Source organism: Polyodon spathula, chromosome 11 (assembly GCF_017654505.1).
Source record: "Polyodon spathula isolate WHYD16114869_AA chromosome 11, ASM1765450v1, whole genome shotgun sequence".
NCBI classification, from domain to species: Eukaryota; Metazoa; Chordata; class Actinopteri; order Acipenseriformes; family Polyodontidae; genus Polyodon; species Polyodon spathula.
This window is the reverse complement of record NC_054544.1, coordinates 44,225,595-44,297,683: the sequence shown is the minus strand read 5'-3', so window position 1 is coordinate 44,297,683 and position 72,089 is coordinate 44,225,595.

Below are 72,089 nucleotides of genomic sequence, written 5' to 3'. Positions count from 1 at the left end.
TCTGTTCACTCACTTTGTATTTAGTTAATTGATAAATGTAATCTATTAACATGTTTATTTTTGAAAGCATTCTTACTTTACAGCATTTTTTCACACCTGCCTAAAACTTTTGCACAGCACTATATATATATATATATATATATATATATATATATATTATATATATATATATATATATATATATATATATATATAATGAAGAAGAAAAGTAATTGATACATTGAAAACAATTGAAAACATTTTAACAATTAGTTATAACATTTTGGCTTCTGCCTTTTTAAGGTGGAAGCTACAGTAACTACAGTTGTTGTTTAACTTTGAAAGATAGTTTCACAGAACCCAATAAACACAAACCTCGGACTACTTACTATTGGGAGGATCTTATCCGGCCCAGGGGATTTGTTTATTTTAAGAGCTCCTAGTCCCTTTAACACGTCTGCCTCTGTTATGTTAAAGTTGTTTAAAACTGGATTGGAACAGGTCGACATGTGGGGCATGTTGTCCATATCCTCCTTTGTAAAAACTTGTGAAAAGTAATAATTTAATATATTTGCTATTTTTTCTCTTCATCTATGTTTGTACCATTTTGTCTCTCTTAGACATTTGACCTCCTCCTTGAATGTTCTCTTGCTGTTATAATATTGGAAAAACTTTGGAATTGGTTTTAGCCCCTTGGCAATGCTCATTTCTATCTCTCTCTTGGCCTTTCTTACTTCCTTTTTGACCTGCGTTTGGTTCCACTCTTTCTGTGTACTTTGTTCTTGGTCACTTTTAAACGCTCAGTAAAGTGCCTATTTTTTAACTTTTTCTATTAAACCATTTTTTACCATTTTTTATGGTCAAGGTATGGCAGTGTGGTATGCAGGGTGAGCAATACAGTTCCGGCTGTCTCACCAGTCTCCGCAGGGGATTCCAGAGGAAGCGTTGCATTGGCTTTGGTTTCTCCTGACCACGCTAAAGCAGACCCTACTGCCTAGTGAGCTCAAAGTGACACCTGCAGATATGAAAAATAACACCTTTTTCTTTAAATTTATACTTAAACCTGTGTTGAAGGCTAGTGATTTTAGATCACAGTTAATCTAATAAACAGCATCAAATCTTTACATTTATTATCACTATTACCTTGTTTAACACAGGAAATATTTTTTTCCATAAACACCATGAATCAATATTAGGAATATACCAACTTTCTAATTATATGCTTATTCAGAGGAGTTCACTATTTGTCAGTCTATTTTAGGAATTTTTCATAATAAATTGGAGATAAAGCACTGGGATTCATATATTTACTGAACAGGTTTTAGAAATCTAAATAAAAAATGTCATTATTGACCTTTAAATTCCATCCATATACATTTTTTCATCTTTAAAAAATTCCTAAACATGTTGCTCCATTGTGTAATGATTTAAACCTCTTGCACATTTATGGAATGCAATGGGTATTCCCAAATGGAATGGCTCTGAACCATTCTAGAACAGGACAGATTATTATTTCTTTGAAATGTTAGCTGTCAGCAGCTTTTCTCAGTTTGTTTTATTTTTAAATATGGTATGCTTAATATTGAAATTGGTTACCAATGTGATTTTCTTTGTGAATATATATGTTGTAGGAAGGGGGAACGTATCGTATAATGGGACATTTTGGTTAGTTTAAATTTGGCAGATTTGCTACCTTGGGGAGTTTTCAATTGTCTTTTTTCACTTAACACGTTCATAAAAAAATGCAACACAGTTTTGCATTTATACTTTTAATTCCAGAAACATTCAAATAAATATTTACTTAAAGAAATCTCATTTACAGTAACTCATTATATCATCTACAATGTCACTGCAGCAACTTGTTGGAGAACAACAAAGAGGGCCTTTCCGATAAGTTACAGTCGTTATTATTCTTATGTGGTCCTTCATTTTAAGGTACCCTTCATTTTAAGGTTTTTACGACAAGCATTTCTGTCTCTCAGTTTTTAAACTCAGCTATAGTTCACAACATAACACAGTGGAATGATCACAGTATCATGTAATTCACTGGACATGATCGAGGGCTGCGAAAAGGAGACCTTGGGAAATGATAATAGGAGAGATGTGCTTTATGACTTAGAGATGAATAAGAAGGAGATTTCCCTTGTCTCGTGGAGAGCCGCCCTCACGGAGGTGAGACCAAACCAATCAGTCTACAAGGCTGGGAAGCAACCAATACTTCTCCCAAGTGGGATCTAGAGGTGAGAAAATGGGAAGATGGCAGTGATAGATAGATCTGTGGGAAACATAAAAACACAAGACAGAGAGCAAACTCATGGCTTGGGGTTTAAATAGGGGTTTAGCAGATGTTATTGGTAGGACGGAAATTATTTTGTAGGATAGTATTCCCACATATGAAAACTTTAACAATATAAAGCCAAAACAAAAATGCTTTAATTTGCTTTCAAAATTATTTCAAACTGGTTGATACACTTGCAAGCACTGGTAAAATCAGCTCAGTTTTATACAGTGCAGAACTAATTTATTTTAATGTTTTGCTTGTTTATGGACCTCGTTAAAAAACACACACACACACACACACACAAATGCTTAACATGAAAAGAATAGTCCTATTACAGTAGCAGGAGCAGTTTACTGAGTTTCTGATCACATCAGATATTTTCCAGATTTTTTAAATCCCTTGATGGAAATACCGGTCTACTTTTAATTTTCAAGCAAATTGGCTTCATCACTGCCATTCTCATATCCACTTTGACATCTGACACATTACTTCTCTTGTCCAGCGCTTCTTGAGCCTGTTCTACATACCAGTCTTCCAGATGGCAGGATTTCTCTATGCAACCGTCTGATTGGTGGAAGTATTATCGGCAATCCAATCAAAACTGACAATAATGGCAAAATAAATTCTCCACCAAAATGTTGTGTTTTATAAAGTGCTAGCAGACACATACACACACAGACTCATACACTCACACATGTACTGACGCACAGACACAGACGCACACACTCACACAAACACAAAGACATACTCTCACTCACACACACTGACACATGCAGTTAGGCATCCCAGGAACTACAAATATCTAAACAGGAATTAGAACTAAAGAGAAGTGTTTGAACTCACAGTTGAAACACCTTCACAGGACCAGTGGGAATGATGAAATCTGAAGCTTTAGAGATATATTTTCAAAGCGTTTCCTCCCGTCTTTTTGAAAGGAGAAAAAAAAAAATCTGTTTATGTGATTGTGGCAATGTTGCCCCGCCCCTGTGTGTATTTCTGAGTTATATGTTGCATGTGGTGTGTTAATGTTGGTGTATTGTAGTTGGTACACGGGATATAGTATGGGTTATGACACGAGTGTTTAAAATGTATATTTGTATTTAGACACAAGGATTGCACAGCACTTCATGTTCAGGTAAAATGTAATAATATTTGAGCATGGGGCATTGCACTAAATAAATTCACGTGCAGTTGTAGTGAGACTCCAATTGAAAGATTGATTAGCAATCGAGTCTCAGTACAGCTGCATAAAAGCAGCATGTTTTCAGTCATTCGGAGTTGTGTGTTTGATGAGTGGAGAACGGGTGTGGAGAAGGAGAGTAAACAAATTAAAATAACGTAAATAGAACAATTGTGTCTCACCGTGTTTGTTTGTCTGTTAGTCCACTTTTGTTTAGTTTTAGTCCGTTTTTTTTCATCTCTTTGTTTTGGCTCCAGTGTCGTGTCCTGTGTTTTGTTTACTTTGTTCACCCTTTTTATTTTACAATAAACCTTTGTAAGCAAGCGCATTTACCAGATCACTCTCAGTGCTGTGTGTTTTCATCTGGTCTGACGTCACCACTGAAGCCAAACTGTCACAGTGATAAAATGAAAAACTAAACACATTGAGACTGCTTAACCCTTTAAGATACAAGGGACATCGTGTCCCACAAATAAAAATGATGCTAACTTTCTTATTTTTTGCAAGGAGGTGGATGAAACAGGATTGCTATTGTACCTGAAGGGATAAAGAGAACCTGAGATAGAAAACTAAGTTGTTCTGCTCTAGCTTTGTAAAAATAACATAAGAACATAAGAACATAAGAAAGTTTGCAAACGAGAGGAGGCCATTCAGCCCATCTTGCTCGTTTGGTTGTTAGTAGCTTATTGATCCCAAAATCTCATCAAGCAGCTTCTTGAAGGATCCCAGGGTGTCAGCTTCAACAACATTACTGGGGAGTTGATTCCAGACCCTCACAATTCTCTGTGTAAAAAAGTGCCTCCTATTTTCTGTTCTGAATGCCCCTTTGTCTAATCTTCATTTGTGACCCCTGGTCCTTGTTTCTTTTTTCAGGCTGAAAAAGTCCCTTGGGTCAACACTGTCAATACCTTTTAGAATTTTGAATGCTTGAATTAGGTCGCCACGTAGTCTTCTTTGTTCAAGACTGAACAGATTCAATTCTTTTAGCCTGTCTGCATATGACATGCCTATTAAGCCAGGAATAATTCTGGTCGCTCTTCTTTGCACTCTTTCTAGAGCAGCAATATCTTTTTTATAGCGAGGTGACCAGAACTGCACACAATATTCAATATGAGGTCTTACTAGTGCATTGTACAGTTTTAACATTACTTCCCTTGATTTAAATTCAACACTTTTCACAATGTATCCGAGCATCTTGTTAGCTTTTTTATAGCTTCCCCACATTGTCTAGATGAAGACATTTCTGAGTCAACAAAAACTCCTAGGTCTTTTTCATAGATTCCTTCTCCAATTTCAGTATCTCCCATATGATATTTATAATGTACATTTTTATTTCCTGTGTGCAGTACCTTACACTTTTCTTTATTAAATGTCATTTGCCATGTGTCTGCCCAGTTCTGAATCTTGTCTAGATCATTCTGAATGACCTTTGCTGCTGCAATAGTGTTTGCCACTCCTCCTACTTTTGTGTCGTCTGCAAATTTAACAAGTTTGCTTACTATACCAGAATCTAAATCATTAATGTAGATTAGAAATAGCAGAGGACCTAATATTGATCCCTGTGGTACACCACTGGTTACCACACTCCATTCTGAGGTTTTTCCTCTAATAAGTACTTTCTGTTTTCTACAAATTAACCACTCCCTAATCCATGTACATGTGTTTCCTTGAATCCCAACTGCGTTCAGTTTGAGAATTAATCTTTTGTGCGGGACTTTGTCAAAAGCTTTCTGGAAATCTAAATAAACCATGTCATATGCTTTGCAATTATCCATTATCAATGTTGCATCCTCAAAAAAATCAAGCAAGTTAGTTAGACAGCTGCCTTTAGTCTTTAAAGTAGCTATTCAGTATATAGCTCTCGAGTGTGTAGTTTTGAAAGAAACACGTTACAGTAAACATGTTTTCATGAGCAATGCAATGTTACCTGGGCCTTCCTGCAGCTTGTGTTCAGCCTCTATCAGTCTCCGTCACCCCTTGTGTCAGTGCTTTATCAGCTTGTGTTCAGCTTCTATCAGTCTCCATCACTCCTTGTGTCAGCGCTTTATCAGCTTGTGTATAGCCTCTATCAGTCTCCGTCACCCCTTGTGTCAGCGCTTCATCAGCTTGTGTACAGCCTCTATCAGTCTCCATCACCCCTTGTGTCAGCACTTTATCTTTCTCAATCATTGCAAACGCGTTCCACATGTAAATCATTTCCTGCAGCACAGTAGCACCTGTACATCACTTCCTGTATTTACAAAGCATTTCACAGTGTGCTAAGTCTACACCATATCAGGTGTGATTTTAAATGTAATTACGGTATGTGTTCGAAACTACAACTTTGAGACCTACAGTCAACAGAATTGCATGACAGCTATGGTTTATGAAAGTACGTTATTAGCTGCAAGCAACTGAACCTATTAAGTAAGAAACTGATTTCAGGACACAAGCTGCACTTATATAATTTTATACATTACATTTAGACTTAACTTTGGTGTTCAACAAAATTAGAGTAAGTTATCATAATAATAGAGTTAAAGAGAAAATTAAAATAACAGGTAGAAGACGGCAGTTAAAAATGCTCAAAAAAATGACAAAGTAGACTGTCCTCAAATGAGGACAATGGCAATTAATGGGTTAAAATCACATCTATTTTTTATTTAATTTTAATGACTATTAAAGTAGCATGTTTATAAGTATTCAGTGGCTACTTTTAATCAAGTGTTGATTGTGTTACAACATTGAATCAAAATGGATTTAATTAGGAGTTTTTGCCACTGATCAACACAAAAAAAGTCCATAATGTCAAAGTGAAAAATAAAATCTACAAATTGTTCTAAATTAATTACAAATACAAAACAGAAAATAATTGATTGCATAAGTATTCACCCCCTTGAGTTAATATTTGGTAGAGGCACCTTTGGCAGCAATTACAGCCATGAGTCTATTTGAATAAGTCTCTACCAGCTTTGTACATCTGGACATTACAATTTTTGTCCATTCTTCTTTGCAAAATTGCTCAAGCTCCGTCAAGTTGGATGGGGACCTTTGGTGAACAGCAATTTTCAACTCTTTCCACATATTCTCAATTGAATTGAGGTCCGGGCATTGACTGGGCCACTCCAGGACATTGACCTTTGTTTATAAGCCACTCCAGTGTGGCTTTGGCTGTATGTTTGGGGTCATTGTCCTTGCGGAAGATGAATCTTCTTCCAAGTCCCAGGTCTCTTGCAGACTTCAGCAGGTTTTCCTCCAGGATTTCTCTATACTTTGCTGCATCAATTTTGCCCTCTATCTTCACAAGCTTTCCAGACCCTGACGCAGAGAAGCATCCCCACAGCATGATGCTGCCACCACCATGCTTCATGGTAGGGATGTTTTTTTCAGGATGATGTGCGGTGTTAGGCTTGCGCCAAACATAGCGCTTAGCATTACGGCCAAAAAGCTCTATTTTAGTCTCATCAGACCATAGAATCTTCTTCCATTCGGTCTCAGAGTCTCCCACATGCCTTCTGGCAAACTCTAGCCTAGATTTGATTTGTGTTTTTTTTTTCAGCAATGGCTTTCTTTTTGCCACTCTCCCATAAAGGCCAGTTTTGTGAAGCACCAGGGCTATTGTTGCTGTATGCACAGTGTCTCCCAGCTCAGCTGTGGAAGACTGTAACTCCTTTAGAGTTGCCATAGGCCTCTTTGAGGCCTCCCTGACTAGTGCTCTTCTCGCCCAGATACTCAGTTTTTGAGGACGGCCTGTTCTAGACAGATTCAGTTGTGCCATATTCTCTACATTTCTTAATAATGGACTGTGATCCGGGGGATATTCAATGCCTTGGAAATGTTCTTATATCCTACCCCTGATTGGTGCTTTTGAAGAACCTTATTCCAGATTTGCTTTGAATGTTCCTTCGTCTTCATGATGTAGTTTTTGTTAGGAAATGTACTAACCAACTGTGGATTTAACTTGAAATCATGTGAAACACCTTAGTTGCACACAGGTGACATTCAACTAATTATGTGACTTCTAAAGGCAATTGGTTGCACCAGAGCTTATTTAGGTGTGTCATAGCAAAGGGGGTGCATACTTATGCAATCAATTATTTTCTATTTTATATTTGTAATTAATTTAGAACAATTTGTGCATTTTATTTTTCACTTTGACATTATTAACTATTTTTGTGTTGGTCAGTATCAAAAACTCCTAATTAAATCCATTTTGATTCCATGTTGTTACGCGATAAAATGTGGAAAAGTCCAAGGGGGGTGAATACTTTTGAGAGCCACTGTACCTTCATATGACTGACACAGCAAAGAGTGTATGAGAACGAAATACACTCTCAACTTGATTAGAGGCAGCCACCCAACACTTACACAGTAGAGGGTTTCAAAAGCAAAGCTATGTCTTACAGTTGTATCCACTATAACTAGGGCTTCTAATTGTCAGTGTTTTACCCTGACTTTTCTGCTCTCCTTTCAGAACTCAGTTGTTACCTGTTAAGCCATTCATGTATTTTAATAGTAAAACTGATTTAATTTACAGAAGCAATTAATCTAAATACAGTTATGCATAACGATTGTAATAAAGTATATCCAGCAGAAAATACTTTGTTTTTCATTATAGCTTTAATGAGGATTAGCCGTTTCTACGTTCTGCTTGTAAATGAAAAATTCAGGCTTGGCCGATTTAATAGTCCATTTAGTTGTTTCACAGAAAAAAAAAAAAAAAAGCTGTAAATGAAATCAATTTTGCTATTAATACTCAACTGAAATTGAGATACATGATCGGCTTAACAGGTATCAATTTCATTCTTAAAGGAGAGTAGAACGTCGGGGTAAAACACTGACAATCAGAAGCCCTAACTATAACACACATGAGAGAGCACTACAGCCCCAGTAACACTCTCTCCTGACTTGGTCAATGCTGTGAATATCAGTCCAGCTCACCAGGACATGAACAGGAAGCTTTCTGAGGCTGTCGGTGTTGTAGCGCCTAGTGGGGGGAGACTTTCCAGCAATCTTCCGTTCGTAGGACGGCACCTGCCGTGAGTGACCAGTTTAAAATGAAAAGATAAAAAAGAGAAGACAGGGCATTAAAGAGAGAGGTTTGTATTGCTTTTCTGTCTGAATGCTAATGACTGTATTGTCATTATTCTTTAAATGTGCCTTTGCATGGTTCTGAATGTGAGGTTCTCTGAAGAAGTCCAAGTGCCGGGAGTTAACAGCCTTCCTTATTCAATTCATGACATTTCAACTCTGTTAGCCCTATATACTCAACACACACACACACACACACACACACACACACACACACACACACACACACACACACACACACACACACACATACAGTACTGTGCAAAAGTTTTAGGCAGGTGTGAAAAAATGCTATAAAGCAAGAATGCTTTCAAAAATAGACATGTTAATTGTTTATATTTATCAGTTAACAAAATGCAAAGTGAATGAACAGAAGAAAAATCTAAATCAAATCCATATTTGGTGTGACCACCCTTTGCCTTCAAAACAGCATCAATTCTTCTAGATACACTTGCACAAAGTCAGGGATTTTGTAGGCATATAGTCAGGTGTATGATTAAACAATTATACCAAACAGGTGCTAATGATCATCAATTCAATATATAGGTTGAAACAGAATCATTAACTGAAACAGAAACAGCTGTGTAGGAGGAATAAAACTGGGTGAGGAACAGCCAAACTCAGCTAACAAATTTAGCAGAAGTCACTTTACTGTCAAAAGTCATACCCTATGGCAAGACTGAGCACAGCAACAAGACACAAGGTAGTTATATTGCATCAGCAAGGTCTCTCCCAGGCAGAAATTTCAAGGCAGACAGGGGTTTCCAGATGTGCTGTCCAAGCTCTTTTGAAGAAGCACAAAGAAACGGGCAATGTTGAGGACCGTAAACGCAATGGTCGGCCAAGGAAACTTACTGCAGCAGATGAAAAACACATCATGCTTACTTCCCTTCGCAATCGAAAGATGTCCAGCAGTGCCATCAGCTCAGAATTGGCAGAAAACAGTGGGACCCTGGTACACCCATCTACTGTCCGGAGAAGTCTGGTCAGAAGTGGCCTTCATGGAGGACTTGCGGCCAAAATGCCATACCTCCGATGTGGAAACAAGGCCAAGCAACTCAACTATGCACGAAAATACAGGAACTGGGGTGCAGAAAAATGGCAGCAGGTGCTCTGGACTGATGAGTCAAAATTTTAAATATTTGGCTGTAACAGAAGGCAGTTTGTTCGCCGAAGGGCTGGAGAGCAGTACACGAATGAATGTCTACAGGCAACAATGAAGCATGGTGGAGGTTCCTTGCAAGTTTGGGGCTTCATTTCTGCAAATGGATTTGGGGATTTGGTCAGAATTAATGGTCTCCTCAATGCTGAGAAGTACAGGCAGATACTTATCCATCATGCAATACCACCAGAGAGGCATCTGATTGGCCCCAAATTTATTCTGCAGCATGACAACGACCCCAAACATACAGTGAAAGTCATTAAGAACTATCTTCAGCGTAAAGAAGAACAAGGAGTCCTGGAAGTGATGGTATGGCCCCCACAGAGCCCTGATCTCAACATCATCGAGTTTGTCTGGGATTACATGAAGAGAGAGAAGCAACTGAGGCTGCATAAATCCACAGAAGAACTGTGGTTAGTTCTCCAAGATGTTTGGGCCAACCTACCTGCCGAGTTCCTTCAAAAACTATGTGCAAGTGTACCTAGAAGAACTGATGCTGTTTTGAAGGCAAAGGGTGGTCACACCAAATATGGATTTGATTTAGATTTTTCTTCTGTTCATTCACTTTGCATTTTGTTAACTGATAAATATAATCTATTAACATGTTTATTTTTGAAAGCATTCTTACTTTACAACATTTTTTCACACTTGCCTAAAACTTTTGCACAGTACTGTATATCTAAAAATGGTAAGTTTTCAGTTTATCAATGGCTTTTCTTCCTCATGAAGTATTTTTATTGATTGATCAGTCTCCTTTTGGATCCTGATTCTCCTTGGATAGAAAGCGGTTTGCTGTTTTGAACTTTTTGTACTCTCTCTCTCTCTCTCTCTCTCTCTCTCTCTCTCTCTCTTTATATAAAAAGGTGGGTTGAGCACAGTCAAAAGGTCATATTGTCAAATGACTTGAATCGAATGAGGAAGGCTGGTCTCGGCTTCTCCTGACAAGCTCAAATCAAGCTGAAAGTCAGGTGAAATTAGGTACTAGTGGCACATAAACAATGACATCCAGTGTAGAATAAAATCTGGGTATTTGTTAAAATTTTGAAACACGGTCCGTAACAAAAGGTCATTCCATGTTTCAAATGACTTGAATGGCAAGTGTATCGGGACAGAGATGCAAACGCTGAGGCAGTATTCCAGAGATTCCTGCCTGAAACACTGAATCTCTGAAGACAGCCTGCACGGGGCAGCACTTACCTGAAGAGCTCCACCTCATTGTCCCCAAAGGGGCGTTCCTCACCTGTGGATAACATGCTGAAGTAGGCGACTTTCATGTGCACATACATGGCCTGATGAGAGCAAGAGACAGGAGCCAGAACACACTTAGGTTGATTATTGAACAAGCTTCCATTGATTATTGAACATCTAGATTATTATTGAACACACTTAGATTGATTATTGAACACACATATTGATTACTGAATACACTTACATTTTGAACACACGGTCCGTAACAAACTTTGCTTTTGTGAAAAACGGGCAAATTTGTGTCTTCACATAAAGTCAGAAAAAAACAACATATGTAAAATTAACATGTATTTATACTCAAGTAATACAACCTTACTACAAAAGATTTGAAGAGTAGTGGCAAGTGTATCGGGACAGAGATGCAAACGCTGAGGCAGTATTCCAGAGATTCCTGCCTGAAACACTGAATCTCTGAAGACAGCCTGCACGGGGCAGCACTTACCTGAAGAGCTCCACCTCATTGTCCCCAAAGGGGCGTTCCTCACCTGTGGATAACATGCTGAAGTAGGCGACTTTCATGTGCACATACATGGCCTGATGAGAGCAAGAGACAGGAGCCAGAACACACTTAGGTTGATTATTGAACAAGCTTCCATTGATTATTGAACATCTAGATTATTATTGAACACACTTAGATTGATTATTGAATCTACACTCTGACAAATTGTTTCATAAGGCCCAATTTGATGTGCAGTGGTGGCATCAGCACCTTCCGGGGGTCCACCAGTGGCTCCCACTTGACGTTGTTCCTCACACAGAGATTGATTCCTGTGGCCAGTCCCGCCTGTGGTAGTGCGCCTTGGTGTCCCTGCTGTCCCAAAGGCAAAGATAGCAGGGAAACTTGGTAAAACCGCCTTGGAGACCCATTAGGAATGCTACCATTGCAGCCTATTGATGCCATTTCAGAAAAATGCAGATATGTATCCACTTAGGCAGCTGGAACTAAACTGAACTGGTGGGCTTAAGGCCCCTGTATTTATACTACTATTTATATTACTGGAAAGTTCAAGAAGTTACTCCAAGCTTACTCAGCACTGAATCTATCTGGAATGTTCTGGAAAATAGGTAAATTTCAAAATATCACTGTCCTGGTCACAAAAGCAAAGTTTGTGGGGAATAATAGCCATTTTCTATACTTTTGAGGCATAAGCAATTAGGAAATAACATTTAGGAACCAAAAAAAAAAAAAAAAAAAATTTTACACGTGTATTACTACCCAGGAAAAAAAAAAAAAAAAAAATTGTTACACGGTGCCGCATACACTTGAGATATTATGTAAAGCTTCGAATAAAGTGTTCACCAATAAGTTTTGATTATTATTGAACACACTTACATTGATTAGTGAAACACAAAGATGTTACTGTGTTTCCTCGACTACTAGGGACACCATAGTAAAGTGCAAAAAAAAAGCTACAATAGTCCTGAAAAGTCCTGCGGTCAGTGTGGGTACCTTGGACCAGTGGCTGTCCTTGCTCAGCAGGTCTGCGTCAAAGTAAGCCATCCTCCAGACCCGCTTCTAGGTGAAGCACCACATCAGCTCCCAGTAACACATGTGATGGAACCTCTTCCATGCCTGCAGGGCCGCACAGCCATCCTCGACGAGAGAGATCACCTGCAAGAGCAAATCAAAGAGCTGCTTTAACAAGCCATTGCAATCAGCACCCAGAGGATACAAAAAGCAGTGACTGTGACCTTATTGTTCATTTGTTTAGGCTTGACTTAGGATAATCGTGTTTCTTGTGATCATTTTTAGACAATGATCGATAACTAAGGCTGTATTCATTTTCACAGTTATCATGGATTTCCATGAAATAGGCCCATTGCCCATTGTGTAATATGTAGATCTGTGTGATAATCTCCATTTCTGAAAAAAAAATGTGTAAATATACATAGCTTGTATCACTTAAAAATAAATATAGCAAATGTTTGCCTTATTGACACATAACCTTACATTGCATTTAGCAACCTGGCAGCCAAATGCTGTCAACTGAAAAGGCACCAGCAGCTGCATCTAAGGTCAGAGATATTTCTGCTCAGGATCTCAAACATACACGTAATTATATTTAAAGAAAACTCTCCACCCAGCCTCACCTTGTTTATATTCCCCTTGATTTCTTCTTCTTGGCCATAGCTGTAGGTCGGCATGACCGTGCATCTGTACTGAAAACAAGTTTATTTTCTCAGTGATCTGACTGAACCCCTCTGAGGACTTACTAGGGTGGCAATGCGGTATGGCAATAAGACTCTGTCACAAAGACGGCCGGAGTGGGGGACGTCAGACCAGAAACAGGAAACCAGAAATAACTGCAAGAGAGAGGTGGAGTATGGCGGAGCTGAGCTAATGGTTTCGCTCAGCGATAATGAGTGAACAGAACAGTAAATAAAAAGGTTATAACAAAAGCAACACATGGCATGTGAGGCCAAAATAAAACAGACAAACAAAACGTACTAACACTTAAACAAACACGGTGAGCTTCCATTTTACTTATTAATTATCACAATTACCTCCAGTGGGTGAAAATATGCTGCATTTATGCAGCTGTACCGAGACTCGACTGCTAATCAATCATTCAGTTGGAGTCGTGGTACAACTGCACGTGAATTAATAAAGTGCAATTCCTTATGCTCACATATCACTTTTTACTTGCACGTGAAGTGCTGTGCAATCCTCGTGCCTAAATACAAATATACATTTTAAACACTTGTGTTACACAGACCCGTTTATATCCCGTGTACCAATGACTATACACCAACATTAACACACAACACAAAATATACACAGGGGCGGGCACTTTGCCACAGACCACCAGTGTGGTAACGTCACACTAGGTAACGACCAAGATGATCCTAAATTATTAGGGCACACCTGAGCTTGTTACCTATATGGCGTGGCTAATCAAATAATACACTCTGCAGCACTGAGTAAATGAAAAAGTGATTCCATGCTGGATCCTTCAACACTTTCTCTTTACTTTTTAAATTCATGTTGCTACTAGTTCCTACTACATTAAAAAAAAAGTTTGTGCCAACTGTGTCTTGTTTAACTTTGCCACTTTTACATGACAGCTTTACAGATCTGATCCTTTTTTTTTTTTTTGTATATAACTCGGTCCGTTCTGTTGATATCTTTATACCGCTGGTCCTTTTAATCTAACTTGACTGTTTTGGCAGACTGTATCCTGGTGTAGCACAGACACCTACCCATTCAAAGACACCCTGCAATACTCACTCAGATCAGATCAAAACATTATATTTTTCATATTTCACTGATAGTGATGGATCTGTATAGCTATAGCCAAAAGTTTTGCATCACCTAGATTTTTAGGACTGATTCATAATTTTTATTTTATATATATATATATATATATATATATATATATATATATATATATATATATATATATATATATATATATATTATATATTAATTTTAAAATTAAAATTGTAGTATATTACTTTCACAGATGGCCTTCGGTATTATCATCATGTCATAAAGTACATGGAAAATTCTAAAGCTTTACAGTGTAAAAAGTTAACAGTCAAAAGGTAATTCATATATCTTTTGATATTTCACCATGCATTAAGTTATACAATTGCGTCCCGAACTTCAAGTAAAAAACACGACCCCCCTAAAAGTGGGGATACGACGTCGGTTACCCCCCCCCTAAGGGGAAATATCCCCCTTTACCGTTTTTTTCCCGTGAAAACGAATATTTATAAATATATATATATATATATATATATATATATATATATATATATATATATATATATATATATATTTTACCGCATCATCATTCACTCTGGTGTTGCTTTAAAATAAGCTGCTTTCAGGAAACCTAACAGCTGTTCATCACTGAGACAGAGCACTCTCCATTGCTTTTTTTTTTACTGGAGGTTCATGGGGAAGAGTTAGAAACACAGCTTACCCAACCCTGACCATGAACAACAATACAATAGTACCTCAGTGGCAAACCACACCTTCTCTGGGCTACACAGCACTGCCATTGTCAGTCACTGACCCTCTCTTATCACTGCAGAGCTCTCTAGGAAACTTCATATTTTATCAGACTGTTTCTTTCAACAGCTATAATTAGACCTATAGCTATAATGTTTGCCTGTTGTCTGGTTACACATGGTTACACATTCTTTCAGGCATATATAATTAATTTTGTAAAATATATATTCAACTTAATGTTATTGATTTCATTTGAAAATGTGTTACACTTCTTTTTAAAATGTCATTTCTTACTTTTCATCAGATCACAAATGCATCAAATGTATAAGAGTTTTACTTATCAAAGAATAGAGCATTGTCGCTGTGTGTGTCTCATCTTACCAATGTAATAAAACCATGTAACACAAACTGTTACTTCTTTGCAATTACCCAAAGGGCATAATTCACATCACGTTACTACTTTTAATATTTTAAAAAGTATTTTTCAAAATAGTTTTTTGTCAGGCTTAATAATCAAATGATTAGAGATTCTGTTTGAAAATAGTTTTTGAATATAACTAATATACAGTACTGGTACTGTAAACTTGGCACGTGGTTTCACTATTTTCAAAATTTAACCAGTATGTTGACCTGTAAATTCAATATATTTAATAATAAACAAATATAGACAACAACAAATGACAGAGAATTTTCTCAGGAGTTTTTTTTTTTTATTTTATTTTTTTTATTCCAAATTGATTTAGATTTGATTAGAATCTAATATTTTACTCTAGTAATATAAACCTGAATGTGGGTTAAAATGAAGAGAGGGTGTGTGTTTTGAAACTTATTCAATGTTTACAATCACAATTAATATAGACTTTTACTTTAAAGAATTTACTGGGATTTTTTTCTTTATTTTTAAATTCAAGCAGAGAATGGGTGAACTCATGATGAAATATTATCTAGAGATCTGTTTTGTGTAATAAAATAATAGAATTCACATTGTCTGTGGTTTGTTTTGTTTGAAAGTGGACACTTTTGCAAGTATATAATTCAAAGCTTTAATCATTAAAAATGTAGCCACAACTGCAAGTTATTATTGGTATAGGAAGTTAACAGTGGTTAATTAATATTTATCTATGGTAAATAATAACGTGTGAGGATACTGGGCCATGTATAACCCTCTAGACACATAGAAAGTATTTATGCATGACAGAGATGTGGTACGAGACTGGAAATCTGCCTTGAATTTGAGTTAAGAAGACCCAGTATTAGGAGAATGACTGGAGTTATGCAAGCCAAATCTCTGAATGTGAGTTCACCTTTTCCATTCCAAGCAGGCACGACAGTAGCAAACCACTGATCGATTCTGTATTAACCAACACATAGGATGGTCGGCACCTCATCTTTCTAGACATCAGGATGTGGTGCTCCTTGCTGCAACACTGTAACAATCAATGGATGTAGTTCCAGCAGCTCGTCTTCAATACAGATCACCAAGTCGCTTCAGAACATCAACTGCCGCTGTAGTTTTTCTGCATCCGCCCACCTGTCCTCAAAAAAAAAAGAAAAAAAGAAAGTCGTGTTTCTAGGTCTCTGTCAGACATGCAGAACAGAAAGCTAGGCTCCGGATCCACACTGTTATCTGTGATGGTGGGGATAGACCGCTGCAGGGTTGGGAAAGGTTACGCACAGCTTTTGCTGGATTGCAAGAGCTACATCTGCTGAACGTAAAGCAATCATACTGCAAGAAGTCTTTGGCAGTGGACCAAGACACGCCTTCACTGTCATCCCAGAGAGAGGGAAGGATGCTGGATAGCTACTCTCAGGAGCAGTGCTTGGAAGTGACATTAGCTGCATTAAAGGAACAATTGGTCCTCAAGTTCCAGAGTCTTGTTCCCAACGTGGATTCCGTTTCAAGGACCTGATGTTTGTTTGAACCCTACCCTCTCCCTTCTTCTCTACACAGCACGACAGTTCACGTCAGAGGCTTTAACTCTTTCTACCCAGTCCTCCTAGACGGAACAACTCCATAGAGGTCAGTTTGTCCAACTATCAAAGATTCACTCCTCTCTCTGCTCTAGCTCAGCTTTAACCAGATATCTCGCTGCCAAGAGCTCTCTTCTTCCCTCAGATCCTGTCTTCTTGTACCACTAGAGGACTATTATCTCCAGACATAGGTTTTCTTCCTGCCTCTTTTCCATCCTGTCAAGAGCAAGATTACCTTATCACTCCTATTCTCTTCATTCCTTCCGGATCAGAGTTGCCACCTCAATTGCATGAGCAGAGGATAATCAACACATCATTTAATAGCTGGGACGTTGGTCTTCTGCCATAGAGTCCTACATCAGTGCTTCTTCACGGGTCATTGCAGCTGCCCAACAATCCTTGTTTAGCCTGTCCGGATGGGGGTGCCCTCTCTGCCAGGTCTACCAGAGATTTCCTCCCTCTAGGAGGGTTTTTACCTCTCCACAGCGTGGACGACCTCCAATCCATAACTTCTCCCTACTCCATGTCCTACTCTCCATGTCCTTTTTGTTTTCTAGCTTGCATTTATGTGCGAGTGTTGCAAAATGCTCTGCCCCTGTATGTGTTTTGTGTTGTATGTTGTGTGTCAGTGTTGGTGTATAGTCATTGGTACACGGGATATAAACGGGTCTGTGTAACACAAGTGTTTAAAATGTATATTTGTATTTAGGCAAGAGGATTGCACAGCACTTCACGTGCAAGTAAAATGTAATAATATGTGAGCACAGGGAATTGCACTTTATTAATTCACGTGCAGTTGTACCACGACTCCAATTGAATGATTGATTAGCAATCGAGTCTCGGTACAGCTGCATAAAACAGCATGTTTTCACTCACTCAGGATTGTGTGTTTGGTGAGTATAGAATGGGATTGGAGACGGAGGTTATAATAATAATAATAGTTAATAGTTAAAATATCAACTCACCGTGTTTGTCTGTGTAGTCCATTTTGTTTGTCTCTTTAATTTGACGAAAGTGCCGTGTCCTGTGTTTTTGTTTGTTACAACCTTTTTATTTACTGTTCTGTTCATTCATTGAATGCTGAGCAAAACCAATCAGCTCCACCCAACTCCACCTCTCTGTTGTTTATTTCCTAGTCTGACATCACCCACTACAGCAGTCTTTGTGACAGTGCGGCATGCGGTTTCTTTCCTGTCCCACAGGTGCAGTTTTCTGGGGAGCCGGGGGTCCATCCTTTGGGGGGAAGTGAGCCTCACTCCCCCGGCTGGGCCTGGCTACGCCGCCCAGGTTCCTTGTAGGTCAGAAGAGACCCCCAGCCACATCTGTTCTTGTGAAGCTTGTGCACTTTAGCCACAGCGAGGCTCTAATCTATAAACCTTTTTTCTTATCCTAACCCTCTTCCCCTTTTCATCCATGTGCCCTTCACAAAGACAAATCTGCCCGATTCCAGCGTTGCTGAAGCACCCCCAGATGAGTCCAATTTTCAGCTTTGCCCAACACCTGGTCATCTAATGGTTAGACTGAGATCTGGAGAGGCCTACAAGCCACAGTGTCTCACACCCACTGTGAAATGTGGTGGAGGATCGGTGATGATCTGGGGGTGCTTCAGCAAGGCTGGAATCGGGCAGCTTTGGCATGAATCAAGCCAAGTACAAGGTTGTCCTGGAAGAAAACATGTTTCATTCTGCTCTGACAATGTTCCCCAACTCTGAGGATTGGTTTTTCCAGCAGGACAATGCTCCATGCCACACAGCCAGGTCAATCAAGGTGTGGATGGAGGACCACCAGATCAAGACCCTGTCATGGCCAGCCCAATCTCCAGACCTGAACCTCATTGAAAACCTCTGGAATGTGATCAAGAGGAAGATGGATGGTCACAAGCCATCAAACAAAGCCGAGCTGCTTGAATTTTTGTGCCAGGAGTGGCATAAAGTCACCCAACATCAATGTGAAAGACTGGTGGAGAGCATGCCAAGACGCATGAAAGCTGTGATTGAAAATCAGGGTTATTCCACCAAATATTGATTTCTGAACTCTTCCTAAGTTAAAACAATAGTATTGTGTTGTTTAAAAATGAATCTGAACTTATTTTCTTTGCATTATTCGAGGTCTGATAACACTGCATCTTTTTTGTTATTTTGACCAGTTGTCATTTTCTGCAAATAAATGCTCTAAATGACAATATTTTTATTTGGAATTTGGGACAAATGTTGTCAGTAGGTTATAGAATAAAACAAAAATGTTCATTTTACCCAAACACATACCTATAAATAGTAAAACCAGAGAAACTGATAATTTTGCAGTGGTCTCTTAATTTTTTCCAGAGCTGTGTATATATGCATATATATATATATATATATATAATATATATATATATATATATATATATATATATATAGATATAGATATATATATATATATATATATATATATATATATATATATATATATATATATACATTGAACATTTATTTTATAAATCAAAACAAGAAAATGTAATTAAAACATCTGAACAGACATCACTTTACAACATACTGTACTTATTTATAAAACTGAAATGATAGCAATAAATTTTTTACTTTGGCAGCAATCAGTTTATTATCAGATGAGCAAAAAACAACTGAACAACGTAGATAAATAAAAAAAAAAAAAAAAAAAAACATTTTACAGAAGCACTTTTCATGGGAGGACGAAGCCTCGGCGCCCCTTTAAGAAATTGCACTTCCAGGAAATGTGCCCCGAGGGACACCGAGTCAATTTTGTCGTGGCACACTGATATTGCTTCCAGGTATACCTTCAAAGTGGAAGCTGATTTTCCTGCGTCAAACAGGTGTTGTAAGAAGGTTAGTATCGTCTCAATACGGCAGGATCGTGACCTTCGGCAATGCACCAGTCTTGGAAAACTTTCCATTTGTATATGTACTGGGCTCTAGTGCTCGGTGCCCTAGCAGTCTGTAGTGTTTCTACTGCTGCATCTGGCAAACCTCGTCTGAATAGACGGCTCCATTCAACGGTCAGAGCCAGAGTTGGTGCTGGGCTGGGTTCAGGTGCAATAATAGCCCCTCCTCTTGGCTCAGGAGGTCCTTGCGTAGCAGGAGCTGCCACGGCTGATCCGACAACAAGTCGGAGAGGAGAGCAAAACAGGGACGTCTCGGTCATCTGGGTGCAACCAGCAAAACCTGTGCTCTCTCCACCCTGATACTCTCTAGTGTCAGGGGTAATAATGGTAGTGGAGGCAACGCATACAATAGCCCCTGTGGACAGGGGTGAGCTGGCGTGTCTTTTCCTAGGGGGACCCCATCTCTCTCCATGGAGAACCACAAGGGGGAATGAGTGGACTTGGCTGTGGCAAAGAGGTTAACTCGTGCAGGTCGAAACCTCTCCCAAATCTGTTTCACCCCTTGATGATGCAGTCTCCACTCTGAGCTGTCTGGATCTCTTTTTGACTGCTGGTCTGCTGCCTTGTTGTCCAAACCGGGGAGGTGAATTGCCCTGACGGAACGCAAGTTTCTGTGTGTCTAGGACAGGAGTCTGTGTGATGCATGGTGAAGACCCAGTGAGTGCAGGCCACCTTGGTGGTTTATATAGGCTACCACTGTGGTATTGTCCGTTCGGACCAGCACATGGTTGTGTGCTAATTGCTGGAGAAAATGGGATAATGCCAGGCTCACTGCTTGCAGCTCTTAGGCATTTATGTGCGCTTGCTGCCAATGTCCCTTCCACTGACCTCTTATTCCTCTCCCATTCCAGACCGTTCCCCAGCCCAGGCTGGAGGCATCTGTAGTGACCACTTCCTTTCTGTGGGGGGGATCTGAGGGTAGAGCCGAAGCGCAGTTTGCCGGGACAGAGCCACCACTCCAGTGTCTTTCAGCATTGTCTGGACACTCGCACAAGCTGGTACCGATCTCAGACCGGGTGCACCTTGAGCGTATTTACCCAGGCTTGAAGCGGGAACATTCTCAGCAGCCCTAGTGGAAGGATTCTCGAGGCTGCTGCCATCAGCCCCAACAACTTAGTACTTGGAGTAAAAGCCACTGAGGGCATCGCTTGGACTTACCAGGTGTACAGCGTTCTTCTGTTGAAGATTGGCGATCTCCTTTTGAAGGAGTATCGCTCTCGCTGGTTCGACGGTGGTGAGGAGCACACCCTTGAAGGGTGACGGACCTATGCGGAATTATAGAGCGTATCCATGTCTCATTGTCGATAGCACCCAGGAGTCCTGGGTGCAGCCTTGCCATGGGTCGTTGCCGTTGGTCAGTCCAGTTGTGGGGTGGTTAGGTGGCAGCCGGGGCACCTCGGAGGCGGTCTCCCTTAGGCTTGGGAGGGGACGACTCTTTCTTAGGCCCCAACCTTGGTCTCCAGCCGGAGAACCAATTACCCCTGCCCTCTGGTGGTCTCTTACCACTGGCAGTGCCTCTGCCTGCTTGTCTACTCTGGGATGGAGGGCTGTGTTCAGACCATTTTACCCCAGCAGGCTGTGAATTCCATCTTGGGCTCTTACGGTAAACCAGAAGGCGCGAAAACTTGAAGTCGACCTCCATGGCCTTGTGGGACTTCTCAAGACTACTTCAAAGGTCGCCCCAGTTGTCTGCCCAGGTGTAATGGGGGCATCCAGTAAGGCCACCTTCTCGGTCTCCACGAACTTGGCTTGACTCAAATGCCGGCGAGCGGCCATCAACGCTGCCAGCGACCTCCCTGATGCCTGGCCTAACTCCCCCATTAGGTCAGTCATCGCCTTTTCTACCGCCTGGAGCTCACCTGAGTCTGCTTCTGTAGCCCTTTCCTGCAGCCTCTCTGCTAACTGGTTCTGGTAGAGCACCAGTATAGCCATGGCATTCGTTGCTCAGACTGACAGTGCCGCCGATGCATACGCTTTCCTAAGCATCGCATCTGTTGTCCTGCAAGACTTGTTGGGTCCTTATCTCCTTTGGTGATGGTGGAACCTTGCACCAATACCATGACCATGTCCCTGATAGTGAGAAATTGCCTAGGCCCGCTTCTTGGGCTCCTGCAGTGTGCAGCAGAGACTCTGCTGTTCTGGAGGCCGAGGGTGGAGATGCTGGGTTGCCTCTGTACCGGTAGTGCGGAAGGGGAGGTTAATTTTTATGTGCAAGAGAGCTCTCTGGTTACTGCAGTGGGAGGGTGGGAGGGGAAGGGGGGGGGGGGGGTCCTAGAGGACCTCTGTGGAGGCCCTTGGACCACAGATCTCATTCTCATCGCTCAGGGAGAGATACTCCGCTGGGCATAGTGTTACTCTCCAGCACTCAGTTCTTCTAGAGAACTTCCTACACGGAGAGAAGTCAAGCTCACCTGCCAGTGCTTAGACTGCATGTTCTGGCCCTAAGCATCTGGCGCAGGACCGGTGCTCGTCCTGCCTGAGCAGCTTTGCCGCACATTGGTCGCACTGGTGAAACCCAGCGGAGGACCCAGGATCGGCATCGAAGAGAGCACTGTCGGTGCCAAACAGTCGGTGCCGAGTTGACCTATTCCAAGGTCAGTAGGCAGGGTCGGTGCCGAGCTGTAGGTGGCAGCAAAGATGTTTACACCGGTGCCGAGTCAATGGAAGCCGGGTAGGGACTGTATTTCTCAGCCTCAAAGTCGGTGGGAAAACTACGGTGGTTGCCGAGGGCAAGCGCAGCTGCACTAGGAGAGCCCGAGGCTTGAGAGGGGCACTAGGCCCGAGCTGTTTTTTTTTTTTTTTTTGGTCTCGTTACTGATTAAATTGGCGTAGAGGACAGCGCCGTGAGCCCGCGGAGTCTCCATACAGCACCACAACAGCTCCCAACAGGGTATATCACACTACACAAAGCCTCGTGTAGTGAAAAAAAGTAATGGCAGCTCGCCAATCTCGCACGATGGGTCGAAACCAGCTCTAGTCAGTAAACTGACGGGAGAATCAGGCGAGAGCACTCTTAATAATGCTCGAAAGCACGATTTTACTGTGGATGAAAATAAATTTGAAGGTCACCCAAATTTGGACAAGAAAGCATGAAGCAATCTGTGACCTGTCTCAGTGAAGTGAGAGAGAAATTGATGAGTGGCAAGTGCTGCACTATGCCGGATTTCCATGAATGCAGCTCCTGTAGCCAGAACATGCCCTCAGAGGACCCGTATGAATTCTATGTTTCATGCTTGGGTCCAGAACATGCTGCTTCGGCTCTGTCCGACACAGCATTCTACACTATCTGCGGGAAGTTCCAGAGGCGGATGGCGGATCCTAAAGGCTAGAGGCAACAGGACTGTGGGGCTGGGATCTCATTCTGAATCTGTTCCCCCTTCAGGTGGTACAGCATCGTCTCCTGCCTGCCTGCAGCTATCCAGGTCACCCTCCCCGTCTCTCGGGCGATGCTCTTGCTCACCTATCAGAAGAGTGGGGCAGCTTCGGCATTCGCCTCTTAAGGAGTGTTCACCTCCCTCGCGAAAGCGTACGTGCTCCAGGTCCCCCTAAGGGACCAGATTGGTCATTTTATGGAGGTGGTGATGGGACAACAGTCACTCATGATGAGTATGTTGTCGGCCCATGTCACCATGGCTCCGCCGGTTCACCGGCCGCCCATTCCGACTGTTGAGCCTGAGCCTGTCCCTTGCTCCTCACACCATTCTGGCTCCCCTGCGGGTTCAGGGTGTTCGACTGATGAATTATCTAGACAGCTGGCTCATCTGCGCTCAGTCACAGGAGCAAGCCTTGGCACATACGACGTTGGTCACAGACCATCTCCAGCGGCTCAGTCTCAGGATTCACCTGTAGAAGTGCCGACTAAAGCCAAGCCAGCAATCGGATTTTCTGGGCTTCCATCTAGTCAATGAAGGCCACATTAACAACTCAGAGAGTTACCACAGTAGAGTCTTGCCTCTCCCTATTCAGGTTGAGAGAGACAGTAAGCATGGTGCTGTGTCAGTGCATGTTGGGGTTGATGGCTGTTGCCTCGCAGGCCCTTCCTTTGGGTCTTCCCCACCAAAGGCCTTTCCAGGCCTGGTTCAACTCGTTTGCGCTTCACCCGCAACGAGACAGACATCACAGGCTGGTGATATCCCAGTCCTGCTGGAGAACCCTGCGCTGGTGGAGGATCCCCTCCAACCTTCGTCAGGGCACAACCATGTATCCAATCTTCCGAAGGGAAGTAATCACCACAGATGCCTCCAACCATTATCGCCTGGAAACCATTTCCTGTCATCCCAATTTATTAATGGTGCAAGGAGGCTGCATCCTCCCAGGACATCTAGCCTCCCCCCGTGGCGCCTTGATGTGGTTCTGGAAGCCCTTACAAAAGCCCCATTTGAGACACTCCACACTGTGGAGACTGTGACTCCATAAAAACTGTGTTTTTGCTGGCTATTGCTTCTGCAAAACGTGTGAGCGAGCTACATGCACTTTCAGTACACCCTTCTTGCACTTGTTTCGCTGGAGATGGGTCTAGTCTCCATGCGGCCAAACTCGGCATTTATGCCGAAAGTAATATATCCGTTCCACATGAACCAATCTGTGGAGTTAATGGCATTCCATCCTCCTCCCTTCTCTTTTCTGGAGGACCAACGGTTGCACATGCTTTGCCCAGTGCAGGCATTGAGGTGCTATATTGACCGTACAAGGGGTGTCAGACACACTGAACAGTTGTTTGTGTGTTATGGTTCTATAACGCTGGGCCAGGCATTGTAATATTTTTTACATGTAGACAGATTCTGTCCTACTGCCGCATGGTCTCCCTCTTGACTGCTTTCGTACACAGTACCCATTAGTTGATGCTATTTTCGAATTGAAAGAGAACATAAGGTTACGGATGCAACCCCGGTTCTCTGAAAGAGAAAATAGCCATCAAGCAGCGAGGTAGCTTCAGTAGACCTTGCAGCCTGAAGCAAAAGAGACTGAGCTTCCTACGCTCTGCATAGTCATTCAGCACCCGAGGGGCGGGGCGCTGACGTCAGAGCTATGGAGGCCTGAAGGCAGCTTTTATATTAAGCTCAGCATAATCCTATCACCTGATGGCGATACCCATTAGTTGATGGCTATTTTCTCTTTCAGAGAACTGAGTTGTTTACTGAGTCCAGAATTTGTGGAGTATATTGCAACTGAAACAAAACATTTCTTTGATGTAAATACTGATTCTGTTGACACATTTGCAACAGTATGGGGGAAGCATATACAGCTACATGCAGAGTGTGGTTTATAAGATATTCAGCTCACCAAAAGAAAGTAAGAAACCAAAAAAATTTGCAAACTTACTGGGAACTTGACAGATCTTGAAATAAAGCAAATCCCATTGATGAAAAGATTTATACCGAATTATTAAATAGTACAAAACTTAGTGATTTATTAAATAAAAAGCTAGAATTTGCCTTGTTTCACTTGAAAAGTAAATATTTCAAACCCGGTGACAAGGCCGGTAGATTACTAGTCTATAGACTTCAAATGGAAACTACATCCTGAATTATACCATGATGAAAGACTTCTAAAAAGTCCCCACAATATTAATGAAAGGTTTAAAGAATTCTACTCAAATCTTTATGAATGTGAAATTAATCCCACTATGACTGATATGGATACATTAAAAAAAATAAACTTCCTTAAATTTTCAGAAAATGACAGAGAATCACTTCAGGTAGAAATCTCTTATATGAAAGTGGTTAGGGCAATCCATGCACTTGTAAGTGGTAAGGCACCTGGGGAGGACCGACTCACAGCTAATTTCTATAAAACTTTTACAGTCATTGGCGGATAAATTATTAAAACTATACACTGAGGCACAGGAGAGGGGGGATCTCCCTAGATCAATGCACTCTGCAATAATAACTATATTGGTAAAGCCAAATAAAGATACTAAAGATTCAGGAAGTTATAGACCAATTTCATTATTAAATCTTAACCTTAAGATATATGATAAGATATTGGCAGGAAGGTTAGACTTATTAATTCCAAAATTAATACACAGGGATAAATTGGTTTTGTAAAACACAGAAAAATAGCGGATAATATGAGAAAATCGCTGCATGTTTTGCATTATGCTGGGGGGAGGGGTGCATGCCCTGAGGCTACGGTTTCTCTGGATGCTGGGGGGCGTTTGACCGCAATGAATGGACATATCTCTTTAAAACATTAGATACCCCAATTTTATACACCTTATAACATTATTATATAGATCACCAAAGGCCAGGTATGCTGTCTGACGCCTTCTCTCTAGAAAGGGGTACCCGCCAGGGCTGTTCGCTTCCTCCATTACTTTTTGTATTATCCCTAGAACCATTGGCATGCTTGATAAGATTAAATCTAGATATTATAGGAATCTTATTAAAATAAGTGTAACAGGGAGAGATCTGTACTGACTCTGCTGGCGTGTTCACGGGCTGCAGGAAGAGGGCGGCAGTCGCCCAACAACCGCCTGTGAGTCATGGCAGTGACACGGGGAGGTGGGAAAGTGGGTGTGTGGACTTTCCCCCTCTCTGAATGGCTGAGAGGCGGGTCTTGGGTGATTGTTGGTCCTATAAAATAACGATCTGCTGTTTCCTCACGTCAGCCCACTTAGACGCGCTAAGAGTGCGGAAGCTTTGATTAGGGACCCGGGAATCAGCCGGGAGAGAAATAAAGATTCACAGAGAGAGAGAGCGGGAAATCCTTGGGCAGACCCCGGTGTATTGTGAAAGAGCAGGTTAGATAGCCGATAGAGTAGGACGGTGATCCGGGTCGTGCGGGTAGTGGCGACCGGGATAACGCTGCCGAGTGCAGCACCTTTTATTTGTAGTTTTGTTACTGTTTTGTTTTCCCTTGTTCTTTTCGCCTTCTGTTTTCATTATTATTTCTTTGAGCACCTGCGAGTGCATTTGCTGTTTGTGTACCAGCTGTGGTATTTCCGTGGTGCTGTCTATCATCGTTGATAGGCAGCCCACGATCAACAGTGCCCTCTGCCGGAGAAAAATAAGATCCTGTCTAAAATAAAACTGGGCACCTGTGTGGTGTTTCCAAGTACACCTGTCTGTCTCCTGGTCAGTGAATTACCCACACCCCTTCCACAATAAGATTATATGCAGATGACATACTATTAACAGTACAACAGCCACAAACATCTTTAAAATATGCATTAGAACTAATTGACTATTTTATACACTTTTTAGGTACAAAATTAACTGGGGGAAAACAGAGGCAATGCCGTTAAATGGTCATTGTCATAAAAGCAGCTTAGCTTCACTATCTTTTAAATGGGCCCGTCATGGAATGAAATATCTTTTTGTAACTTTAAAACCACAGATAGATAGGTTCATACAATATGTCCAATATGATTAAGAAAGCCTCAGAGGACTTAGACAGATGGAAGGATCTACCTTTGACATTCTGGGGTAGAGTAGATACAATTTAAATTAATATCTTGCCAATAATAACATTTCTAATTGGTGCTATACCACTACCTCTTCATGGAAATTGGTTTAAAAAAATAATGATTTGTGGAAAGTAAAGGTTCCTAGAATTAGCAGGCTGAAGTTGTCAATGGATAGAGATAAGAGGGTCTGGGTTTCCCAGATTTTTATAAATATGGTATCTCTTTTAATGCAAGCTATCCATTAAAATGGGCTTATGATACAAAACTTGATCAGAGTGGTGGGGGGTTATAGAGCAGGAGGTCTTGGAAGAAAAGAGATGTAACTTATCCTTAAAGTCTCTATGATTCACCCCTAAATATTGGAAATCTATAAATAAACCAGTTATAAAGTACTCATGTGATATTGCCAGAAGCTTATATAAAGCTCTGAAATATGAAGGCTCACGGTTCCCCAGTACTCCTTTATGGTGGAGTGGTGGTATTGTATGTAATGGCTGGTCTTTAAAGAATGATTTCCGGGAATCCAAAGGTATATCCAAACTAAAACATATTTTTGAAGATGAAGCAATAATGTTGTTTCAACAATTAAATCATAAATATAATATATCAAACAAACACTTCTACTTATACTCACAAATTAGATCTCAACTTACCAAATTACTCTGAGAAAGAATAGCAACTCCCAAAACCACCGAATTAGAAATTATTTTAATGGAAATTATAGAGAGAAACTCACACATTGCATTCCATATTTACAAAAAACTAAACCCAAACCCCATGATATGTAACCCAATTCAGAAAATATGGGAAAAATTTATTGAAGAACAATTCACCCATGAGACCGGGTCCAGGGTATGGAAGGATTTGCATCAAATATCAAAATCAGTTAGAAATAAACTAATACAGTATAAGTTTATACATATAGTGTATCTTACACCCAGAAGGTTAAATATAATGGGGGTGAGGGACTCTAGCATGTGCTGGCACTGTAATCAAAAAGGTGGCGCATTTGTTCATATGGTGTGGTCTTGTCCAAAACTGGTGAACTGTGGTCCATGGGAGTGGATTCTTTAACTAAGATTACTGGAGAAGTAATACTGCAGGACCCAAAGATGTGTCTTCTTAACTATTTCAGTGACAAGTCATGGGACAAATCTGTGCAAAGATGGATATTGCAAAATTACTGGGGACTTACGGCTTCGTTCATACTTGGAAATGCTGAAAAAATGTCCTGTAATTTAACGGATATGTATAGCGAAGAACATATAATTTAGAAACAAATAGTACAAATTATAAAATACATCCCAATCTACCCTATAATAGATCTTGGAAATTCTGGACGAGTTACATAAACTGCTGCTTTGTCAGGGTTTTTATTTTACTTTATTTATTTATTTATTTATTTTTACGTGATATACATTATCCTGTAATATCATACATACGTGTGTAGATGTATCCTGTTTTCTCATGTAAACAAATTAAACTAATAAAAAAATGTAAGTTTGAATATGAATTTCTTAATACATAATGCATCAGTTAGTTTGAGTAAAACCAGTTGTTTTATCCAAAAGACACTCTAATTGTAAAATGACCCAGATGCTAAGAACAGCAGTTCAATGATTCCTTCCGAAAACAAAAGTAGTTTTTTTTTTATGAATCATTTTATTCTGACAATTTGCCGTTTCCTTTTTCTTTATTAAAGGGCATACACAGCTGTTTTCACAGAACCTGATTAGCACTGATTTTGGAATATATTTCCAAAGGTATAGTTGCTTTCAAAAGTATTCACCCCCTTGGACTTTTCCACATTTTATTGTGTTACAACATGGATTCAAAATTGATTTAATTAGGAGTTTTTGCCACTGATCAACACAAAAAAAGTCCATAATGTCAAAGTGAAAATAAAATATACAAATTGTTATAAATTAATTACAAATATAAAACAGAAAATAATTGATTGCATAAGTATGCACCCCCTTTGCTATGACACACCTAAATAAGCTCTAGTGCAACCAATTGTCTTTAGAAGTCACATAATTAGTTGAATGGAGTCCAACTGTGTGCAATTAAGGTGTGTCACATGATTTCAGGTTAAATACACCTGTCTTTGGGAGGTTCCACAGTTGGATAGTACATTTTCTAACAAAAACTGCATCATGAAGACGAAGGAAAAGCAAAGCAAAGCAAATCCAGAATAAGGTTCTTCAAAAGCACCAATCAAGGGTAGGATATAAGAACATTTCCAAGGCACTGAATATCCCCTGGAGCACAGTAAAGTCCATTATTAAGAAATGGAGAGAATATGGCACAGGTGTGAATCTGTCTAGAACAGACCGTCCTCAAAAACTGAGTATCTTGATGAGATAGTCAGGAAGGCCACCAAGAGGCCTTTGGCAACTCTAAAGGAGTTACAGTCTTCCACAGCTGAGCTGGGAGACACTGCATATAGAAACACTGCATATGAAAAAAAAAATCAAATCTTGGCTAGAGTTTGCCAGAAGGCATGTGGGAGACTCTGAGACCAAGTGGAAGATGATTTGATGAGACCAAAATAGAGCTTTTTGGCCTCAACGCTAAGCGCTATGTTTGGCGCAAGCCTAACACCGCACATCATCCTAAGAACACCATCCCTACTGTGAAGCATGGCGGTGGCAGCATCATGCTATGGGGATGCTTCTCTGTGTCAGGGCATGGAAAGCTTGTGAAGATAGAGGGCAAAATTGATGCAGCAAAATATAGAGAAATCCTGGAGGAAAACCTGCTGAAGTCTACAAGAGACCTGGGACTTGGGAGAAGATTCATCTTCCGCAAGGATAATGACCCCAAACATACCGCCAAAGCCACACTGGAGTGGCTTATAAACAAAAGGTCAATGTCCTGGAGTGGCCCAGTCAATGCCCGGACCTCAATTCAATTGAGAATATGTGGAAAGAGTTGAAAATTGCTGTTCACCAAAGGTCCCCGTCCAACTTGACGGAGCTTGAACAATTTTACAAAGAAGAATGAACAAAAATTGCAGTGTCCAGATGTGCAAAGCTGGTAGAGACTTATCCAAATAGACTCATGGCTGTAATTGCTGCCAAAGGTGCCTCTACCAAATATTGACTCAAGGGGGTAAATGCTTTTGTATTTGTAATTAATTTAGAACAATTTGTAGATTTTATTTTTCACTTTGACATTATGGAATTTTTTTTGTGTTGATCAGTGGCAAAAACTCCTAATTAAATCCATTTTGATTCTATGTTGTAACACAATAAAATGTGGAAAAGTCCAAGGGGGGTGAATACTTTTGAGAACCACTATAACTGTAGGTGGTCTAACATTAGTGTTACGTGAAACCAGTCATAAGAGTTGCACATGGAACTTGTAAATCTGGCTTTAATGGCCGTGCGAGCTACACAAGCACATGATTTGCTCTATGTATACTTCAAAATGTACAGGGAAAAAAATCTTTAAGAACTTCTGATATTTACAAACAATGTACCTCATAGCAGATAAGGTTATCTTCCCTGTTTGTGATTTGCCTTTCCTTGGTTTTCATGGGGGGGTCCCCAAACAAATATACTGAGAATCTCTGGTGCAGAGTGTGTGCAAGGCCTTCTGTTGGAGATATAATAACAAAAAGGATAAGAAAATGCACACAAATTGGTTCTTTAAAGTTTCATCGAAGAGCTGCGAAAATGTAAGATATTTTCAATCTTCAAATATTAAAAGATGTGTTTAAATAAGCTTCACGTCTGTGTGGTACATGTCATAGTTTTTACATTGACACTAACACTGTTTTTGCTCCTACATTGAAGCCATACTAATCCACAGGAGGAACAAATCCATTTCTCCAGAAACCCCTTGGCTTAATAGAATGTGTGAAAGCGCAACATTGCAGAAACTGGCTGCCAACATCTATAATAGATAAGAAAACAGTGAAGAGCTCTGACAATACTGTAAAATAATACAGGCTGGTGTCTTTCAAACTGCATTCTACTTTTAAGTACAGTAGCTTAACACACAGATTGTATTTGTCCTTAGATGTGTGCCAATGAACCATTATGCTTTCCATTTTATTTTTTAAACAAAAGTGAACAGCATCCGTCATCTGGATAAATGTACTTCTTAGATTGCTTTTTTAATCACTAAGCAGAGTTCAGTATGGAGTGTGTTTGTAAGCTGTGGCATGTCTTTGTGTGCACGTTACTCAGGTCTTGGCTCACCATATCTTGGCTGCTGCAGGATATTCAAGGATATTCAAGTAATTGTGTGTGATTTTAACTGATGTAAAAGAGGGCAACTCAGGAAACCAGAATGTTTGACCTGTTTTAGGTTGCAGGGGAAAGATAGCATGCTCACCCAGGTTCAATATGGACCACTACTGAAACATTGCAAACATCTGTCATGTGTGACCACCTAGCGCCTACCAATATCCTCCTAGTTTACATCACTTTTAACAAAGCTTAATGTTGTTCCATTTAGAGCACAGATAGCCGTTAAGTTGTTATGCAGTAACAGAGCAAAGCTAACCCAAATAGTGTAAATATACCCTCATCTGAATCACTGCTGAATTCAACACATGAAACAGTGATTGTCATGTTTAAAACATGCAATAAATAAATAAATAAATAGATAGTAACCCTGGAAATTATTGCATGTGTGTAAATATTCCCACTGTAACTATGCACTACCACTTGATTATTATTATTATACAAACACTATAAGAAAACCAAATACAAAGATGACATCAATGGCAATGTTTTAAAAAGCCTCAAGCCATCTGGATTTGATAAGCTAAAGTGTTTGCATAGTCTTTGTTCTATAGGCTCTGCTAGATGGTTAACTGAAAGCAACAGATATCTAGCCAATAGGTTTATTACCACTCCAAACAGACAATAGCTATATTGTCAAATTACAAATGTGTCCTCATTCCCTTATTCATATGTGAAAAAGTAATGTTGAACCCATGCCAGGGTTTTGGTTACAAGAAATAAAAATGATTAAATACTGTGTTAGCTATAAAGAAATAAGACGTATACTTGTAAACACGAAGGAATCATATGTATCTAGTTAATATGGGACCCTGGAGCTGTAATTATGAATGTCTTAATTGGCAGATCGACCTTGTATCCAATCATCACATTTTTGACAACACGTTTATTGATATTCCAAGCATGCAATCAATATGCTTGTAATAAAATCTCTTTATGAAATTGCCTTCTGCATATCTTTTGCTCCTGTGATTACATGACCAAAACGACATTTAGACCTAAGTTTTAAAATTGAGGGAGGGCAACACTGACAAAATCGTTATAATCAATAACACATGTTCCCACATTATAATCTAACATTTATATAGCTGATTTACATGCCCCAAAGCATAGCAAAGTGATTTATATGTATGGCATGATGCACAAAGTTGAATTGACTGCGTCAAACCAATGCTTTATCCATTATGCATTCATGAATGGATTTGAACCAACACTGACAGGAGAAGGCCAGTCTATACTAAGCCAAGAAACACTATAATGTGTCCCAGTATCCATATCTTAGAAGATGTTAAAGCAGCAGGGTCTCACATGCATACAAATATATCATCATGGTGTCTGTAAACTACATGTTTTATCATCCATAACTATAACATTTATGAATTTAAAAATACTGAAAGACACTTAAATTCAATGACAATGTTTCTAAAAGAAGTCTTTTTCAAGTGGTTTGAGATTCACGATATAAACTATTTTAAATGGTCCCATTAAGATATGTGGCTGTGTGTTCATTTTCCACAATGAGACATTGTACTTCCAAGAATGAAAAAGAGAAGAGAAAAGTATAAATAAAATAAAAACACTAGGGAATACAAATAAAATGATGAGAGGGTGGGGATGATCGTAGTGAGGTCTTAAGTGGGAAATGTTTTCTGGTACAGTGGTGTTATTTTGTTAATTCTGAATGGGCTATCTGTTATTGGTTGTGCCACTGCAGTTCTTTAGTGTTTCTTTCAGTGAGGGTATTAGTTGCATATAAAACTGATATGTATGCGTCCAGTTTGAAATCGTTGTCTTGTAGGTTGAAGTGCAATGGCACTGATGTCCTCTGAGCAGACTTTACTGATGACTCTGTAAGATGTAGGGTGACAAGACCATTATTGATTCAGATTTTATGTTGTTTCTTTTAGTGTTTAAGAAAATTTTATTTAAAGGGTAACTGGGTACAAGCATGAAATATCAGTCATCTTAAAGGGTACACAAGGACATTTTTATTTTATTTGTTATTTTTCCAAGTGTTGCTACAACTGTTTACATAAGGTGTTTGTATTGTTTTATTTTATTTTATTTTTTACATTTTGACCACTTTTTTAAACTTTTAAACTTCATTCCCTACCTCAAGATGGCTTCACATGTACCCGCATAGACCTCTCAGAATTACATTTCCCAACATCCACCGGCTCACTGGTAAATCCATCTCAGTTACATATGTGAGCAGGAGGATAATGGGAAATGTAGTTCTGAGAGGTCCATGCGGGTACATATTGAGGCAGGGAATGCAATTTAAAAGTTTAAAAATTGTAGCAACACTTGGGAACATGTAACACAATACAATAAAAAGATCCTTATGTACCCTTTAACTAATGTAATCTTGTTTAGATTCACTTTATATAATTTTCTGTTGTGGCTGAATCTAGCTATCAAACAGCTCCAAGTACCGAATGCAACAAGTAGCCTGTCTCACTGCAACACTAACCTAGTGTATAAGAAATACACCAGTGGGAAATACCACATAGAACAGATATGGTATTTCTTACATTCACTGAGAGAGGAGCTGGAGTACACATACATGTTTACACTCTTGTGCACCAGCAGTAACTGGAGATAAGACATGTCTGAGATCTGTATTGAAGCCCACAGGGGTGTCTCAAATGTCTCAGTTTTAAAAAGTCACCAGGGTGGGATGACCAAAACAGAACATTATATACAAAGTGACTCTAAAGAAGAAGACGACTACTTTTGTTAAGAGAACTGTGGTATATCAGTCTCGTATCAACTACCAAGACTGTTATAAACTCATTAGCCTAACTTTCAGATTACATCCATAACCTCCTTTTGCTGCAGGTATAGCAGGAAACTTGTATACCACAGTATCTTTGAGAAATGTTCAACAGGGCAAGGCATGTAATGTAAAACTGAGGCAAGGTTGTAGAGCCTTGAGTAAGGGTACCAGCTTAAGCATCCTAATGTTTTATTAATCAGTAACTGTTCCATTTCAGCTGCATTTTTCCTACAATCGTCAAACAGCTCAGTAATTACGAAACGAATTACGGTGGTTAGAAAATAAGTACCCTCTTGTTGCAGTCATTTCCAAAAACATGTTTACAATGTAGATATCTTTCATTAAAATGTACAATTGTCCAGCATGCACAATTAACATAATATTGAATAACTTTAAATGCTTAAAATGCTGCTGCTGGGAGCTGCTCCAGCATGCCAGTAAATAGGTGTACCTTCCTCTGGAATGCAATTTTATGATGAGAAACACACTAGTTAATCTCAGGAATGCTATAAAAGAAGCAAGGCTGAACACATTACTGCACTTGTGTTCCACATCCAGGTATTGCATAAAACCTGATGTTTAAACACCTACGCCTTTGATAATCCCTAAATAGGCATTGTGGCAGGGCTGTCTGGTTGAGCTCACATTGCTCCATTGCATAGGATATGTCACGATACACTATAGCTATTGATTTCTGTAGCGCATAATATTACCAAACATTTCATCGCTATGGCACCTATGTAACACAGAACCTGAGAAGGAAGGGCACGTGCCTCAAAGAGAAGTGACAAGAGGAGTGTTGTGTGCGAAAGGGGCGTTTTTTTTTTGACAGATTCTTCTTGGCCACCATCTTGCTCTGGCAGTCAAAGAATTAAAGGGGCAGTGTATAATATCAATGGTTTGTTTTTAAGTGCAGTGTACAATTAACAAATTATTGCTTAATTATAGAGCAAACTGCTTCGCACATTACCGTCAATGAAGCAGAAACACATGGTTTGAACCGACGCCAAAGCTCCAAATTAAAGCAGAATGAAATTGGTTCCATTGTTTACAACATATAGAGCTATTAAACCTTTTGGGCTGAAAGAGACATATAGACAAGCCATAAAAAACGAAATGCTGAAAGTTCTGCCTTCACCTCTAGGTCAAGTGAGACATATTGCGGAGCTCACAAGTCATCTTTTTGAATATCCTTGCATTGAAATATAATTGCAGTGCCCCACAATTATATTCACCTTTACTAACTTCTTCCATAGGTAAGCGTTGTTACATACACATACATACTTGTAGCAGTAGGGACACAATCTCCCGCTTTCAAACCTGCTTGAAACTAATGTTATGCTTCTATTTGGTACTGTCCCATTTGTTTTTATTGATAGTCTAACATGGCAGAGGCTGAGTGCTAACCAGCGACCACACAAGTGAGCAGCTCAACCCCTATGCAGACTCATCTGCATTTGTGGTTATAGAGCTTTTAACCTCATTTCATCACACCCACAGGGGACAGAATCCGTAACACACAACACTGACCGTAGCAGACAGAGCAAGAGCCAAACACTGCTTTGATTTCTAAATTGGAATTATAAACACAGGACCTTTGTGTTAGCTCCATATGAACTTTAGATTTTAGATTGCATATCAAATTTGAGATATGAATGAGATCATACTGGGATTGGTTTTATGGTTTAGATGGAGATGCAACATTAGATCTCTCTGATAGATATTTTTAGCGCATTTTTCTGAAAGCTTTGCCTGATACATAATCACTGACTTCAGCTATAATGGCAGCTATCCATAGATGTCACATCAGCAACACATTTTCTTTGTCAGCCTGACAGTGACATCTGAGCATCTCTCCCTGGCCATCTCCGCTGTCATGTAAGAAATGGGGTTAAATCCTGCTTTGCATATGTGATTTATTTTCTATTAGGGTATTAAAAATCAATTACGAGTGAAGCCATGCGTTGGTTTAATTATAGCCGAGCGCAATTGCCCCATTCATCAAGCGCCTACTCATCTCCGCTGCTGCAATAAAAGGGCAGACTGCCATTTTATTCATTAACTCCACTATGATATATAATAAACATATTTATTTTACATTGCAGACACAGCGTACAAGATTCAAGTAACAGCAGATAGCCGCATGGAATATTAAACTGCTCACCAGGCTGGGACTTTTTTAGACTGGCTTGAACCCCTTTCTCCTGTGTAAACTCTCCCTTCCCTTTTCTATCCACTGTGAATATACAAGTCATCTATTTTTGGAAAATATGTACATGGTTGACCAATTTCCTCTTTTTCACCTGCAGGTGTATGCTTGAGCTCACCAGGGGCTGGCCAGTAGGGTCCACTGTAGTGCAATGAGAAGAAAATCCCTGCACTCCTCTGACTCTTTGTCTCACTCTGCACACTGAATTCCTATTGGCTGAATGTGGTGTTTTTAGACCTTTATCTGTGATTGTGTAAATGAGCAAAAGCTGGCTTAGTTTATATGCACATTCTAATCCAATCAATACCACATTCCCACATCAGATTTAATAAGAACTGTCCACCAGCTAGGGCTGCAGTAACTGATACAAATAAAATGTTCCACCAGTTTTTTTTTTTTTTTTTTTTGTGGAAACGTGGTTTTATCTGAGAATATTTTTAACTATATGAGCAAATTAACTTTATTACCTGGCTCATGGCCCAGCATCTGGGCTGGAGAAGATAGGAATACATTTTCAAAGCAGAAGTTACTTCTCCACTTGGTAGCACATGGTGTACCATGTTAAATTTTGCAGTTTCCCCATGCTTTCCCATGGTTTTAATGAGCATTTACCATAGTTTGCCATTTGTTGTATTATGTTTTACCAAACCTCTCTAAGTTTCACAATGTTTAACTATTAACTACTGTATGCTTTACCATGCTTTCCCTTTGCTCCAATGCACTTTGATTCCATTTTACTGTGGTATCAGTTTCAAGTGTGTGGGATTTACTTTAATATTGAAGACATTATAAAATGGATGTCGACATTCTATTCATCAGCTTGTATGGGAAGTGGGAATAGGAAGTGATCATCTTTATTCTGGGCTAGACTGCTACTACCTGTGTGGTGTTTGGTCTAGCGTATAACCACATTTACCGACTATAATTTAAATCTGCCAAGGGACACATTATAAACAATGGCAAGAACAACAAAGAACCAGAAATCCAAGGCTTAATACATTATCCAAAAAAAAAACTTAAAGGATGTGCTCACTGAAGTGAAGTGTTATAATAATTTTGTCATTCACAAATACCTTTTGTATTTACACACAATATAATTTTACATTCTTTTTGTGGTTCAGTTCAACTTTTGAAAAGTTTTTGAGCTATCTGTTGTGTGAAATTTAATTACTTTAAATTTAAAAGGAAGTTGATGTGGAAGTAAATAATACAATTACTTCACAGAGTAATTTTAAAAGGTCCTTTATTATTTCACACACACACACACACACACACGCAGTTACATACACAGATGCTATACTGCGAATAACGATATCCCTAATGGGACACAACCCAACAAGGTTACATACAAAGATTATATTAATCACAGATCAATACAATCCATGAGACGCAACTGAACTAATTCTTACCCTTCCAAGCGGATCGGGAGAGCCCTTCGACCCTGGTAAGAGAAAGCAGCTGTCTCCAAGAAATTACCGCGCAGGACTGCGCGCTAATCCTCACGGCTGACTCTCATCAGAGCAGAGGAGAACCCCCGTCCTTTATAACTTACCAAGTTAGGCTTTTGCATGCGAGAGAGTAATTGGCCAGATCACTCCCTCGAGGCTCGGCCCTCTGAATAAACTATTCCTTTCCCTAGAACATTCTAACCAAAACAAGTTATATAAACGTGACAAAAACAAGTTATATAAGATATGGGGTTATTATAGGGCAAGGGCAAAGATGAACTCGACCGCATTTCTAGAACTAAATAAAAGGTGCCAGACAGGGCAAGCGCTAGCCTTACTAAACGAGGTGTCCCGCTCTATAAGTGCTTTTTTTCTAGTTTGATTTTTTTTTTTCTTTTTAGTTGGTCTTTTGTTTTTTTCAAGGATTGGTCAATTTGATTTTTGTATGTGTAAAAAAAAAATAACAGGAACCTGCTACACTACGTAACCCTCGCTATACATTACACGGGATCACTATCCCCTAAACTAACCCACTGATGAGCCGGTATTCACACAACGACTCCGGCTGCTTCATACGGCCTTGTCTGTGCATTGCCTTCACAAGCACCGCTTGCAGTTCCAGGGTTGCATAGCTGTCTGCAGAGGAGACCCTCTCCTCCTGAGTATATGCTCCCCTTGGTAGCATGGCGTTGCAATCGCCACAAGCCATCTCCACCAGATGTTGTTATGCTGACGGACACTCGGTCAAGACCCTCCCACCTGCTGATTGAGGACCAGCACAGCCAATGCACTTGCTGCCAAGCTCTTAAAAACTAGAACAAAGTTTTTTGGCAGTGTAAATATTACTATCTACCATTGGACTCTGTGATTGTGTAAAGTTTAATTACATTTATTTTGCATATTTTACTGAATAGTACAGTCAGTATACAGCAACATATTAAAACAATTGGTAACACAATTTAAATGATAAAAATGCAAAAGGTATATGCATAGTTAGTAGAGATGCTCGCAGCTACTATAGTCCTGGATTCTCTGATACTAGATTACATCACTTGTGTTTTGCAAAAGAATGAAAACTACTGTGAATTTTAGCACTTAAAACCACACAAACTTGTATCACATATTGTATATTCTGGTATCTGCAGCCATTATTCTACACACAATGTAGTCATAGCAGTGCATTTGCACTGAGCCTTCATGAAAGGTGGCAGGCACAGTCGACTTCAACCAATTTCCTTAAAAATGATCAGGAAGCAAGTTTACTAGATTGTGATGAGTCAAAGGGATTTCGGTCTGTGATTCAGCCTCCCGACAGTAGATGGCATCAAACCAACTCGGGACTTCCCTTACCAAGATCTCGTGACCATGGCAAAAGTCATCTTTTGAGTGGCAGCACCTTGGTGAGGGGCGGAAGTACGAGTATGTAAATTCCAGCCACTGGAGTCAAGTGAAGGATAAGGACACTTGTCAGTTGGGGATTGGTGTTCCACTGACTACAGAGGCGGGACATTACATACTAAAGGGAACGTACTACTGTGTTCGGGGTTGGTCCGAAAGTAAAATAGGAGGAGTAACGGGTGGAGGGAGAGACTAGTTTGGTGCAGTGGGATTTTAAAAAAAAAACACTAACATTTCTTTTGTCTTTTTTTGTTTATGTATGGTTTACCACGAAGACGATTAAAGACGAGTTATCACGATCGGTTTTGGATTTTACCCCTGCACTCCTTCCCTCACACCATTTTGTTTTCTTTTGTTGTTTAATTATTTTGTTGTGTATAGATAATAAAAATAAATTATTTTATTTCTGTACACATAAATTACTGTCTGGACATTCCATTTAATACATTCTCGCCTCACATAGATGTATACTAAATATGATCCAAAACGGTTAAACTTTGGGAAAAAGGTGAAAATAGAGGATGAGCCTACTTCTGATGACCAGCATGACTTATTTATGTTTTGTAGATTTACTTCAAAGACAACAGAAACCCTGTTAGTACCTAAAACTGTAGCCATACAAAGTCTTTTGAGTAAATGAGAGTGTGGATTGGTTAGTTATTCCTTGACATTGACCCAAAAGTCAAGGGTTCCACAATCCTTGTATGTCACTCAGTTTAGCTGTGACAAAAACCTCCATGACTTACTGTACTTTGGTACGTGGACTGATCTCTAAGTTCACCTCCTGTATTATATGTAATAAGGCACTATTGTTGCAGGGTCCTGTTACCTGCAGTTCTCACCATTCCAGTAATGTGAGAATGTGGCTGGAGGGGAGGAAAATTAGATTTGATTAGTTGGCCAGCTGGCCTATTAATTCTAAAATTTTAAATCCCAGTCATGGTTTTAGGCTGCCGGAACAGCATGTAGTGATCTGGTTCAGTAATGATGTACAGTAATGTGTTGTACTGTATGTGCTACTTGATAGCTGCGTGAGTCTATAAATCAGTAGTGGAGAAATCTGATCCTGGAAGGCAAGGTTTAACAGAAATAATGAAAAAATTAACTGATTTGAGAGTTTGATGGAGGTTTAATTGGTCCTATTAAACAGTTAACATGTTTGGAGCAATTGGGCCTACATGTAATCAAATGTTATGGCAGTGCTATAGCTATACTTTACATTGGCTATGGTGATGCCATAATTTAGATTTAATACAGGACCTCACAGTCGTGTCTTTGTTTATGGAATCTTTGCCTCCCCTTTAAAGAGAAGCTTTGAATGTAATATCCCTGTTTGTTTTTACTTGCAGTTACAGTAGTCCCTCGCTAATACAGACACCTACTAAACTGCTAAAAATAAAAGAAGCTCTCAAAAATACTGATAGACTCCAATGGTTCAAAATGGAAGATGTGGACTACAATAATAATAATAATAATAATAATAATAATAATAATAATAATAATAATAATAATAATAATAATATTGCTTTTTGCAAAGAAAAGAAAGTTTGCAAGTAGGCTATGTATTTTACTTGCAGCTATGTGTAGAATTTTCTATGTAAATTAAAACATTATTTATTTCTGTTAAGTGTGTGCAGTATATGTAAGGTTGTGTATAATGTAATTTGTGTTAACTGTGTGCTAACTAGGTTACGGTAACTATAAATGTGTGTACGATTCTTTTTTTTAATTTAAACTCATTATTTCTGACAACCAGTCTGTCTCCAGACATGTCCAGCTTAGCGAGGGGCCACTGTACTCAAATACTTTGTTATTTTTATTTTGATAAGTCTGTGTGAGTTCAGGATATGCTCTTCTGTTCAAGTTGCCTGCCATAGATATATGTAACACAGGCTAGATCTTAGTAACAGTCAGCACCATTTAGTGATCTGTCACTTTGTTTTGCTGCCAGTACACTGTGGTGCACTAGAGTGTGCTGATGCTTGCTAATATAAAGACACCTTGGCTGATCTACATTACATTTGTCTATGACAGGCAACTAGAACTGAAGAACAGCCCCTGAATTCAAAAGCACTTTAAAAACAGAATTATCAAAAAATAAAATGTAATTCGAAGCTACTTACAATTTAAACCTGAGACTTTTTGTGCATTATTGTAAACAAACCAAAAAATACAATAAGAACAACATAGCTACTTGTAACATAACACAACTTCTTGATTACATCTACATTTGCTATTGAAAAACATAGCTGTAAACACAAAAACTAAAACCATGAAATTTGCCCAAATAATTGCTGGCTTGATTATTACATTTACAGATGTGTATTCTTTTTGTGTTTGATCATTATGATTCCTGGCAGTGTCTTGATCTACCTGAAGACCCTTTAGAGATTTATCCTGTCATGTTTGTACTACCAATATGCTTTTAATTTTTAAATTCGAAGGTACAGTACTCTGTGGGACTGATTTTGATTGACAAATGTTATTTACTACCAATGCAGAATGACTGAGTGGAATGTTTGTTCACATTTTATTAGAAGAAAAAGAAGAGCAAATATTTACAAGGAATGAGGAATTTTGGAATTGATTACAGTGAACATATCTGACATGCATAACCAAACCACAATCTCAGTGTGCCAGACATACTGGTGAGCTTGTGTATATCAAGGGTACAGATGGCATGGATTCCACTGTCTGTGATCAAGGTGTCTGTTTCAGCCTAGGCTACAGCTGATACTCTAATAGGATGAATCGCTGGTTAAAACCTATGTGTCTCTCAAAAGGGATTAGGGGAACAAAGCAGCAATCTTTTTTGGTGGAGAGCCTAAAATAATGGAACATTGTATTCATATATGAGGACACAATCAACCGGAGCAGTTGCTACCTTGTCCACAAGATGTCACTGCTGAACAATATAGTGTTTTAGGGGAAACAAATTGGTAAAGAACATTATCCCCCTAAAAAGTGAAAACAACTGCAGTACATAGCACTAACTTTTATGTAAATGTCCTCATTTGACATTTGTTATGCTGTTTTGTGGTCTCAATGTAGCCCTCAGAGGGCATGTTTAAAAAAAATCACCAAACAATTAGCTACAATTCAGCTCAATTGGCAGTCTCTTAAGAGAGACAGATGGGGTTGTTCAGGTCAGCACTGAGGTGTGTTCTCATATACATTTCATAGCACTGGCAAGTAAGGTGGTTGACTGTAGCCAGTGCCATTGTCTCATCCTCACATTTCATGAGTACTAAATTATCAATATATATATATTTATTATATATATATATATATATATATATATATATAGATATATATATATATTATATTATATATATATATTATATATTTATAAAAGGATAAAAGTATATGGTTAGGAGGACCTACAATGTGACAAATAACCAGGGGATCCAGATATAAGAGATCTCCTTGGTGTTGATTCCAGTGAGCATAGGTCTGTAGTTATTGTACATAGTTTTGACTTGCTACTGTTGGCATTGGGTAGTTGGGTATGACAAACATTGAAGAAACGAATGGGTAAACGTTTCATTGCAAAGTGTAAACAAAAATTTCAAGAGAATATTACCCGTATACTTTTCTTGAAAAATTCCACTTTTGCACTCTTATGCATTCCTTCCTTTTCCTGTCTCCTTGTTATTCCCAGCTCACATTTTTCCATACTCCAATTTCGCACATTTGGTTCTCCATTGCCGAAACTAACTGTCCTAAGTATACATAGTTATTGACTTCTTCAAGCTTGATCCCATTGACTTCAATTGCCTGTGGAGTGGTATGTTTATTGAACATGACTTGAGTCTTTTTCAGGTTCATTTTAAAACCTAGCCTCATGTAGTTCTTGTATTCTTGTTTGGAATTCTTCTGGGCATATTGTAAATATGATGATGTCATCAGCAAATTGTAGGTGATTCAAGTAGGCGCCATTGATCTTCACCCCCTTATTTTCCCAATTTAGTGTTTTGTAAATGTCTTCTAGGGTGGCTGTGAAGAGCTTTGGGGAAATTGTATCTCCTTGACAAACTCTTTTTTAATCTTGATTTTGTCGCTGTTTTTTATGGAATCTTACTGTAGATGTTGCATTCTTGTATACGTTGCTGATCAAGTCTCTGTACATTTTCTCAATTCCTTGTTTATTCAGAGACCGTAATACAGATTGTGTGTAAACAGAGTCAAAGGTTTTTTCATAGTTGATGAATCCCAAGCAAAGTAGTAGTTTGTACTCTTTGTTGGTTTGAATCACTTGCCATACAACTTGAAGATAATCCATTGTGCTAAATCCACTACTGAATCCACTCCTGCTTGCTCATTTGATTGTGCCAGATTTATCTTGAAATCTGTTGGTGAGTATCTTGATAAAAATTATATGAAGTAAGCTAATAGGCGTGTAGTTCTTGAGGTCCTCTTTATCTCCTTTCTCATGTAAAGTATCACTGATGCATTTCTCATGTAAAGTATCACTGATGCATTTCTCATGTAAAGTATCAATGATGCATTTCTCATGTAAAGTATCACTGATGCATTTCTCATGTAAAGTATCAATGATGCATTTCTCATGTAAAGTATCACTGATGCATTTCTCATGTAAAGTATCACTGATGCATTTCTCATGTAAAGTATCACTGATGCATTTCTCATGTAAAGTATCACTGATGTGTTGATCCAGTAGTTTGGCACTTTCTTTTGCTTAATACAATCTGTAAAAATGCAAGACGGTATTTTTGTTACTTCTTCACCTCCTTCTTTCATGATGTCAATCATTTAGTCTCTAGGTGTACTATTTAAGAACATCCAAATGTTAATAACTGAGACATACCATTATACTTCAATGTGATCATGTAGAATTCAGATTCCCTTTACAATAACCAACATTCACATGTGTACGAAATATAAAACAATAGGTTATTTAAGAACAAAAAGGGGTGCAGAACTAATCTAATATTACAGAAAGGAAAGACTATTTGTTAGAGATATGCATCAATAGTGTATAGTTCATTGATTACAATTACAAGACCAAAACATCATTAGCATACATGGTTAATATACTAATATTGAATACGTCTTATCACACAAAGTGTTTACTTTGCATTTGTATTTTCAAAACCCCTTTCTCGTTGTAATTATGCTCCCATGACTCAGAAACTTTCATCAGAGCAGTTTAGCTTCCATTTCATTCCTCCGAACTCCGAGCCACTTCTTGTGGGTGGACACTCCATGAGCACAACTCATTTACAGAGAGCTCAATTAGACACTCGTGGCCAGCTGAACACACTTTGAGCACCTTTCGTTTGTCCAGAGCACACTAGAATTTCTTTGAAAGTCTCGCGGCTGGTTTTTGTTGTTGTTTCTCATTGGTTGTTCTCGTTCAAAGACAGCCCATTGTTCTCAATTGGTCCGGGGTTTCAACCCCTGACGGCTCTATTTATGAGGGGTACTGTTCACTGTCTGAGGTGTCAAAGCATATATAAGACTGTCTGGCTTGGATTCCCCTTTGTATATTTCAATTCTGTTAATTTCATACCCAGAATGATATTATGACCCCCTCTGATGCTACAATATATACGCACAGTGCCGAGAAAAAGTTTGTAAACCCCTTAGGATTTTCACATATTTCAACCCTAAAAGGTTATTAGATCTTAATTTAAGTCTTAATAATAGATAATGATAATCTGATTAAACAAATAACATAAAACATGATACTTTTTCAACATTTATGATTCAACGTTCAATATGCATGTGTGAAAAGTATGAGAACCTTTAGATTCCCTAACTGGTGGCACCCCCTTGAGCAGCAATGACTTCAACTAAGTGTTTCCTGTAACTGTTGGTCAGTCTCTCTCATCGGTTTTGAGGAATTTTGGCCCATTCTTCCTTACAGAACTGCTTCAACTCGATGACATTTGAGGGCTTCCTTGCATGAACAGCTCGTTTCTGGTCCTGCCACAACATTCCAACGTGGTTTAGGTTCAGATTTTGACTAGACCATTCTAAAATGCGGAATTTCTTCTTCTGCAGCCATTCTTTTGTAGATCTGTTTATATGTTTAGGATCATTGTCCTGCTGCATGACCCACTTTTGGTTCAACTTCAGCTCACGGCCAGATGGCCTGACATTCTCCTCTAGAATCTTCTGATACCATGCAGAATTCATGGTTGTGTCAATGATGGCAAGCCGTCCAGGGTCCTGAGGCAGTAAAGCAGCATCAAGCCATCACACTCCAACCACCAACCATGGTTGGCTTGAGGTTCTTCTGTTCGAACGCAGTGTTTGTTTTTTGCAAAACATAACGTTTCTCATTGAGGCCAAAAAGTTCTTCCTTTGACTCGTCTGTACAGAGAACATTGTTCCAAAAGTCTTGTGGATCATCTATGTGCTCTTTGGCGAACTTCAGACAGGCAGCAATGTTCTTTTTAGAGAGCAGTGGTTTTCTCCATTCTTGTTCAGTATTTTTCTGATAGTTGAGTCATGAACTCTCACATTAGCCAAGGCGAGAGTGGCCTGCAGATCCTTGGATGTGACTTCCTTCATGATTTTCCGGTTTCTTCTTGGAGAGATTTTGGTAGGACGACTGCTCCTAGGTAGAGTGACTGTGGTCTTGAACTTTTTCCATTTGTAGTCTGACAGTGGATTGGTGGAGCCCCAAATCCTTAGAAGTGGTTTTGTAACCCTTTCTAGACTGATGAACATCAATAACTGTTTTTCTGAGGTCCTCAGAGATTTCTTTTGATTGTGGCATGATGGGTTTCCACACACCTGTATGATGACAACCAAACTCACAGAGTTTCTGATCTGTATAGGGTGGGGCCTTCCAAGATCTACCTGTGTATTTAAACACCTGATTCTAATTAACCCCTTTATTGTGCTAATAAAACCAGGGTTCACTTACTTTTTCACATACCCTGAATCATAATTACTCATTGTTTGTTTAATTCATACATCATTTTGTTTCAAAAGACATGGAATTGGTTAATATAAACCCTATTGGATATTTAAGAAAAGACTGGATTTGATTCAAGAATGCTATCATGGTGAAACAGTGGAATTTCCATAATCATCATTGGGGTTCACAAACTTTTTCTTGGCACTGTGTGTGTGTGTATATATATATATATATATATATATATATATATATATATATATATATATATATATATATATATATATATATATATATATATATATATATATATATATATATATATATATATATATATATATATATATATATATAGTAACTGAGCTGCAACTCATTACGTTTCGTTGCCCCTTTCAAAGCAGGACCCAGGACATAGAAATGGGAATTTCAAAGCGCTTACATGCTATTTTTAATAAACACAAAAACAAAACAAACACCTAGCTCTTTTCTGACCACTGACTAACACACAGCACAGGAATCTAAACTATAAAAGAGGACAGCTAAGCTGTTTACCTGTTACACAAACTCTAACAAAACAAAACACACAAAAAAGGCTTTCACACAGTACATTTTTTTTCTCTTACGATTGAACACACCTTCAATCGGGCTCTTTCACACAGCAACAGCCCTGAGCACACTGGCTGCTTTCTTAAATATCCTGCACCTGGCCCTAATTTACAATAATAGCCAGGTGCAGGGGATAATTAATTAACAAAACAATTAACACAAATATAGTTAAATTAAACCAATGTGCATTTGCACATTTTTTTTTTCAGCAGGGAGGAAATGAACACCTCTCCCTGCCACATATCCTTCCCCATGGCTTTTTAAGACACCGGAGATTTAATGGCCATCTCCCTCCACCATTAAAAGACCACCTACTCTCAAGTCCCATCTCTTTGATTTTCATCCTCTTCCACGGGCAGGCATGAGGGTGGGCTGGTCCCTCTGGCACTTCCAGGGAGGGACCATGAACCGGCAACACGGGACCCCACAGGGATGACTGAAGCGGCGGCCGGGGAACAGGCAACTGCAGCAACGGGCAGAGGTCTTCATCTGGGGACTGGCGCAGCGATGTACAATCACCCAGGGGAAGGAAGCAGCAAACACGTGGAGCACAAGCGACGTCTGGCAGCAGCCTAGTGAGTTCTGGGTTCTCAGCAAGACCGGAGTAGGGAACCAGGGGCAGAGCTGTGGCCGATGGTTCAGACTCCTGGCCTCCAGGTCTAGCGCAGGGAGGTCTAGGCAGATTGGCAGGGTGTCCAGGAGCAAGGGACAAGGTACCACCCGCAGTAGCACCGGGCTGTATCGCAGGGGTGGTGGTCGGGGCTGTGGTGTAGTTGGGCTCTTCACCTCCTCCCCCTTGTTTGCTGCTTTTCCCTCAGGCACTGGAGACAACGGGGCTTCTCCCTCAGGCGCTGGAGACAGGGGAGCTTCTCCCTCAGGTGCTGGAGACAGCAGACTTCTCTCTTAGGCACTGGAGATACAGCAGACTAACACACAACACAGGAACCTAAAACTATAAAACAGGACAGCTAAGCTGTTTACCTGTTACACAAACTCTAACAAAACAAAACATACAAAAAAGCCTTTCACACAGTACCTTTTTTTTCTCTTACGATCGAACACACCTTCAATCGGGCTCCTTCACACAGCAGCAGCACTGAGCACACTGGCTGCTTTCTTAAATATCCTGCACCTGGGATAATTAATTAACAAAACAATTAACACAAATATAATTAAATTAAACCAATGTGCATTTGCACATTTTTTTCAACATATATATATATATAATATATATATATATATATATATATATATATATATATATATATATATATATATATATATATATGTGTGTGTGTGTGTGTGTGTGTGTGTGTGTGTGTGTGTGTGTGTGTGTGTGTGCTGAAGTACTGGAAACCCCTGACCTTTACTCTATAAAGGGAAACACTTCAAAATACAGGTAAACAAACTATACTTTAGCTACACAATAGTTACACATTGCGTGATTTAATACAAGCACTTACAAAAAAAAATGATATGAAGCTTGTAGCAGGGCAGCACGAGAAAGCCCTGCACATTATTAAAAAGGGGGCAGAGCAAAGCCCTGCTATAAAATGTTTTTATATGTGGAGGACGAGCGAGGTGCTGTCTGCCACGTTATTGTTTTGATTTAGTATTTATTTAAGAACAGGGTACTCCCCATCCCTATGCATATTTTGTATTTTCTTTTTGTTTTATGATTTATTGTATTTATATATGACGGCGAAGCACCATGTATTTTTTTTAAAATTTAATTGTGTTCTGGCAGAGATGTGGCTGGCAGCTCATCCTCTACCAGTAATTAAAAAAATCGTGCAGAAGGAGGCCATCTCCCGAATTAATTAGGTGATTAATTTGTTGCTAATTGGGAGATGGTCACCTGCATAAAACCCTGCAGTTTTCCCTGCTCGAGGTGGGAGTTCAGAGGAGTGAACGAGAGGGAGCGAGGAGAAAAGAAAACTAAACTAAAAACTTAAAGGATCCATGAAGGCTACTGCCTAGTCAGACCTTAAGGGTTGTTTGTGTTTGAGATTTGTGTTATTTAAAACCTTTATTTTCGCTCTGTGAGCAAGTTTTTTTTGTTCAAATATTTATTTTATTTTAGTTATTTAAAATAAACCGCCGCATGCGCCATTTGCACTGTATCTGCAGTGCCTGTGTTTTTTCCTGCATTCTGGCCTGACATCACCACACGCTGTACAGTCACAAAGCTGTTAAAGTTCTATCCTCACAGAACTGCAGTTAATAAAGCATACACAGTGTAGCTACATGGAGTTAAAGTGATTGTAGTTAATACAATAATTCCGTAAATCTTAGCCATCCTTTCACTTCCATGAAATAAGCATATATAAAACACATTTGTGTTTCATTTTTAAAAAAAATGATACCTGGTACAATTTTAGGTTCATAGAAACAAGCTCTCAGTTTCTATGCCTTATTCTTGGGTTATCTCCCTGGGTCATTTCATCATTGTAAACATTGTTAATCTAGTGTTTTGCTAAATATATTTTAAATGAAAATATATGTTTGCTATAATATGTGTTTCTTTCAAAACTGCACATTTCTTAGCTACAAATACTTTAATGTAGCTGTATTCGGAAGTGTATCCTGTATAAAAATTGTCAAGTCTGTCAACCTTAATAGAAGGTGTGCAGGTGCTTTGGTATCCAAGACCACACCTGTCCCTGACGATTCACAAGGAACTGTCTCAAAAGGGATAACTCTTAACAGACGTAGCTGCAGATGTCCACAGAACCTTTCCTGAAGGAATTAGGAGCAGTAGATAGATTGTATCCCTTCAGAACAATACAACAGCTTAAACATTAGTCATAGAGAATCAGGACTGTCCTGGTTGCCCATGTTAGCCCAGCACTCTATTGCCACCCTGTTCATGGTGCGAAACAATGGTACTGGTTACAGAGTCATCGTGTCACAGAAGCCATGATAGCTTCCCTCTATCTACAGCCATGCTGATTTGTATTTTCAAAGGCATAGGTGTATCTCTTGTATATAGCAATTCTAGATTTGTGTTTTGTGATGTCTGCTGGGGGTTAGGTTGTGACATTTGATTGAGACACAATGCTGTGCCACCCAGCCCCCACTCATTATGTTTTTTTTTTTTTTTTAATATATTTCCATGCTCACTAAACACCATGCTGTTTAAAATGCAGAACTGCCTTCTCAGACAATCCAATATCAGGGACAGAAAAGCAAACACGCTTTTGTTTGTTAGCGTGTTGCATTCACATTCTGCTCAGGGCTCAATGGCAAATCAACACACAGGTATAGAGGAGAGAGAGCGGCTGTAGACTAAACACTCCAGGGAGCGAAACAATGATTTATTATATTGAAGCTCTAATTTTGATTTGAAAGCATTCACAAAGATTTATAAGCTATTGTGAAAGAGCATTGATCTTATATTAGTTCTGGAGCTCAGTATTGCAGGATAGATGCTGTTCAAGACACCTTGTGAATATGCACAGGGGCACAGGCACTCTGTTAGGTTTGGATGACTGTACTACATTACCAATGAGGAATTGCATATGAAAACTACGTTAACTTTACAGTGTTCCATTGCCTAGGCTCTTTTACATACTGGTATCTCAGGAAAGGGTTAGGGTTAGGGTCTCTCCCTAAATTATTTTTAATTTGCTCAGTCGGTAATGGAAATGAGTAGAACAGTGGTTTCCAACCTTTTCATTTGAAGTACCAATGTTTCCAGCAGGGACCACCAGGTATGTCAGTAAGTCTTTGCAATCTTAAACAGCTGTTGTAAAACCGAGACCTACCTCATTACAACCAGGTTTGTTTTGTCTGTATTCACTTGTTCGTTGCCTCATTGTTCTGAATGGTTAATCTATGCAGCTGATGACTGCAATGAACTCAGCATGTTTATATTTTTTATATTTTGCAAGTGTTGTGTATGGAATTGGTGACCGCACCTTTAATTGTGCCCAGTTGTAATATGGAGACAGCATGCTGCAGCTCCCATGCTCAGCTACTGAAGTCCTGATCTGACAGCATGTAACAGAAAGCTCTTATGAGTTGCATACCGTTTATTCTTCAGTAAAAACAAGTTTAAATTGCTGTGAGTTCGTTCTGCTATATTTACGATATTAAATACACCACAGCAAGCACATTGTCATATATCAGCACAATCTGAGAGCTAAATTTAGTAAATGGCGTTTTTTTTCTTTCTTTTGTTTACTGCAATCAGGTAAGCTGCCATATATCGTACACAGTCCCAAGTATTTCTGTGTGTTCTGCTTTCACAGTATTTTTTTTTTAAATGGTCAGTTTGAGAAATAAAAGTTGTTTTCCCTGCAACAGCTGACCCTGCTTTAGTACAAAGCTCACGCTACATACTGTTTTACATAATGATAACGGTGCAATTACTGTGCCTGCCTCTTTGGCTGAAAAGGTATTATCAGCTTATCATCTGGCTATCGAATCTTGTGCAATTAAATCACTTAAACTCCTGACGGTAAACAATGTAACAAAATCTATTTTATCTGGGATGCAAGACGCAACAGACAAAAAATAAATAAATAAATAAATAAATAAAAACAACATTTGTTTAGACTCAAAACTTTCTGCTGGCGTTATATAGTTCTACAGGCATCTTTTATTCGATCAGTCTTTCTCACACTTCAGTTTATTAAAACATGCGATATGCTTTTTATTTTATTTATTTATTTTTTTTATACAGACCGACGTCATGTTGCATTCATAAATATTGACACCCATTTTTATGGGAGATGCAGCATTTTTGTGCCTAACCCCTAAAAAAATGTTTTTGTCAAAATGTTTTTTTTTGTTGTTGTATTTGTAACCATTTTAGTCGCAGTCTGGACCGCTGCATCAATAGTCCAGGGCCACCTTATCTCACGTGTGAACGCTCGAAAAATGAAAAGGCCGCCCTGGGCCGGGTGAAATTTAGACCAGCTTTTTGATGTGGCCTAACGTACGCAATGCCGCCTCAGGGCTGGCCTGTCTGCATGTGTGAACCCAAGGCAGGCCATGCGATGACATAGCTCAAACTACTCCCCTACTTGGTCGAGCACAGTAACAATGTCAGCTTTAAGAGGTAGCAGCTGGGACGATGCAGAAATAAACCCTTAGCGGACCATTTATTCAGCGCTTGTCAGGCGTGTCAGGTCCAATTTATTTCCACACGCGCTGTTTTAAATATTTTTTCTTCAGAGTAATTCTGGTTTAAAAGGTGTACTTTGCTGCAATTTAGGCTTTCTTTTCAGCCACATATGTAAACACACTTCGACCCCCTAAAACCTCAACTGTGAATGGAAATTTTGAGGCGGCCCAGAGACAGCCCTAGGCCGGCTCAGTAAGTGTGAACGGGGTCAGTGGTACAGTGATACATTACGATGGTGCGATTGATGGAGCTTTGTGTTTTGAGGAATAATATCGTCATAAAGGACTGTCGGTGCGTACCAGTGCATGGAAGGCTATCTGGGTCAAAAACACATCGTGTAGTACACGTTTCAAATATTCGCTACACCTATTCATTTGGACCAATCAGAGCAAAGAAATGATTACGCGTACCAATTATAATTGGTAAGTGTTCTAAAAAAATGACACAAGCTATGTATTTCCTACGTTGGTGATTAGTCATTTTACATTAGTGGCTTGTCATGACCATAGGCATATATGTCTATATATGTCGATCATCATGACAACGTATTCCATTGTGATAGCTTCTCATGCACAACGTAATTGGCACAGTAGCCAATAACCTTTGGTGCGTCATTTAGACAAGAAGACATCAATCTAAAATTTAGGAGTATTGCAAATAGGGCTTAGGGCTTGTGATGTTGGTCTCATCAGAGTTCATTTAACATAGGCTTGACACATTTGGGACTGAAGATGGTGGACTCAATACTGAATACAGGGGTTCCTTATTATCAAAGTGACTTTATACTGCCACCAGTAGGCATAAGTATTGATTCAGCACATCATATATATTTTCTATATGGGTGCTGCTTTTGCAATTACATTAGATTAATTGCAACGGTATCTTTTTCCTTCATCATAATAGAAAAACAAAACTGATAAACCTGAAATCAACTCTGTGTAACAGAGTGTGAACTAATCTCAGCAGACACCGAGAAAGATGGACTGAGCACACTGTTACACAGGAAAGACACATAATCAAGACGCATAATCATTCATTTACAAGATGAACACATATTTTTAATGTTATTGAATGCTTACAGCTGTTTAAATAACTGTAGTGGCAAGGAACACACAGTACAACATGATTGACAGCTATTAAGCAATGTATGAATTATTTGCTGTATTACAATACTGAAGTTGAGATTATTTAACCAGACTTAACCTGTAATGTAATGACAAGTGTATTGGATGGATTTGAGAGCTTGCTGATTCGTGACCTTCAGAACTGCAACAGTAAAGCTCCCTATGTACATATCAAGCAATGATGTCAGTAACACACATCCCCGCCTCGGTTGTAAATTCAAAATTAGACCTTTCAGCATGTCAAATACATCAGCAGTATGTACTGAATAGCACCCAATAAAAAATGACAATGGCTAGTTTAAAGGAAATTGGATAAGTGATATTTAAGACCTAGTTGATATTTGGTAATCACATTAGATGTTAGTATAATGGTTAAGTATAGTCATCATACAGTATATCAGCTCTTTTAGACTGGAGGCATCCCTGCTGGTCAGTAGAAGGTTTTATTGTAGGAAAACAGTAATCATAAAAAAAACATACATTTGGTGTACAAAAAGAACTGAAGTGTTAATATGGTTAGTGCTGTATTACAACTGAAGCAGATAATATCTTTGAAGAGTCATGTTGCTCTGCATGCAATATATGTGGTATGAAACACGAAGCAATAATAATCTGTGTGATTCTTGAAACCAGTGAAGTCATAAAGATCTAATTTCATAAAATACAGTACAAGCAAGTCTTTACAGTAATCATTAAATATAGATACGAATAAATCAAACACCATGCTACTCAAATCCCAGAATACAGGTCGAGAAAATCTGATTAAAACATGAGGATCCCATAAAACCACAAAGCTTTGTATGAAACCCTTCTTTGTGATTTATTTATTTTCAGATTCATAACAGAATACCAGTCAGTATGCAAAGCCTTGTCTGGATCTATGAAAGGCAGTAAGGAAGGAGAAGATATAGTTTGTGTTTGCAGACATGCCACTCAGGGTACCAGTCATATATTGGCTCATGTACTGAAGAACTTCCCAACCTTAGCTTTTAGTGGCTGGTAGCACACACACATACATGCTCTTCACAAGCTGCTGTTCGGTGCTCAGAATTATTTGGCATGTGACACATCTTAATGTCAGCTCTGTCACAAATCTATCATTTCAGAATCCCCACTGGAATTCTATACTTGTAAAAGATCAGGAAGGTGGCGAGAAACAGCTCACAACTTTCATATGCTTTTAATTTAATTATTCAAAAAAGCCAGAAAAACACTTTCCAAAGAAACAAAACAAAATGACCCTAAATTAGGGCATCATATAAAGTTCTATACATCAAGTGACACCCACTGCTGATCAGACCCAGCTAGGTTTAAATGCCCTGAAGGTCGGGTTAATTATCAACTCATTAAATAAAACACTTGTTGCCGGCATATTTAAAAAAAATCAAAGTCCATCACAAATCTGACTGGGAAGTAAAATATACAGCAACAGCAATAAACACATGCTGAAGGAAATCCATCTAGGTCAGGGAACAGAACAAAACTCCTTCCTGAGTTGTCTTTATCTCTCTCACGGTATAGAATCTGTCAAATACCAAGCTAGTCTATTTAAAAATATCCCAGCACTGTATTCAGTATGCGCCATATGGATTCATCAGAGAATTCTGAATGACATATTGCATTTATTTATTCTTCATAAAAGGATGTTGTTATTTGTATTTAGTTTCATATTGAAATTAGTCTGGAACAGGGTTTATTTTTCTGAAAGCATCCAAATGGGTTGCTTCTTCATAAGCCTTTGTAGTGATCCTTTACTAATTGGTCACTGTGCCTTTAAGTAACGTGTAGTTCTTTAGGCCCACTTTTTGGATTGTACTCTATCTCCTAGTTGCAAGAAATCCGTTGTGTAGACACGCCTAGACTGCGGTACCCTGGGTAATGTGGGTTAAGTAGAACACTAAATAATAGAAGTAGCAGAATCTGTGATTTGTATGTTATAAAATAGAACTGTGGAACTGGTCTATGTGTGGTCTGAAGCATTTGACTGCTAAATAAATGTGCTCTGCCTTCTGGCCTGGATTGACAACAAGCCTGAGACCAAACTCTCTGGTTATAATGTATATATATTTAAACATGTCCACAGTTCCCATTGAAAAGTAATTATGTGCATTTCAATATTTTCCTTCCAAGAAATCGATAATGGGTATTACAGGGTCAGGACCTTTCTCTGTCTCGTTATTAGCCTGTTGTTGCCTCGTTAAAATGTGCTCAGAAAAGCCTTTGCAATGTACCCCGGGGTTTGAATAGCTAACTCCATAGGGTGTCCAGATGATCAAAACTGAAATTAAAGATTAGCTGGGGTTCAGTGGAGACCCGATTTAAATATACATGTGCATCTCATCAAACAGAGCACATTTTTAAAAGGAAATTGCCGTGGTGAATCGCTTAGCCTTGCTGTTATTGTAATGACTTTCAGGGTCCTGTGATGACTATGTCAAATTGACTGAAGAGATTATTATTATTTTAATTTTCAGATATTTTGTAATACTTTTAAAGCCTTTTCAAGCCTTTTTCTAGACTAATGTGGGTTGCTCTCTCCCTATGACAGTAAAAACACATTCGGATTTCATATTTTTTTTATTGCACTGCAGGTGCAATAAAAATAAAAAAATTTAAAAAGATGTCAGTGTTTCATCTTTGGAGTTATTAATTATACAACTCAATTTACAACTAGATTCTTCAAAGAAACCACGGAAATTAGATTTGTCAAAAAAAAAAAAAAAAAAAAAGATGTCAAGAAATCTACTGTATTCAACTTCAAAAGACAATTAATACAAAGATTGTGACGGCTGGTGTTCTTGACCTCAAACCAGACTCATGCAATCTGTTTCTTAGTTTGGTTGCTTATGGGGGCTCCAGTTGTTGTTTTGAAGTGGCCCATGTGCAGTGGACTGGAGATTCCTCATTGCCATATTGTGTAGATAGCAGTCGTTGTATGGTGTGGTTTACCTCCCACAACCTTGTTCAAGATGTCTGGTGTACAAACCTGTGGTTTCATAATGTGTCCACAATCCACAAACAACAGAATGGGTCACACCCAATTGACCAGCTACATGTCTTTGTGTAGCCCCAGTTTCCAGCATTTGAAGAGCTCTGGCAGTCTGGACTTCGTTCAAAAATTTTTACATGTCACAATCTGGCATCATTACAAGCCACGGTTCCCAAGCTGAAAACAACAACCAATGTTATCACCTGCAGCTGCTTGACTAAACGAGGGGGCATCCAGTGCAAAATGCATCTCAACAGCTGTCACGATTCATTGAAGAACGCATAAAAGGTCTACCTGAACAATGCCTAACAACTTTTAGGACTGTATGTTATATTTATTGTTTGCTTCATTCATTTTTTTGAATAGTGTATATTACTAGGAATTGCTTTGATTATGGTGCTCATTAATAAGAATAAAAAATCAACATACAGTCTATTAGACTGCAGAAATACAACCCCCCCCCCCCCCCCAAAAAAAAAACCTAAGAAAGCTATACAAAAAATACACACTGCAGAGTTATGTGTGCTAGCTATCCAGAACATGTCATTGTGGTGATATTAAATGGAAGGTGACAATAACAGGAGAGATAGTAACAACCTGATTGAAGTTTATAAAACCCTAAATAAACCCAAAACTACTTCAAATTTAGCACAGACAGTAGAACAAGAGGGCAGAAATGGAATCTGAGTAAAAGTAAGTTTAGAACGGAAGATATGAAGCGTTTTTTTTTTTTTTTTAACACAGAGTTATAAATACTAAAATAACCTTCCAGGTGAAGTAATAGGATCTGATACACTCTGAACATTAACAAAAGAATGGATTTTGTCATATTGCATTAGATTCCCCTAGTAGGGGCAAACACTCTGGTAAAAATTGGCTTTTGATGGGCCGAACAGACTTTTTTAATACCCAACCTTGTCTTATATTCCTATATAAGATCTTAAGAGGAGTATACAGAATGCTGGGACTGGGTGATGCACTAGTATTGATTTGCTGGTTCTGTTTTTAGCTGTGACATCAGTTGATGAATGACACATTGCAGATCTGTAGCTATTGTTTTATTCATTAAGCAGTTTCACCAGGATAACCTCAATGAGATGTCACATCTCGTTTCCATGAGTGTGCCGGGAAGTGACAGCCTAGAGCAATAGGCTTTAAAAGACCTCCAGTCACACACTGCACTTCAGATAGTACAGAATAAATAGAATAATTTATACAGGTCAGAATATTTTAGCACACAATGATATATTGCACTGTTTTTCAAAATCGGAGGCAACAGTAACATGAAAACTAAAAAAGTGGCTGAACCTACCAAAGTAATTTCATAAAACTGACCATTGAACTTCCATGCATTATGGGATGAAATGTGCAGTTTCAAAAGACAATGTGACAATGCAGCCATATAATTTTAAAATAGCATATCTGTTACTACACTAGGTGAAATAATGTTCTCAGTTTACATGCTGTGGCAGGGCGTAAGCCAGGGCGTAACCAATGTCTGTGTGTGTGTATGGGTGTGGTTTTGAATGTAAGTTTTGCATGGATGGGGTTAAATCCATCTCTGCCACAATCACGTGTGGAATGCGGCCATTCCCCAGTTAGGTAATTGGTGCTAGTTGGAGAATGGCCACATGTATATAAAGGGAGTAAAATCATTTGTTTGGGGAAGTTGGTGTGTAAGGAAGTAAGCCAGTGAAGACGTGCCTCAGCCTGGTCTTTGTAAGTACTTGTGATATATATATATATATATATACAGGCACCTCCAAAAGTATTGGCACCCTTGATAAAGATGAGCAAAAAATGTATAAAATAAACAACACAGGTAATGAGCTATATTTTATGCTAAAAAATATGGGAAAACTATATCCTTTTATACTAATACAATTGCTCAGAGAAAACGTTTATTTTTAACAAGTAATATTTCTTTCTCAAAAAGATAGGTGTCAAAATTATTGACACCCCTAAAGATTCTTATAAATAAAATTCTGCATTAACATTCTATTTTTTTTAAGTACATCTCAGTCTTAAGGAACTGTACTATGGTCATCCATGACTTCATGTTTCACTGGGGTATAACAATGAGGTAACACACATGTAGAATCCATTTGTCATCCATCACCATGGGGAAAGGCAAATAACTCACAAATGAAAAGAGACAAATGGTTGTTGATCTTCATAAATTAGGCAATGGGTACAAAAAAATAGCTAAAAACCTAAATATATCACTTACCATTATTCAGGCAATAATTAAGAAGTTCAAAACCAGTGGAACAGTGGTAAATCTGCCTGGTAGAGGATGCAAGTGCATCTTGCCCCCACGCACAGTGAGGAAGATGGTTGGGGAGGCAAAGAAGAATCCAAGGGCCACAGTAGGAGAATTACAGAACTTGGTTGCATCTTGGGGTCACCCAATATCCAAATCTACAATTAGACAAGACCTCCATGCCAATAGCCTATTTGGAAGGGTTGCCAGAAAAAAGAGCAAACAACAAATGTAAGTGCCTGGAGTTTTCTAAATGGCATTGACACTTGGATTGGAACCGGGTGCTATGGTCAGATGAAATGAAAATAGAGCTCTTTGGCCACGTACATTAGCTATTTGGCATCGAAAGAAGGATGCATTTGCAGAAAAGAACCCCATACCTACTGTAAAATATGGTGGTGGATCTTTGATGTTATAGGGTTGTTTTGATTTCACTGGTCCTGGGGTCCTTGTTAAGATCAAGGGCATCATGAGCTCTACCAAGTACCAGGACATTTTAGCCAAAAACCTGATTGCCTCTGCCAGGGGGCTGAAACTTGGCCGCAAGTGAATCTTTCAGCAAGACAGTGACCCCAAGCACACATCAAAATCCACAAAAAAATGGTTAACTGACCACAAAATCAATATTTTGCAATGGCCATCTCAGTCTCTGGACTTGAATCCCATTGAAAACTTGTGGTTTGAATTGAAGAGGGCAGTCCATAAGTGCAGACCAAAGGATATCGAGGATCTGGAAAGATTCTGTATGGAGGAATGGTCTAAGATCCCTTCCAATGTGTTCTCCAATCTCATAAAAAAAATATAGAAAAAGGCTCATTAATGCCGTTATCCTTGCAAGAGGAGGGTGCACAAAGTACTGAAAAAATGGTGCCAATATTTGTGACACTTATTTCTTTTTTAAATAAATGTATAATTTGAGAAATGTGTAATCTTGGTTGATTCCCTTGAATCATTAATAAAGTACTATATATTCCACATGTTGGAAAATTACAATATAGCTCATTACCTGTGTTGTTTATTACCTGTGTTGTTTATAAAATAAACAACACAGGTATGTGTGTGTGCGTGTGTGTGTGTGTGTGTGTGTGTGTGTGTGTTTGTTGGGGGGGGGGGGGGGGGTTCATAATAAAATACAGCAATATTTAATTGTATTCTTATTGCAGTATTGCATACAGATCTGAGTGCAGAGTTCTGTTGAATGAGTGATCATAAAACAGGCAAAGATACAGTTATGTAAAAAAGAGTTCATATCTACCACATCATGCTTTTAAACTTTAATTTCCACAAAGCTGCGTCCTGGTCAATCTTCACTGGTGACATCTTTCATTTATTCGTGCAGCACTTCCTCACTATCCCAGTTGAATTCCCAATATACTATTAATATTTCTATGATAAATGCGTTGTTTGGCACTGTGTTCTTTCTGAGTTTCAGGTAACTATTACGTTTAAACTGTGTTTATTAGTCTCTTGCTGATACAGAATGATCTCTCATGCAACAGAACTCTGCACAGAGATCTACATTGCATTACTGCAATAAGAATCCAATAAAATATTGCTGCATTTTATTCTGGACTGGTTTTTCCCCCCAATTACTCTAACCCCTATATGTAACCCATGATGACAATAGCCTTGTGCATTGATATTTTGTTGAGTACCATTGCTCTAAACTAGCGTTGTCAGAAAGTATTTAAGTTATTTAAATACACATGGCAATGGGTGGCTCGATAGTGGTGCACTTTTGCGCTTAAAGGCAACAGAGTTAGTTCACTCTGTATTAGTAGAATACTGTGTCTCTTAAAAATCTTTGTTCGCCATCAGCCCGGGTGGCTGTGGGCAGTAGTGACAAACTGACCGGGCAGATGTCGAAATGGCACTAAATAACTGGACATCTACCAATCACGTGATTCCACATGTTAATCCACGTCAAAATAAACCAGGGGACGCAAGCAATTTGATATCCACGGCATTTATATTAAACAATGTAATTATATTTTAAAACAGCACGTATCGCACAAATAATAATAATAATAATAAATAATAATAATAATAATAATAATAATAATACAGTTGTTTCAACTTGCAACATGATGGCCTTGTCTAGTGGTCACTTTGTGTACTACACAATAACAGTACATTCAAAACAAATTGCTGTACTGTGTATGATGTTAATTAATCTTGAATTTTTTAAATCCATTGCTGCTGCACTGGTATATACCATACCGGATAGCAATGCTTAACAGACAACAGTTCAATTATTCCTAGTAATGTTAAAAGGGAACCATTGAAACTCAATGACTGTTTTCTAAAAAGCCCTGCTGGTCTGCTGCTTCAGGACATTTTTCACAGTCAGTTGCACATTTATTTAAGTGCATCGATGTTCATACATACAGACCAACAGCAATCCTGTCATTCTTATCTAAGACTGACTAAGACTTGAAAGGGCAGTCCACAAGCATGTGCTACCATATCTAAATGATTGTAATATTTTTAATAGTAAGCCATTTGGTTTTAGACCTAAAGAACAAGGGGAATATCACAAATTAAGGATCAACAAAATTCTGATATTATCCGTTATAAGAATAATAATAATAATAATAATAATAATAATAATAATAATAATAATAATAATAATAATAATAATAATAATAATCTTTATTTTTTATAGCGCAATTCATACAGCACATCTCAAAACGCTTTAGAGTTTAAAACAATACACAATGATATTAAAATGGACACAAAGCAGGTTACACATTAAAACAAGGACACACAACAAGTTTAGCCCAGAAACAGAGGACACACTGCACCAGTATTATACAACACATAAACAGCCAGCCCTAAACAGACTCAAATGCCATTTAAAAAAAAATGTTTTGGTTGCTTTTTAAAAATATCAACAGTACTCGAATCTTTTATTTTCTGTGGGAGAGCATTTGAGAGCTTGGGTGCACAGCAACTGAAGACCCTATCTCCCATAGACCGAAGCACAGATTTTGGAACTGTTAAGAGCCCGGCATCTGCAGATCTCAGGTTTCACACAGGAGAATACACAGTTAACAAATCAGAGATATAGCTAGGAGCCAAACCTTTCAAGGCCTTATATGTTAACAGTAGTAATTTAAACTCAATCCTGAACGTAACAGGAAGCCAATGCAGAGATACTAGGACAGGCATAATATGTACAAAAGATTTAGACTTTGTTAGGACTTGAGCAGCCGAGTTCTGAACATATTGTAGCCCACTAATAACACGTGTAGAGGCTACAGCAAACAATACCTTACAATAGTCGAGTCGGGAGGAGGAGTCGGGAGGAGACGAAGGCATGCACGAGTCTCTCTGCATCAGGTAGAGATCGAAAATAACAGAGAACCCAGCAGCATAACCTCTGTCTAATTGCAATTTAACTGCAGAAAATTTTCTTGCATCCATAATTTGATTTCCATCAAACAGTGTGAGAGTACAGGAACAGCTATTGAGGTATTAGGTTTAGTTTGAAGATAAATCTGAGTGTCATCTGCATAAGAATAAAAACTAACTCCATGGCACGGGATTATCTGGCCAAGCGGCAGCATATGGATATTAAATAACAGAGGCCCTAGAATATAGCCCTGTGCGACACCTGTGGAAACCGAACTGGAAAAGGACGAGATTGCTTGCTTCGAGACAGATTGCTTCCTGTCTAACACATAAGATTTAAAACAGCACAGTGAAGTACCAGAGATACCAACAGAGGTCTCTAGGCGCCTAATAAGAATATCATGGTTGACTGTCAAATGCGGCACTAAGGTCAAGGATGGACTTGCACCATCTTTAAAGAACACCAGTCTTCAGTGTAATGTTTTGCATTAAAAGATGTGATAAATATTGAAAGATTACATTTTTTTAAAGAAGGCAAAAAAAATGGATGCATAGATTAATTGGCTTAAAATGAGCAACATTGCTCCCCTACATAGAGTTATATACACACATGGAAAAAGAATATGAAACTGGATATTCAGTTCTGCAAACATGGTATTTCCATTAAAAATGAAACAACTTCCATAGTAAATATTACATGTTTGGGTTGTCCCTTGTAGGCAAAATTCCCATCTTAATACCCTGTCTTTCAGTACAAATTCTGGATTATGAATTCACAGTCATAATTGTTTTTAAAATATTGATGTTGGTAATATAGTTATGGCAACGTTTATACATTTGCAATAGGCATTTCATTTTGTTGGTCATAATCCATTTTGTTGGACTATTTCAATGGTCTAATAAATTGGTTTAATGTTTCCTATAGAAAACAATGTGTGAGATCAGAAATACTTCCAGTTACTCTATTTCCCATGGTTTAACACCTGGTTCCTTTTTATTTCTGCTGATCCTTTAATATCTACTCATCTTCTGATAACATGTAATATGCTGATGATACAGGCATACACTTATCATATTGAATGACAAATCTTTGTCATATTAATATATTTTTACAGACAGAAATGTAAGAGGTAATGTTGCACTGTTTGGTACACAAATTATAATTATCCCAGTGCCGTATTTAGATTTGCCACTGTTTAGCTCAATTGACTGCACCACAATGTATCTATCATAAAGAAATATAGTAAGATTTAAAATTTTTACAATATGCATTTTTCCAAAGCTGGAAGAAAGTAGGAGAGACCAGATGGGAAAGTACTCAGCCAGCTACTGTGAACTACATCAGCTGTGTACTTCCTTTTACACATTTCTCCAAGAATCAGGCAGCTTGCAGCTATTTATCACCAGCATAATCCATCATTTTCTAATCCTAAATCTGGTGTGTTAGCTTGACAACAAAAACTCATTACCAGCCTAGAGATTTTCTTTTTTGTCTCATGTATCCGTTTACACCCGGAGCCAGTACAGAGGTAATCCATGCTTTGTCATGAATATGTTGGGAGTTGAATGGCCTATGTTCCTTGGTTGAAAGCCCAGGCAATTCCTGGCAATAGCAGTGGGCTTGGTGGTTTATTGAATAGACAAAGGATATGAGTAATTTCAGTTTCAATTTTAAACTCTGCCTACAAGGGATGGACTGAAAATTAAAAAAGAAACATCTGTCTAAATGTGTTGGTGATATATCTGCCTCATACATGGAATCGATGGCAGACATAGTGTAAAGGGAAGGGAATGAGGATCATACTCCACTATATAGTGTCTGTTCAGCTATGTTTAGAGACACGACTTCACATTAATCAAATTCCAATATTAAAATTAGTCAGAGTTGCAAGGAAGTTCAGCAAAGTACAAAATATGCAGATTGGGTGTGATTTGGGACTGAAGACGATCAGTGAATTGTTATGCATGTTTTTTTTTTTCTTCAAACCCATCCCCTCATTCCTACTTCATTAACTTAAGTGGCTTTCATACACAAATGCTGCTACTATCTAGTTGGATGAACAACTAGATAGATCTTATAAAAGCCCCCCAAAAAAGTTCAAGATCATGCAGAGATTTATAATTTGATAAAAGAACTAAGTTTAGTTGATGTCTGGAGATTACTTAATCTATCTGCAATAGATTTTTTTTTTTCATTAAAGATTTTTTTTTTGTCATTAAAGATGTCATAAATACTAAGATTGATGCAATTCATATATCAGACCATAGTACATTGTCTATAATATTTTCTCCTTCTGTATCCCCATGTAAATACTCTCATTTGAGATTTAACACTTCCCTAATTAAAGATAAGTATTTAAAAAAAAACTTCCTTCATAGAGAAATTAAATATTTTTTACATTCAATAAACACATTTACTTCCCCTGAAATTTTCTGGGAAACAATGAAAGCTTTTCTAAGAGGCAGATGTATATATTATTCATCTATAAAGAAAAAGAAAAAAAAAACTGAAGCAATTATTAAATACAAGAACAAATAAACAAGTTACATTTAGACACAATCCTTCTCCAATAAATTACAAGAATTTAACTAAAACTAAGCTTCCTTTAAATAATCTACTTAATGAGAAAGAGGTATTCATAGCTACTGGATTAAAAAGAAAATATCACAAACAAAACCGTTCAGGTAAATTGTTAACTCATAATCTCAGAAAACATAAACAAAATTAAATAATTCCAGAAATCAAAACAGACTTCAGAGTTAGTCACAGACAAAAAACAAAACAAACAAAAAAAAAAACGTTAGAAACATTAACAAAACTTTCAGTTTTGTTTAATAAATACTTTATTTTAAACAATTACGCAGAAAAGATAACGTAGCATTAGATACACCTATCACAATTGATGAAATTAAGAAGGCAATCAATTCATTATCGAATGGCAAGACCCATGGAGATGATGGTTTCCCATCAGAATATAAGCTATATCTTTTATTCAAACTGCTTGTAAAATTATAGCTTTCAGATTGCAGAATGTAATTGATAAACTTATCCATAATGATGAAAAATGTTTTACAAAAGGGAGATTTTCTTCTGAAAATATTAGGAAATTAATGAATCTTATGTTTATTACTAGGGATACTCCAAACCCTTCTTTAGCTACTTCTTTAGATGCAGAAAACGCATTTGATCAGGTTGAATGGGAATTTCTTTGTTATAGTTTAAATAAAATGGGTTTCAGGAATAATTTTATCTACTAGATTAAAACACTGTATGCACATCCCTCTGCTTCTGTATTTCCTGGAATTTATATGTCAAAAACATTTAAACTTTTCCGCAGAACAAGACTAGGATGTCCTCTTTCACCCCTGTTGTTTAAGATTGTAATTGAACCACTTGCTGCCAAAATACATCAGTCATGTGGTATACAAGGAGTAGGGAAAAACTAAAAATAATGTTTTATGCAGATGATATTTTAATTACTATTAGCAACCCTCATAATTCTCTGCCCAATCTGTCATTACAGAGTATGGAAACTTATCTGGATACAGAGTGAATTGGTCAAAATCTGAAGCTGTTCCTTTATCCAAAAATTGTTTTCCATCTGCTTATTCTAATTATCCCTTTAAATGGCATTCTGAAGGCATTCAATATTTAGGTATTTTAATTCCTAAATTTGCAGATAAAATGGTCAATGCGTTATTGCAAAGGAGTCTCGCCCCCTTTCTGGCTGGACGATATCCCTTGAACCCTGGAAAAGAACTGTCAGACCAGCCCATCGAAGGAGCTCTGTTCTCACTCCTTAGCATCCTCACAGGTTGGGAGGGAGATTTACAACCAAGAATCATTGTATTTTTGTCATACACGTGTACTTGGTTCTGGTGATATTAACCTTAAACCCATTAATATTGAACTATTTTTATTTAATCATCTTGATCAAAACAAATTTGTATCTAAACGTTATGGCTTAATTAGAGACTTCCACAATACAAAATTTGACACAATGAATAATAAACGGTGGAAATTACAGGAAGTTGATATTAAAGAAACACTTTCTAAAGAGAACTAGCATAGAATGCTAAATTAAGGTCAATTCAGTATAAATTATTACATTGAGTATATTATACCCCTAAAAGAATGCATATTTGTGGCTTAAGTGACTCAGTCAAATGTTGGAAATGTAGCACCGATACAGGCTCCCTAATACATAAGATATGGAATTGCGACAAATGAAAATCGTATTCAGAAAATATTGGATTTCATGTATCGAAAATAATAGGCTATGCTATTCCTTTCTCAGCTAGACTTGTAATTCTTGCTGACACCTCACTACTTTCATTAACAAAACTACTTAAATGTAACATTTCTTCACTTTTAGTCGCTAAAAAAACTATATTACTTTCCTCGAACGATTTCAATCCACCTAGCTTACAACTATCAAAGAATTTATTGTTAGATACTATCAATTTAGAAAAAATATCATACTCTTTAGATTACAAACTTGAGCATTTTAAAAACATATGGTATATGGCATGTATACTTGTATATTCAAGTATTGGACATGATAAATAACTGATATATATAATAACTTAGATATATATATATATATATATATATATATATATATATATATATAATATATATATATTTTAGTTTAAACAAAATAAAATTTACAAATGTTGTTTGTACATAACAGATGTTTTAAATTGTCTATAAAAACATAATTCTAACAAATATATATATATAGTTAGCATTGCCTGGAGTGGGGGCTATCTGACTGCCTGGACCACCTAACAAAGGTGGTGGGGGGGGGGGGGGGGGGGGGGTTCATAAGAACATAAGAAAGCCTACAAACGAGAGGAGGTCATTCGGCCCATCTTGCTTGTTTGGTTGTTAGTAGCTTATTGAACACAAAACCTCATTAAGCAGCTTCTTGAAGGATCCCAGGGTGTCAGCTTCAACAACATTACTGGGGAGTTGATTCCAGACCCTCACGATTCTCTGTGTAAAAAAGTGCCTCCTATTTTCTGTTCTGAATGCCCCTCTGTCTAATCTCCCTCCCCTTTCTCACCATATCAGTTGCTGCTGAGTTAATCAAGCAATCAGGCCTGATCAGTGATGGCCCTGTTAGGAGCTGTAATACGCATTTATGCGCGGAAATTAATGGTTTGCGGCAATTGCTATTTCTCGTGGACCATTTGTAACATGCCAAGGTACCAAACTATAGCTTTGTCTAAACCAGGGTACACTTCGACATAGTATCCGGTCGACAAAGACCCAATCTGCTTTATATAGCCCCCAAAGAAAACAAAAAAAATAATTGCAAGAGGGTGGTCCATTGCACCTGGTTTATAGACCTCAAATTTAGCATGTTAGTGAATTTATGTGTGTAACAATATAGTAAATGGGAGGAGCCAACAGCACAGCAGAACAACGCAGTTAAACGAGGCAGTCTTCCCAGCGACAGCGAGTGGAAGCGACAGCGAGTGGGAGAAGTACAGGCATGGAAAAGTACAGAGCAGTTTCGAAGCAGAAAGGAGAAATTGCATCTTGAATTGCTTTAATCAGAAAACAGAGGACATTGGGGAAACACAGCAGCAGCTCAAAGTCAAACAGCCGCGTGTGTTTTTCTGATAACAAACAAGCTGAAACTCGGAGCAGCTGATTCAAATTCAGCGCCGTTTTGAGACACGGGCGAGGGGAGGAGCCAACAGCACAGCAGAACAACGCAGTTAAACGAGGCAGTCTTCCCAGCGACAGCGAGTGGAAGCGACAGCGAGTGGGAGAAGTACAGGCGTGGAAAAGTACAGAGCAGTTTCGAAGCAGTTGGAAAGCAGGTTGACGGCTGCAGAAGAAACTAAACTTCAAAAAAAAAAAAACCTCAACATGGTCTTCAAGCCAGTAATCTGTGACACCTGCTTGATGTGGGAAATCCGAGAAAACCCAACGCAGCTAAACCAAGTGTGCGTAAAGTACCGCGCGATCCAGGATTTGCATAAACTAGTAAGTATGCTAGAAATGGAGTTGGAAGAAGTGAGACAGCAACAGGATCTTGAGGAACTGGCATACCCACAATTCATGGAAGTCTGCATCACCCCTAACAGACTGAAAGCCACCAGGGAGATAGAAGGTCAGAACAGCTGGGTTCAGGTAGGCAGAAGCAGGGAAAAAAAGAAACTTCATCAAACACAACCACCAGAAATCAAAACAACCAACAGATTTGAGTCACTTCAGAATTTTGATGAGCAGAACCAACAACAAGAGAATGAAAGGAACAACATCCAGGACCCTATTGACAGTGGTGACCAGACAGCAAAAAGAAGGGAGGTCATGATTGTTGGGGACTCCATATTGAGAAACACAGCAAGTTCAATTCGCAGTTTGGACCCCCTTACTACAACAGTGTGCTGCCTTCCGGGAGCCTCGGTCAAGCACATCACTGAGAACGTGGACAGGCTCCTAGAACGAACAGGAGACGACCCAGTAGTAGTCGTCCACATCGGTACAAACAACATTGGAAGAGACAGACCAAAATCCCTGCAAAACAAATTCAGAGAGCTAGGAAGGAAATTAAAAGAGAAAACCAAAACTGTGGTATTTTCTGGTATACTACCGGCACCTTGCAAAGGACCATATGGACAGCTGGAAATAATTAATCAAAACGAATGGCTGAAGACGTGGTGCACACGGGAAGGCTTCACCTGTCTTGATCATTGGACCACATTCTACAATGAGGACTATCTGTATAGACGGGATGGACTGCATTTAAATAACAAGGGAACTAGTCTACTCGGAGAAAAGATCCTCGAGCAGGTTCGGAAGCATTTAAACTAGAAAGGAAGGGGGGAGAAATCAACAAAAAAACAGAAGGGAGACCGCATCAAAACAAGAACAACAACTCAGGTAAGACAACCATTAAATGTATTTATCTAAATGCTAGAAGTATCAGAAACAAAATTCTAGAACTTGAAGCTACTGCACTAACAGGTAACTATGATGTGATAGGTGTTACAGAAACTTGGTTGTCTGAGAGTGATGGGGACGAATATAATATTTGTGGGTATACACTGTATAGGAAAGACAGGCAGGACAGAAGAGGAGGAGGGGTAGCGCTATACATAAGAAACAGTCTTGAAGCCCAGGTGTTAAACCTGGACAAAGAAAATAAAACCGAATCAATATGGGTCAGAATAACAGACAAAAATTCAAAAGGCATAATAATAGGAGCATGCTATAGACCGCCAGATTCAGACGGTGAGCACAATAATCTGTTATACAATGACATTAGAAATGTGTGTAGCAAAGGAGAAGCCATACTAATGGGGGATTTCAACTTCCCCCAAATAAAATGGGAAAACCCGGTGGGTAGCGCGAAGGATGAAATAGAAATGGTGGAAATGACAAATGACTGCTTCCTAACACAATTTGTGAAGGCACCCACTAGAGGGGAGGCATGCCTTGATTTAGTCTTTTCAAATAACGAAGATAGAATAACTAAAACAGAGGTCAGAGAACCACTGGCAAACTCAGACCACAACATGGTCTCATTTGAAGTGTTTTTTAAAATCCCCAAAAGTAAAGACTAAAGCTAAGGTTTACAATTTTAGAAAAGCAAACTATGAAGGTATGAAACAGAGACTAACAGAAGTAGATTGGAGTAAAATAGAGAAAACACCCACAGAAGAAGGATGGTTGTTCTTCAAAAATGTAGTACTAGAGGCGCAAAACAATTATATCCCTAAAGTAGACAAATCTAAATGTAAAACTAAATTGCCAAAATGGTTTAATAGATCAATTAAAAAAAAATATTCAGCGAAAAAAGGCACTTTACAGAGCATTAAAAAAGGACCAAAAAGAAAGTATGCAGAAAGAGTACACAGAACTGCAAACGCAAGTCAAAAAGGAAGTTAGAAAGGCCAAGAGAGAAATAGAAATGAACATTGCTAAGGGAGCTAAAACCAATTCCAAAATGTTTTTCCAATATTACAACAGCAAGAGAACATTCAAAGAGGAGATTAAATGTTTAAGAGATACAAATGGCAAAATCGTAGATGAAGAAAAAAAAAATAGCAAATATGTTAAATGATTACTTTTCACAAGTTTTTACAAAGGAAGATACTGACAACATGCCCCACATGTCATCCAGTTCCTATCCAGTTTTAAATAACTTTAGCATAACTGAGGCAGAAGTGTTAAAGGGACTAGGAGCTCTTAAAATAAACAAATCCCCTGGGCCGGATGAGATCCTCCCAGTAGTACTCAAAGAAATGAAAGAAGTAATTTACAAACCGCTAACCAAGATCATGCAGCAGTCTCTTGACACAGGGGTTGTACCGACAGACTGGAAAATTGCAAACGTAATACCGATCCACAAAAAGGGAAACAAAACTGAACCAGGTAACTACAGACCAGTAAGCCTGACTTCTATTATATGCAAACTTATGGAAACTATAATAAGATTCAAAATGGAAAATTACCTATATGGTAACAGGGTCCTGGGAGACAGTCAACATGGTTTTAGGAAAGGGAGATCGTGTCTAACTAACTTGCTTGATTTTTTTGAGGATGCAACATCGATAATGGATAATTGCAAAGCATATGACATGGTTTATTTAGATTTCCAGAAAGCTTTTGACAAAGTCCCGCACAAAAGATTAATTCTCAAACTGAACGCAGTTGGGATTCAAGGAAACACATGTACATGGATTAGGGAGTGGTTAACATGTAGAAAACAGAAAGTACTGATTAGAGGAAAAACCTCAGAATGGAGTGTGGTAACCAGCGGTGTACCACAGGGATCAGTATTAGGTCCTCTGCTATTCCTAATCTACATTAATGATTTAGATTCTGGTATAGTAAGCAAACTTGTTAAATTTGCAGACGACACAAAAGTAGGAGGAGTGGCAAACACTGTTGCAGCAGCAAAGGTCATTCAAAATGATCTAGACAAGATTCAGAACTGGGCAGACACATGGCAAATGACATTTAATAGAGAAAAGTGTAAGGTACTGCATGCAGGAAATAAAAATGTACATTATAAATATCATATGGGAGATATTGAAATTGGAGAAGGAATCTATGAAAAAGACCTAGGAGTTTTTGTTGACTCAGAAATGTCTTCATCTAGACAATGTGGGGAAGCTATAAAAAAGGCTAACAAGATGCTCGGATACATTGTGAAAAGTGTTGAATTTAAATTAAGGGAAGTAATGTTAAAACTGTACAATGCACTAGTAAGACCTCATCTTGAATATTGTGTTCAGTTCTGGTCACCTCGCTATAAAAAAGATATTGCTGCTCTAGAAAGAGTGCAAAGAAGAGCGACCAGAATTATTCCGGGCTTAAAAGGCATGTCATATGCAGACAGGCTAAAAGAATTGAATCTGTTCAGTCTTGAACAAAGAAGACTACGTGGCGACCTAATTCAAGCATTCAAAATTCTAAAAAGTATTGACAGTGTCGACCCAAGGGACTTTTTCAGCCTGAAAAAAGAAACAAGGACCAGGGGTCACAAATGGAGTTTAGAAAAAGGGGCATTCAGAACAGGAAATAGGAGACACTTTTTTACACAGAGAATTGTGAGGGTCTGGAATCAACTCCCCAGTAATGTTGTTGAAGCTGACACCCTGGGATCCTTCAAGAAGCTGCTTGATGAGATTTTGGGATCAATAAGCTACTAACAACCAAACGAGCAAGATGGGCCGAATGGCCTCCTCTCATTTGTAAACTTTCTTATGTTCTTATGTTCTTAAATATTACATTTTTAGTACACTTCTAGGCAAAAGTACCATCTTTTTATTCCATTAGTTGCGCCCTAAGACCCGCCACTGTTTAGACCAACTGAATAGACCCCTGTCTGCAAAACAGACACATAATACAATTTCTCTTTCTATTACCAGCCCACCTTATGGATGAAAAATGTTCTCATTGACAATTTGATAACCCAGAATAAACACCTATCTTTGTTTATCTGACACTGTACATACTTGGTTATTACAATATAAATAGAGGTTACTTCCACTGAAGTCTGTGGAGGAGAGATAGGGCTGCACATTTAATCATAAATACAAGTAGTTAAATCCTTTTCCCAGCCTAGACAGCTTAAAACAACCTTTTCAGGGCTACTGAAATAGAAAGCATAATGACTGTGTTGCACTATCTCTTCGGATCTCTTTGCCCACCAGTTAGTTTTGTTTATATATCATTCTGTGCTGTAAAAGTACAGACTAAGCTAGGTAGCTGTATAAGAACCTCTTTATTCAGATAGCTACACATTTTCCAGGCTAGTGCCCAAGACTTCACTAGCACAGTCCAATGACCACTAGCTCAGCAGACAGATGTCTGCCTCAGGTTAAGCCACAGGATTCTCAATGCATTTATAAAACAAGGATGCAGTGATTCGAGCTATGGATTTGTCAAAATATCCATACATCTACAGCCCAATGGAAATAAATATACATTTTAAAAAGTGATCTTCCAAACGAGCACC